This window comes from Salvia splendens, chromosome 7, assembly GCF_004379255.2.
Source record: "Salvia splendens isolate huo1 chromosome 7, SspV2, whole genome shotgun sequence".
Lineage (NCBI taxonomy): Eukaryota > Viridiplantae > Streptophyta > Magnoliopsida > Lamiales > Lamiaceae > Salvia > Salvia splendens.
In genome coordinates this window covers 13,188,855-13,260,943 of record NC_056038.1, presented here as the reverse complement: position 1 = coordinate 13,260,943, position 72,089 = coordinate 13,188,855, and the positions used below count along the sequence as shown (strand labels likewise).

At 36.9% G+C, this 72,089-nt stretch overlaps 3 protein-coding genes and 1 pseudogene across 3 annotated transcripts; 1 reads left to right on the top strand and 3 right to left on the bottom strand.

Annotated features, from left to right (window-relative positions):
- Positions 1–943: 943 nt before the first annotated feature.
- LOC121741603 (protein ROOT HAIR DEFECTIVE 3-like) lies at positions 944–9,751 on the bottom strand. Its single transcript, XM_042134441.1, has 23 exons — positions 9,567–9,751; positions 8,648–8,797; positions 8,407–8,473; positions 8,221–8,323; positions 7,692–7,762; positions 7,478–7,541; positions 7,334–7,399; positions 7,150–7,197; positions 6,981–7,043; positions 6,825–6,881; positions 6,526–6,684; positions 6,376–6,444; positions 6,212–6,303; positions 5,763–5,841; positions 5,330–5,495; positions 4,899–5,023; positions 4,309–4,571; positions 4,116–4,212; positions 3,862–4,020; positions 2,575–2,679; positions 2,307–2,401; positions 1,884–1,980; positions 944–1,623 (listed from the first exon to the last, which is right to left on the bottom strand). Exons 1-23 carry the CDS (start codon positions 9,568–9,570, stop codon positions 1,375–1,377), a joined length of 2,448 nt encoding a protein of 815 aa, XP_041990375.1. The 5' UTR covers positions 9,571–9,751; the 3' UTR covers positions 944–1,374.
- A 14,787-nt stretch (positions 9,752–24,538) lies between these two features.
- LOC121810435 lies at positions 24,539–25,270 on the bottom strand. Its single transcript, XM_042211204.1, has 3 exons — positions 25,206–25,270; positions 24,771–24,914; positions 24,539–24,679 (listed from the first exon to the last, which is right to left on the bottom strand). The coding sequence occupies exons 1-3, from the start codon at positions 25,236–25,238 to the stop codon at positions 24,539–24,541; spliced, it is 318 nt and encodes a 105-aa protein (XP_042067138.1). The 5' UTR covers positions 25,239–25,270.
- A 20,622-nt stretch (positions 25,271–45,892) lies between these two features.
- Positions 45,893–47,871, top strand: LOC121810434 (annotated as a pseudogene).
- A 6,578-nt stretch (positions 47,872–54,449) lies between these two features.
- Positions 54,450–59,923, bottom strand: LOC121741631 (beta-galactosidase-like). The gene is made up of 19 exons (XM_042134482.1): positions 59,510–59,923; positions 59,323–59,418; positions 59,123–59,235; positions 58,965–59,031; positions 58,767–58,859; positions 58,523–58,666; positions 58,276–58,364; positions 58,081–58,186; positions 57,905–57,992; positions 57,261–57,379; positions 57,014–57,178; positions 56,743–56,918; positions 56,504–56,613; positions 56,060–56,169; positions 55,843–55,953; positions 55,648–55,758; positions 55,356–55,561; positions 54,937–55,273; positions 54,450–54,869 (listed from the first exon to the last, which is right to left on the bottom strand). Exons 1-19 carry the CDS (start codon positions 59,672–59,674, stop codon positions 54,759–54,761), a joined length of 2,517 nt encoding a protein of 838 aa, XP_041990416.1. The 5' UTR covers positions 59,675–59,923; the 3' UTR covers positions 54,450–54,758.
- Between the last annotated feature and the right edge of the window lie 12,166 nt (positions 59,924–72,089).

Below are 72,089 nucleotides of genomic sequence, written 5' to 3'. Positions count from 1 at the left end.
GATGGGATCGTACGAGACGCTGATCCAGGCGTTGTTCACCGCCATCTTGTCCTTGCGGCTGTACGGATGCCGACCTACATCCTCCTCAGCCGCCTCCGCCTCTTCCTCCACGGCGTCGAATGCCCTGGAGCTTCCACCGCCTCGTCCTCCTTCCGGATGGGGTTCATCCGGATAATCCTCCCGAATTTGAGATAATCCCTGCGAATACCTCGGGGCGGAGGGACGAGCGTATGCATCCACATCATAATGGGGTGGTTGGTACCCCCGGCGTCGAAGAGCCCTGGGTGCCCGGCGTAAACGAACCGGAACCACCCAACACGTTGTACATGCCCCCAGTAGCCAAACGCGTTGATATCAAACCTGCCGGAGCCGCCACCGCCAGAGTTTCTGTCGCCAGCATTTAGTGATGAGAGGTTAGATGAAAATTGGAGAGGAAATGGAGATGATTTGGAGGATTTGATGTGTATTTGTGTGTGAAATGAGGATGAAATAGTAGTATTTATAAAGTAAAAAAATAAATAAAAAAAGAAAACGGTTGAAAAATGATAATATTACCATTTTTGATTTTTTATATATATATTTTTAATTAAATTCGAAGTCACGCATGGCGCCGGAGCGCGCCACGTCGCGCAAGCGCGTGGCGAGACAACCCGTGAGGTGTCTCGGTGGAATGGGCGTCTCGGCGAGACCGGGACGAGACGTGGCACTGCAACGCGTCTCACCGCCGTCTCGTCTCGGCAGGACGAGATACGAGCCACCCGCGAGACGCGTTGCGGGTAGCCTAATGTCATATTTATAATCACAGTACCGACAAAACAACAGATAAAGAGTTGAAATATAGAATTAGATCTAAATATTGACCAGCCACAAGTTCTGTTCCTAGTTTTGTTTTTGAATTTCTAATATTCCAGAATTGGTTGATAAAACCACACAATACTAAACGTACCAAATCAGAAACTCAGTTTCATAAAACAGACTAAAAAACATTATTCTTTCCATACTTTGAGAATCAATCAGAAGAGCTGCACTGCTTCTTCATAACATACAAAATGGGCCATAAAATTTCCCAGTGCGATTCAATACATATTTAGATTTTTCACTTTCTAATGTTACAAAACTGAAGGTAAAGGAAAACGACCACAACCAAGGCCAGGCCAGTAAAAAAAAACTCGGTCCATGACCGCGACAGACAGAAGCAGGGGTGACGAATGGATAAATATGAAATACAACTACAATACCCACATTCAAAAGTATATTTCTCTTTGACCTCTCTGATTGTTTCCTTTCTATGTCATAGATTCATCACGAAACCACAAGAGCGCCTTTCTAATTAGGAGCCGGTAATGCAAGGAGAAAATGCAAATGAGAGTGAACTTACTGTGGCTTTTTGCTGGATGAGGGACTCGAGTACTCTGTACCGTTTTCAGATGTAGTTATTTCAGAGGAAGCGCTTGAAGACATTGCACTGTGATCGTTTGTGGTGCTTCGTAAGGTCATAGCTGGAACGGTAGGGTTCTGCAGATGATCCGCACTAGCTGGTCTTTGGCCTTCCTCTGCCAGCTTTCTTAGGAGGTTCATAACGGTAGGGAGAAATTTGGTCGACAGTGATAGAATTCCAGGTAGCTGTAAGAATAGAAATGAAAAAAAAAATTAAAATCAGGGACAGCAGATGAGTTACGGAACATTTGATAGCAGAAATCCTAGTCGAGTACACTTCAATCATTGTATCCCAACTTGATCTAAGCGATGATGTCTAATCCAAACAAAAACTAGTTTTATCCGGTATTTTTAAAGATACTTGTGCTCTATCAATAATAAGTTGACTTAGGATGTGAAATTAAGGAAGCTTGTACTCTGAAAGAAAATTCAAAGAGTTCACTTACAGCTCCGTTTCGGAATTCACCAGAAATGTCTAACTGCACCCAGAGGGCTTTTGTAAGCAGAAAAGCAACGAAAATGACACCCAGATACAACGGATTTCTGTCAAAGAAACATTAGCCCCAGAAAACATTAGTGTAAAGATTTAAATGTATGAACTGCTGCTAGGCTAATTCCAATGCCTCCAAGAAACAAGAAATCAGATTATATTTGAATAGCCCTCCGTCCCACTCAAGATGTCCACATTCTTGAGTGGCCCAGGATTTTAGGATGAGTTGTTAGGTGGAGTAAGTAGAGAGAAAAAGGTAGTTGAATATTTTAATAAAAATAGATGAGAGTGATTTATTTCCAAATATAGAAAGTGGAAATCTTGGGTGGGATAAACTAAAAAGGAAAGATGGACATCTTGAGTGGAACGGAGGGAGTACCTCAAAAGTGTCATAAATTCATTAAATCCCAAAACAACCAAGGCTAGGATTGCCCATGGAGGTGGTAACCAGTTGTTATTTCGCCTGCTAGCCTCCTGAAAATATGGAAAATAAGAGAGCATAAGTGACTCTGCAGGACACACATGTGAAATATAGAATCTTTTATTTGAACAATCGCAGAAGCTATAGTAAAACCTATGTATATAATATGAAGTTTAATGACGCATGATACATCAAGAATATCCAAAGCATTGCATGCAAGTATTACCTGAGCAGTAATTGCTTGACTAACAGTATACTCAGTCTCCGCTGTGAATTGCCTCCACAAGCTTTTACACTGAACTGGAGATAATAGAGTTTTGGATGATGGAACCTGAAACACAAAAGTCAAACACAGACCAAGTATCAGTGCCTGGGTGGATAACAACAGATCACTGAGCAACCACAGAATTGCTGAAATTAGATTATCATAGATCGGAGTAACAAAACTACCCCCATAATATAAAGCATGACTAAAACCAAAAGGTAACAAGTTTTAGACATTTATAGCTATCTTATTCCTAGTTCTTAATCATGGAACTATTCTTGAATAAATAAAAATACATATAAAATGTTACAGCTTGAGCTAGGACCAGTGTTGTCAAAATGTCGTTCGGGTCGCTCGGGTCGCCCGGGTCGCCTGGGTCGAGACCATCACCGCACCAACATGGGTGGGTCGATCGAGATACAGGGTCGCCGCTGGGTCGGCTGGGTTGAGTGGGTCGCCTGGGTCGAGTGGGTCGCCTGGGTCGAGTGGGTCGCCTGGGTCGCCCTAAACACATGCTATCCCTGATTTTCTCAAATCTCTCACATGTTTTCTGACTCTCTCAATCACAATTCTCTATATATATGCATGCACCACATCAAACTTTTCAAACCTACTTTCTACACTTTAGAATTCGGCCTCTTCACTCCTAAACAAATAAACAATTCAAAAATCTGTTGCTGCCACCCTTCATATATTCCTTTGTTTTGATATTTTCAGACAATGGTTTCAATTATTTATTGTGTTATGACTTATGAATTGTTTTGATATTTTGATCATTTCTATTTTCCATTTTATCTCTATTCACATGAATTGCGTCTAAATTTATATTATTTGATATATTATAAACATTAGAGAAATATATTTATTTTATTTAATATTAAAAGGCAAAAAAATTAACCTAGCTTTGTGGGTCTCTCGACCCCGTCGACTCGTCGACCCGCGACCCGAATTTTCACCCCATCGACCCAGTGCGCCCCGCGACCCTAACAACACTGGCTAGGACAACATGATGTAACATATCATTCTCATCAATAAGTGCAAATCCTCCATCTTTGATTATATAGAATGATTGCTCATACATCAAGTAGAACATTATACAAACAAAAGATCAATAAAAAAGATAAGAATTTCTTAAAGGAACAATACTTTACCTAGAAGGTTACCCCGAATGGAAGCCTAAATGACATCACTCAGATTTAAAAAAAAGCATGAATGCATAATAATATTACAAAAAGTAACGCTAAATACCTCATCCCAACTACTTGAAGCAAGAGGGTCTGCTGAAATGCCCCTACTGGCAGCAGCCCCACTTTTGGGATCAACAAGAGCAAGGGACAACGTGTTTTCAACGGAATCAGCATCGTCATCCAAACGAACAGCAGCCATAACAGAAAGTAGTTTCAAAGACTGGGTCCAGAAACAAGAACATTTTAGCATGACAGTTAATATCTCATTACAGGAAACTAGTAATCCACCGTAAAAAGTAGTTAAGAGTATCATACAGCAGAGCGCGCAGTTTTGGTGATTGCTCGAATATCTTCCTTCCCGGTCCAGACGCGTGGCATTGAGTCAGAATCATGGCTAAATAACATTGAAAACCTGCCAGCAATAGTCTGATTAGTTCACATTGGTTAACAAGTATGAGAAAAATATCCAAGACCACCAGGTTATAAATAAAGAGAACACAGCTCTCACCTGTCTTTCATACGGGTCAAAACCCTTCCAGCTTCTTCTTTTGCCTTAGCTTCTACTACTCCTCTTGCATAATCCTCCAACCTCACCAGCATTTTTTCCTTTGTTATATCATCTATTTCAAAAGCAGAAAGTGCACTAGAAAACCCATTAATGGTTACTTCCGTCTCACGGCGAAGAAGCTTTCTTATTGCTGGCCATGTGTCATCACTGGCTCCATCTAACAAAGCCTCAACAGGTGCAGCCAATGCTTCGTTCAATTTTTTCTGCACATGGAAACTATCAGTGAGAGAAGCTATAATTAAATCATAGTACAAAATAAATACCCACCGAACTGTCTGGATATTACAACATAAAATCAAATGCTTAAATTCACGAACTAGCTATTTAGTGCTGGTGAGGATGCAGCTCTGATCACCCTGAACTTGATACTGATTCAGTTATAAAGATATATGCTTTGCATAATCTAAAATTGTATTCTTGTGTGGCATAAGTTGGAATAATATTTAAACTAGAGCTTGAACAAGTTAACTATATGCATATAGTCCTACTAAGAAGATTCTACATAGACTGGACTAAGCAGCATTGCACACCTCAAACAGGGTAGTAAGATCCGACAACTTGGTAGCACGAACTGCAGCAACATGAGCATCTATATCTCGCCTAAGCTTCTCTCTAACTTTAGAAGAGTCCCAATTTGTTTGACCGATCTGCGCATCTACAAATCATACAAGATTAATCGAATCAAGATACTCCCAATCACGATATATTAAGGAACAATTCATTATTAGTGAGAAAAAAATGTTCATCAGGAACAATCCTAGTGCTTTACTAAAAAAAGAACAAAATATCTCTAAGTAGCCATTAGCAGTAATTCTTATGTGCCCCTTCCAAGATGTTCGCATTTTATGAGAAAAACACAAAAGCAGGAAAAAAAGAAGGGAATGCTGTCATTCAGCGAAAAGAGTTCATACCCATACAAGTAAAACATCAGACATGGTATTTTATATGTATGGAACTGTACCTGCAGATGCTTCATCAAACTGCGTCATAAAGTAATCGGTGCAGTCACGAGCAGCCACAGCAAATCCTTTACCCTCATTCAAAGTATTATCAAGTGCTTCTTTGAATCTGTCCAAGGTCCCAGAGCAAATATGTTCCAACATGGACTGGTATGCTGGTTTGATGAGCTATTTATAAACAATTAAAAGACAAAGTAAAGAAACTGTCAAAGAAAACAGAAGAGAAGTAAAGTACAACAACAGATAAACTGATGAGAACAATAAAATGTGCAAACTGTCCACGCCCTAAATCCCTGAACTCTTATATGGAAAAAGTATCAATGCCTAGCTAATGAAACAAGACTAAGAGTTGAGGCATGAATGATAACTCCTGTTTATGTAAAGTGTAAACCAGATATGGGAGGTTAAAAACAATACGAAGCTAAGAACAATTACTTGCAAAAGCTTCTCTTCCAATTGTTTCCGCTTTGAAGATCTAACGCCTTCATCAAAATAGGTAGCATCTGCATCATACCTATTAAAGCAAGAGTCAACACAGCATATAACTTAGCATATTAAACTTAACTGAGCCAATAATACAATCAAAAGTAACAAGGATTAATTGGTTTTCTGAAAGCTTATTTCATCCAAATGCAGGCAAAAAGGTTATCACCGATAAACGAACCCATTTTCTCACTTTTGTTGATTAATACAAAAGTTTATCTTTGCATGAAACACGTAAAAAGGATACTAGCTGGCATGATTTTTTTCCTTCAATCTTCACATAGTAAAATACTTAGAAGAGATGTTCTCATAGTCAAAAACTGAGACTACGTAGCCAAATCGACACAAATATAATTATCATGGAATGGCTAGAAATATATGCAGACAGGCTGTTCACTTACTCCGATAAGCAGGCATCAAGAATAGAGGTCAGCTTCTTCCCAAATCCAGGTACAGGTCTTGATTGTACTATCTCTTCCAATTGACGCCACGCCTTCATATTATAAGCCAAAATAAATCAAATGCAAATCAGAGCACTACTCAATTACCTGTAATATAGAAGTACCTCATTCTCAACAAAGGATGAAAACCTCTCATTTGCAATCTCATCACAGCGTACAGTGGCAACCATGACCTATGATTAAACAACGAATTACATGAAAGAAATTGCATGAACAGTTCATTGTAGATTTTAAACAGATAATAAGTTTAAAACCTTGTGAGCAGGCAGGTCAAGGTCCTTATTTTCCTTAATGACTTTCCATATCTGTTGTGCACTGAATGAAAATCCTGAAGCTGGCACCACACCACGCCTATCTCCTGCAAGCCCACCAGGTGCAATAGAATGGAAAAAACGTTGTCTAAGACTCGCCACCTTCAGAAAAAAAAACATATAATTATTTTCAGATCTTCGTATGAAAAGAACACCCATTCTTCCACATTCCTCGTGAGCAGTAAGCACAACCCTTTAATATAAAGCCAATACCTTAGAAGAATTCAAACAAGAACACAAACCTGTTCTTTAAATTGTTCTTCCTTCTCTTCATAACTAGAGAGAGCCACAACCTCAACCTGTCATTTGATTATTTGACAAAAAGAAGTCCATTAAGTTTTAAATTTTTTACACAATTACAAAGCAAGGTAAAAATTTATTAATCTGCGACATCTTACATTAAAAAATTCACTTAATGGGGTTTCCTTGTGAGCATCTGGCTTAGGAACAGAATCCCATATCTTTCAAAAAGTGGGAAGATAAATGGAAGGAAGAATGTTAGTGACACTGATCAACTGCAATAAAACCTACAAGAGGTATAGGTACAAGCAACAGCATATCATGTACCTTCTGGACGTCTTCCCTTAAAATTGGCTCCAAGTTTTCCAATGGCGTCTATCACCATGCAAAGCAGACAAGAATGTTACAGCGTTTTCACAAATGATTTGACAGAACAAATGCACTATACATTTCAATAGTCTAAACGAATCAAACAAGTCAATTCAGTGATAAACTAGGAAAGAAAACATACCCTGGTTTTATCACGAATTACAAACATCAAAGTTGTCTTACGAGGACTGAATAATCTCATCATAACCTGTTTATAGTAAAAGATGAATCAGAAGATCAATTGGCATATTTCGGTAAAGTGTGCATGGATTACACTGATGGTCACCTGAAATACAGTTTTTAAAAGAGGTTTATTTGCAGCCTGTTCACGCCCAATATCATGACACCACCTGCATAGTAATTTTTTCCCTTAGCATCTCCAAATAGATACAACTAAAAGACTGTAACAACTAGATCAATTTTATTTAAATAATAATAAGAACCCGTCAAAGCAATAAGATTAAATTCAAGATCATCATTCATGCTATCAAGACACTTACATATTTATGAGCACTATGTCAGAAACAGCCAAAGCAAAAAGTGCACTCTGCTTTTCAAATGCAGTGTCGTCCTGAAAAGGAGCAAAACAGTCAGAGAATTATAAGAGGAAGATGGTTATAACTTAACCCAAACAAACACAAACATATGTATAGGAACCTAGGGTTAATAAACAATATTATCAAAATTGGAATGCTGATGAATGCAATCAATAGGAAAATGCTTAGTAGGCTTGAAGAACATTTACGGTGTGGATACACAATACATGTATCAGGATGCAAGATTATCTTGAGAAATCCAGATTTACAATAATAAGAGAACAAGGTATAGGTGAAGAGCTATCAGAAGCTTGCAAGAAAAACTAGGTTGGCACTTGACAAAAATTAGATAGCTCAGCAAAAATGAGACTGAGCATTAAATGACATAGACAAAATCTCTCAAGATCTCTAACAGTGCAGAAGATAAACCGTTAAAACCAAACTAATGGATACATGTCAAGACTCAAGTCAACAAGTAGAAATTCAATAGCACCTCTCCTCTTTCTCTTCCATCACTACCCTCTAAATCCATAACGAGAGTACAAGGCTCAATGCCAACACAATGTGCCATCCATATGCCCTTTGTGGTTTGTGACCTGAAAAGATTTAAATGTTCTCTTACATCCGAAATTCCATATAGAAAAGAAAATTAGTTTAAACTCAGTCAAGAGGTACATGCCTCCCCCTTAAAGCATCCATTTCTTTGAAATTCGTACCAAACAGATGATTCAGCAATGTACTCTTCCCTGCCAAATTTCATAAAGATCACAAAACACCAATTGACAAAGTCAGTAGATAATTTAGCATATATCAATATCATAAGTACAAAAGGAAACAAAATATCAATCTATATAATCCATGCCTGCAAGAAATTGAATAAACAATGATATAAAAATCATGGTTACTTAAAACCTACATACCGCTGCTCTGAGGGCCCATGATGGCTACAACAGCATAAGACAGCCCGCACTCAGCAAGTTTAATTTCCTTCACAAAATTATCAACTCCAGCAACATTGAAAGTACCATCCCCTTCTATTAGGTGAGTTGAACAACAATGGTCTCTTTCATCTGTGAAGTAAATGAGCAGTTGCATTATGGAAAAACATAACTTCTGGAAATTCATGCACCATAAAAACAGTCAAGAATTATCATTAGGTGAAAACATAACACACAAATAATCAGGCAAAAAATGAGAAATATATATATCCACTAGAAAGCAGAACTACTAAGTTTCATGTGTTCCTATGACGAACATGCAACTCCACTATATTCTTTCTCCTCACCCATGTCGACAAGGTACAAATTCAACTCAAGAGAAACACATGAACTACATAAGTAGACCAGCTGAGAATTCATCTCCAAATATTAAAAACAAATAATCCACATGAAATGGAAATTTAATCGACAAAAATGACTGTCCAGATCTTCGTAATTTTACACCATCTCTGATATTTCAGTTTCAACATTAACATCCACATCAAAACCGCATGATACCGAAATTTAAATCAGACACGAGCTCCAATCACGATTATACCAAATGAAATATTTCCCAACCAAAATCCAAATTATGAACTTCATGTCGCTCAAAAGACCAGCGCACCGAAAGCCTACTTCACGAAAATAGCCGCCAAAACAGCAAAACAGCAGACGATTTTGACCGACTTTCAATCGAAGTCGAAGAAACTCAAAATCAGCTATTCAACTAAATTACAAAATGAAATTTGCTATACTGGTACTCTAATCCCCAAGCAATCAGTTTACACTTGATAGGAACAGATCACTTGGATTGAAGATTCTGCTCTGCTCAAAACCTAACAGTAATGGATCGGAAACCTACTCATATCGGCGAGCAATGAGGAGACTCCGATCAAGGCGATGGGTGGCCGGAGACGGCGAGATCGGGGAAATTGAGGAGAGACGGAAAAGTTGGAATTACAGTAGATAACTCAAATGGGGATTTAATCAGATTTTCTCAGTCTAAAAAAAAGTAAGATGACTGAATGAAGAAAAGAAAGAGAATATCAGAAGAATACTCATTAATCGGGATATTAGGATTAAATTAATTTTCTAAATAATTTACTATACAATATACAAAAATAAACTAAAGTATAGTTTATTTTAGTGTTTATTCCACAAAGTACTACCAAAATCATACGGAATGTAATTTCATTATAATTTATTTTAGTGTTTATTCCACGAAGTATTACTCACATTAATTATAAAATTATATTTTCTCTCACCACTTAACAAATAAAATAATATCTCCTAAAATTTGCTAAATCATACAGAATGAATTCCAACAATACTTAATATTTTCATTCATTTCATTTCGGCCTATTTTATCTATTCGTATAAATCATGTAGAAAGTATTGTATGCCTGACTTCCAAATCATTTTACCATGATTATCGTAACAAATCTCGGTAGACTAATTAACTTCTTTTTTTATGGAACGAAAATGAGGATATTTGTTTTGAACCTAAAACTTCTATTAGTATTAAATTATTGAATTTCCCCCCAAATAATACATTTATTGTTATGGGTTAATTGTAATTTTCCTTGTTACTTGATAGAAATTATTATGATTTTCCTTGTTATTGTATAAGATAGTAGGCCTTGTTTGATAATTATATTTCACCATAAATAAATACTAGTAGTAATATACTGCACAAATCAATAATAAAACTCAGTTTTTACGAATATACAATAATCCTCCGTTTTTACAAATATATTGTTTTTTTGGATATGATATATTGTATAGTTTAATGGCTTAATTGCTGGTCTATAAAATAAATATTTTTGGAATCAATTCCCCTTTCATTAATTCCTTTTACCTCTAAAATTTTTCTCCATGTATCCGCCTATAAGTACGTTCTATTACAAATATATTGGCACGTCATCTGTGGGAGGGGATTCTATTTAATTTTGCCTGTTTGTTTTGAATCTGCAAAAGAGAATATTATTAGAATAATTAGCTCAAAGACAGAATACGATTTATTTAATCAGCTCAATACAATGAGCTGATAGAATTCAATATTTTCATGAATAAAATACACAATGTGTATAAAAGGTAATGGCAAAATATAAATTAGAGATTGATTTGATAGCAAAATATAAATTCGATATTGATTTGATTGCAACACCAAATCCGACCCCATATTTGAAAAATATAACGGTGGCTATTAATTAGTACTAGTACTACATTTTATTGACAAAAACTAATTAATGATTATTTATTAATTAATAATTCCTATAGTGTATGTAGACGTAGGGAATGTTCGGTTGACAAGATTAAATCTCATGATTAAATATGTATCATGTTTGGTTCATAAGATTGAACCATTCAACTTAATCCTAGATTGATAGTCTCATGATAATTAGTCATAGTCTCCCCCTCCAACTAAAATAATCATATAATTTAATTCTAGATGGATAGTCTCATGATATTAGTCATGGTAACCGAACGCCACCATAGTATATTAAATTAGTTAGATTACATAATTAAATAGGAGGGAAATTAGTTAGTTAACATAATTAATATAGGAGGGAAATGATGTTTCGTCGGCGGCGGCGGAGCACGGCACCGACTAGTGGCGCCCACTAAACCGACCATCTTTTTCCTCACAAAAAGAAAATGCCAAACTTTTTCATCTGCTAGCTAATGTCGCAGCCTCATATAAATATTGAAGGATCCAATGAAGTAGTAGTAGTAGTACTACATTAAAAGAGTAAGAATTTCATATTAAAAGTTTTTAGCATGTGACTTCAACCAATTGTGGTCGCCTTGTCGGTGTTATAATACTCCATTCTTCCTACGATCATATTAAAAGCTAAATATTTTTCTAATTTTTTATTTAAATTAATATATTTTTACAAATAGAAGTAACGTTTCACTTTAAATGAGAGGGACAAATACTTATTTGTTAGTAATATTTTTCTAGGATTTATTTTGTTATATTACGTATATTAGCATTGCTTAAAGTACATATATTTTAATTGGGGTGCATTTGGTACGAAGGTTTAAATTTGAAATTCATTATTTAATATACAAAAATGTTTCGATTTTAAATCGAATTTAATTTTAGTCTCTCTGCATTCTACCATGTAAATTCTATAACTAAACTAAATTTTAAAAATTTCAATAGTTATAAAATTGAGTATTTCACAAAACACACACTTATTGAATTCATGGAATTAGTAGTCATTGTTTTCCATGTTCATTTGGTAAATACATATACAAGTAATTTTAAACAACACGAAATGAGGAATCGTATTTCATTAAAATACACAAATACTATTCTCGTTCCAAAAAAGTGGTCACCATTTGATCCAAAATGAGTTATAAGAAATATAATAAAAAGTGGGTTGAAAAAATTAATGTAATGTGGGCCCTACTTTTATATATTCCTACGTCCCACAAGAGTATGCACTTTTTCCGTTTTACAGAAATATGCACTTTCTAATTTTGGAAACTAACTATTGTCTCTCCAATATATAGATTTTGCCTTTAATTTGTGGTGTTTTCATATTTTATTAAGCTATTTTATATATTCGAAAACATAAAAATTAAAAATGAATACAAAATAGTTGTTCAAAAATATAGGGCATGGTATAATGCGCCTTATTGCAGGTGATTAGGTAGAACTATAAAATGCTGACGTGAAGGACTATAAATTACTATAGGACGGGCTATGGGGCCGCTCTATTGTGAATGCCCTAAGGACGATATTATTTTTTCTTGATTCTGCATGGTTTTTAATTTTGTTTGCCTATCACATATGATTACTACTCACTCTGTTCCATAGTAGCAGAGTCATTTCATTTTCTGCACTTATTTTGAGAAAATGATAATAGATAGTTAAAGTAGATAAAATGTAAAGTTAAAAAAAAAGAATTATGCAAATAAGAGTCTTCTCTATATTATTTTCTCTCTTACTTTACTCTTTATCCACTTTATTTATTTGAGTGAACTACAAAAATGGTCACTGGATTATGGGTTTATATCACTCATAGTCCTTGGACTTTAAAATATCGCCAGACATTCCTGGACTAAGGGTTTATTTCAAAATTGGTCATTTTGGCTATTTTCCACCCGAAAATGCCCTTTTGGGTTGTTGTGCAATTTTATCTTTTACCATTTTAACTTTTCAATCTAATATTATTTTAATGATGTTCTAAATCTGATATTATTTTAAATTATATTTTTCTTCCATTTTTTCATCCTTCACTTTATTTTTTTATTTCAATATTAAATTTAATTTTATAAAATTAAATTTAAATTTTAGATTTTTAAATACTAATAAATTATTTTAAATGAAATTATTTATTTATGTGTTTTATTATAAAAGAGTTTTTGTGTGAGATGGCTGCATAGTTTTATTTCTATAGTCTTATAAGATTTTCGAAAATAAAACATGAAATTATGGAGTTTTAATTTGTCATAAGTGTCTCATCTGTGTACAAAACGTCTTTCGGTGATGTTGAAATTGACGTTGTATAATTATAGTAATAAGTACTCCTATCTTTTTCCTTTTGTTTTCCTTTCTTTTATTTTAATATAAATATCACTAATTAAAGACGTTAGTTTTGTATATAGATAATTGAAAATATTTGATATTTTATAAGTTGTTAGTTTGTCAACTTTTTTGAAATGAACTAAAATTTGATTAAATATTGTGATTTAAGTAGCTATTAATATTTTTAGCATTAAAGGTAAAATTTGACATAATATCATAAAATATTTGTTAATTTCTGATTTGATCTTTTTTCTAATCGTAAATAAATAGGATCAGTAGTTAAGAAATACGAATAAGTTAAACAACAATCAACTTTCATTACTAAGCTTTGTAAAATATTCTAAGGGCTAGAAAAAATATAGTACAAAAAATCAAGTGGTACTTTTTGAAAGTACTATCAAATAATTGAAAGCATGAAAATCAATATATTCAATTATAAGAAAGGATGAAAATCAAAGTTATAAATTATTAATTTTAATTAAAATAATTTATTAATATTTAAAAATTTTAATTTTAAATTTAATTTTATAAAATTAAATATGATATTTAAAAATGAAACAAGATGAAGGATGAAAAAAAGGGAAGAAGAAGATAATTTTGAAATAATATCAAATTTAGAACATCATTCAAATAATATCACAATGAAAAAGTTAAAAATGTGAAAAGACAAAATTGCCCACCAGCCCAAAAAGGCATTTTCGGGTGTAAAATAACCAAAAATACCAATTTTGAATTAAACCCTTAGTCCTGGGATGTTTGACAATATTTTTAAAGTTCAGGGACTATGGGTGAGATAAACCCATAGTCCAGGGACCATTTTTGTAGTTCACTCTATTTATTTATTACTATTGTTTTTTCAAAACGAGTATAGAAAATGAAATCACTCTACTATTATGAAATACAAGGAGTACTACGTGTAAATACTATGAGTGGTCATCCTAATATAGCAAGGTAACTAGACATATCACAACAAAATTTAGTTGATTTTGGTTTTGTAGCAGCTGATATCTACAAAGGATTGGCTGGCTTACACGTTCATGTCAACACGAAGCTCTTCAAGACAAACCGAGTTTTCTTTTATCATTGTGGACGCCCTCCATTCCATGCCAATAGAGTCATTATTTTATTTTGAGAGTTTCATAGTAGTAGAGTCATTTCATTTTTAATAAAAATGAAGTAACACACTTTCCCATTTCTACTTTTCTCTCTCTTATTTTATTATCTCTAATTTTTTTCTCTTCTACTTTATTATCTTTTTATTTAGGGCATCCGCAGTGGTGCGGATGTCCCGGTGGAATTCCCCGCGGACTTCCCACTACTCTGCCACGTCATACGGAATTCCCACTGCACAGTGGCGGACTTCCCCTGCTGAATTCCCGACGGAATTCCTACATTAAAAAAAATCACAAATTCACAAATTAAACAATTTACGGGATTAAAATTTCGACGCGAATACGGAGAAAATGCAACCACTTTATTTAAAAAAAACATACTTCATTAAAAAAAATACACAATTACTAAAACAAGTACATTATTTTTAAAATAAAAACCGAATCCTCACTCATCGGATTCCCCGCCGTCGGTTCCCTCGGCGCCCCCCTCGCCGTCGCTATCCGACATCGCGTCGAACCCCAAGTCGATGCGCATACTGTTGAGGAGGGGTCTAAGCTTCTGCTTGTAGTGGGGGTCGGTCGCTTGGCGCCATTCCTGCATCGCACGTAACAAGGCGTCATGTGCGGCGATGCGGGCATAGGAGGGGTTCTCGGGATCCGGATCGTTTTGGGTGGGTGTTGCCGATTGGGCCTCTGCGGATCCGTTGGGACTGGGACTTTCTCTCAACAAACGCACAGCGGACCTTTGCCCAATCGGGCGACGGCGGCGGGCCGACGATGTGGGAGTGGGGAACTCTGCCTCAGCGGGGGGGAGTTCAGCGGAACCAGCACCGCTGCTGTAGTCTCCGGATGCGATGATCCTCGTCCGCTTCGGCCAGCCGGATTCCACACCCGCAGTGAACTTGGGCGAATCCTGAACCGCGAGATACACATCCCAATATTTGAATTCCCCGAGGCGCTTTTCGGGGTCGGGGAACTGGTGGTGAGACAACAGCTTCACATCCAAGGCCGACATGCCGCTGGTTGCCGAGCGGAGGTTGTTTGTGTAAATGCCGGCAAATCGGCTGAGCGGCTTCTTCAACCGATCCCACTATTTCCGGCATTGCTCCGAGTTGTGGGGCTTCCCTTTTGGCAGTTTGAACTAGAGGTAGCTCTGGCTAATGCGCCACCACATCCGGTCGATGTGCTGGTTCGCCCCGACTTATGGTTCCTCAACCACACTGATCCACGCCTTCGCCAGCGCGACGCACTCGTCCGAGCTCCAGATGGTCCTCTTGGTCCCGCTGGATCCCTCCCCCACGTCAGCAACGTACACCGAGACGCCCCGTCCCCTGCCCCCTGCCTTGGCCTCCCCTCCTCTCTGTCGCCGGCGGATCCTCCTGGATCGGAGAAAGCCCCAACTCCTCGAACGAGAACGTGTCAACGCCAATGAACTGAGTCTCGAGAGGAGTACTCACCGGGTTATCCGACGACAGTAAATCCATAAATGGCCGATAGACGTTGTCCACCGGTGATTGGGGGACACCTGGCCTACTCCCCTCCCCCCCCCCCCGAAGCGCCAGACGATCCCTGCATCATCCCGGGCATCATCATCCCCGACATCTGGGGCATCATCCCATACCACTGTGGGTACATGTTGTAGTACCCCGACATCATGCCCGATGGCATTTGGGATTGTGGCAGCATCCCCGGAAATCGGGACATCGACTGGGATAATTGTGTACTCCTGCCGATGGGAAAATGCGGCACCGGTGAATCGCTCGAGGCGGGAGAAAAATCGCTATCGTGGTGCTCCATTGATGATTCAAAAGAATGGTATTTAGAGAGAGAAATACTTGTTAAAACAAGTGGTGCGAATGAAATGAAGTTCAACGGGATGTATTTATAAAAAATAAAAAAAACATTTAATGCACAATACGGGACGTCCGTGCGGAATTCTGTGACAGTCCACGCAATGGCGGACATCAGGACGGAATTTCACGCGGAATTCCGCTAAATTCTTCGGACCTGCGACGTCCTCAACCCAATTCCGTATCTGTGCCCGGTACGCCTAATGCGGACGTCCGCGAAGGAATTCCGGGACGTCCGTGGGAATTTCGCACGGAAGTCCGCCATTGCGGATGCTCTTAATACATTACATACATTTTTAATCTCCGCGCTGTAAAGAAATATCTCCACTACTATGAAACGGAGGAAGTATATGCATGCTACGGATCACGAAAATATAATTGTGGGTTGGAAATATTAAAAATAATATATATATATATATATATATATATATATATATATATATGGTCTTGTTAGGTTGTGATTTTTTAGCTTAATTGAGAATTGAGATGCATTTTCAGCCACTAATCCACAACATTTTCGAAATGTCAGTTGCAAGTAGATTATGTCAATTCGGAGGTATTATCGTCAATAGTCTGCATATCAAATGTCAACAGCTTATAGTTGACATTATATGTGTATAGTTGACATGAATTGTATATGTAGTTGACATTATATGTGTTTAATGACATTAATTGTATATGTAGTTGACATGGATTGTACATATAAGGGATGTTCGGTTGGCAAGATTAAATCTCATGATTAAATATGTATCATGTTTGGTTCATAAGATTGAACCCTTCAACTTAATCCTAGATGGATAGTCTCATGATAATTAGTCATAGCCTCCCCCCTCCAACTAAAATAATCCCACAATTTAATCATAGATGGATAGTCTCATGATATTAGTTATGGCAACCGAACGCCACCATAGTTGACATTATATATGTGTAGTTGACATGAATTGCATATGTAGTTGACCAAAAAAAAATTAAAAAAATTAATTTTTTTATAAAAAAATTAAAAAATGCAGTTATTGAATTAAATGTACCATGAAATTACCATTATGTCATTTCATAATTAATTAATCTAAAAATATTTTCCATGTGACAAATTTTGGACCACTCATTTAATAAAAATGAGTGGCTGATAATGCATCTCAATTCTCAATTTGGCTAAACAATCTCAATTGACAATCTCAGAATGTCAATATGTGGGACCAAGTTAAGCAATGTCAACAACAGCATCAAATGTCAACAAGGTTAATAAATGTCAACAATGTCAATATATTATTGTAATATGTTGTTTCTCTAAATTTTTTCTCAACACGGATTTTTTCCTATAATCAAACCCTCAACACAGAATGTCAATATGTAGACCAATTATAGCAACAACAGTAACAAATGTCAACAAGGTTACTCAATGTTTATAGCAATATCAACACCATGTCATAATGAAACCTGTTCAAAATGAAGTACATTGAACGAATCAAATTGGAGAGAATACCAATACCAAGTTGACTCAGTTGAAACAAATTCCTAATGTTGGTAATTCATTTAACAGAACGACAGGTTATCAAGCCAAAAGTTCTCAATATCAATATCCAAAAACTACCATTAACGTTTGAAAAAAAAGATCATCAACTTCAAATCAACTCATTTCATCTTGCTTCTCTTCCTAGTAGGCTGGTTGCATTGCTCGTTGCTGGGAGCCTTGTTCAACATTCCATACACTTGCCGCGCATAATCTGTTCTGAAAGTAGGCGTCACGTTGATGTAATGACTCATGTAGGACAAGAACCTTTCTTTGGCAATGTTGAACGGTGCAAGGAGCATGTTCTTGCAATACCTCCCCCTCAAAATCTGCAGAATCCTCACACTAGCACCTTGAAGACCAATAGCCTTTAAATTGTCAGGGTTACCCTTGTAGGACTCCATGTGTCTCATCAGGAATACTGCCGAGTCATTAGTGGCCTGGGTTGTCTTCCAGGGCAAGTCCAGCAGTCGGGTTCTTTGCTCATTCATTATTACTTCACACATTGCGTTCAGTCCCTTCGACTTGAGATAAAAACCGAGAAAATTCCTCTGTAAAAAAAGGCAATGGTTAACGTAAGCTCTTTCATGTCAGCCCTGATCCATTAGCAAGCTGTAATGTCAGCGTAAACAACAGTGACAAAGGGAATGCAGCGATATCAACAACTCCTCATTCTCATCAATGAACACAAATGTAGAATGACTACAAAAATGCATCCAACCATTTATACACAAATGTCAGTGACCACATACATCAAAACTAGAAATGTTAATAAATATTAATGTGAATGTGAATTTTCAACTAGAAATGTCAATAAATATCAATGAGAGCACCCACAAAAAGATCAATGAGAGCACCCACAGAAATGTCAATGAGTAATGCCAATTACAGCACCGAATAGAAGATTTAATTCATATTATTTCTATGTCAACGACATCTTACATCATATTTTACATATAATTTCAATGTCAACACCATATAATTTCAATGTCAACACCATATTATTTCAAAGACCAACAAAAAAAACGAAAAAAACAAAAATAATGTCAATAACACATTCCACCGCTCATAGTCAGACGGTCACTCTGGCATGAAAACACATACAACAAATTAAGAAATGTTAATGTGCATTTTCAACTAGTCATTTGTTAAAAAATATCAACTAGTCATTTGTTAAAAAAAATATCAATGTAGCATGTGTATTGAAACACTGAAAGTTGCAAAAGATCAATGAGAGCAGCAACATCAGTATTCCATTCTGTGGTGACAACATATTTCAACGACAAAATATTAGTAGATAATGTCAGCAGCATGTTTCAACCTGGCATGTCAGCACAAAATGTCAATATGCATCACTAAGAGCACCCACAAAAGATCAATGAGAGCACCCACAAAAAATGTCAATGAGTAATGTCGATTACAACACCAAATAAAAGACTTAATTCATATTATTTCAATGTCAATGCCATCTAATATCATATTTTACATATTATTTCAATGTCAACATCGTGTTTCAACCCTATCCATCCTAAACTTTCAAAAAAATTATGAAAAAATTTCACAACAATGGGATTTCAATTTCAACCCCAGAACAAAAGAAAAAATAATAGGGCGGAGGTTGGCTAGGTGATTCGTGTGGAATTCTCAACAAAATAAACAAAAAAACGAACTATAAAGCGAAAATCCGCGTGGGCTTTATGGTTTCTCAATAGAACGCACTTAAATCAACTCTAAATGTCAATTAAAAGGGGGAAAAGTAGTTAATTGCACCAAAATAAAACAGAATTACAGGTCTAATAGTAGAGGACTGAAAATTGCAGAATTAAAAAAATGTCACCACGGTTTTGAACTAGGGTTTTTCTGCTGGATTTTTGACATTCGACTGACTCAACAGACTACTTTATCAAAAAAATCACAGGAATAAAAAATGTCACCACGGTTTTAATCTAGGGTTCTCGACGGATAACTCACCTTTGGTTGACTCAGCACGTCGTTGAACAGAACTCATGTCGTCGTGGCCGAGAGCTCGCTTCAACACCGCCGATGAATTGATTACGCCGCCACACACGATTCGGTCCAATTCAGAGGAGAGTCGAAAAGGTGGAATTGGGGGAAAGAAAGAGAGGAGACGTTAATAGTAGTGAGCGTTGAAACGACGAAATTAACGGGATTTCATAATCTCAACAAAATTAATGATATCAGCTTATTTCTTTTGACCCTAAATTACCCTCTGCTGACTGATATATAGGAAACGTTGACATTTGAAGATCCCATATATTAAGACCGTAGATTAATTATAAATAGTGGCTGAGATTTAAGTTTGTAGTTTGTACACTAAAGGAGTTTGTACTATATCACGCATATATATATATATATATATATATATATATATATATATAGGGTTGTATTCAAATCCTTTTCACCTTATACATCCTTTCTCCTTTTTAATCTAATCCGTGGATTTGCATACATCTAATGGTGTAAATCTTAATCTGAAATTATCAAATTTTTATAATTTTTTACGCTGGGGGGTGAAATAGAGAATAACCATTGGAGTTAGTTATGGAATGGTCCATGATTTACTCCGTTAAGATTTTATGCAGTTTCTCAACATATTTTCTTCCCAAAGTTCGCTGATTTCTTTCTCCATTAGTCCGGTTGTAATTTTGATTCGATCACAGTGCGAGAAATTGGTAGTTCACAGATTCATTGTCTCTTTATCAAACGCAGACAGTTTTAGATTGTGCACGATTGTTCGATTATTAATGGAAGAAGGTTATTCACCCGCTTTTCGCCCATGTTTATTGGTTTCGACGATTTCAATTTTAAATTGAAAATCAGTCGCATTACATAATCTGTGTAGCTCATCAAAATCGTTTTTCATGTTGGTGTGCCTCTTTACTCAGTCGCATTACATAATCTGCGTAGATCATCAAAATCATTTTTCATGTTGGTGTGTCTCTTTACTGTTTTATCGAAATATGATTCAAGTTTTATGATTATGGGGTGACTACGGTGCATACCTACTACTAGGTATGTGATTTCATGTGACATGGGCGTTCAATAAATCCTCAAGGGTTGCCGATTTCTGGGACTAGGAGTGTTATGTACTTTGAGATTTAAAACATGTTTGTATGTCCGCGAATTAGAGCCATCCCTATAGTCTTTGCTTTAGTAGTGACTTAGTAGTTGAACGGAATTATATATGTAATGTATCAGTATGATTATAAAATGCACTCTTTCTCTTCGGTGATGTATTGGATATTTCATATAATGTATCTTTAGCTTAACATGTACTGTTTTGTGTTTATAAACAGTTAGGGTTGTGCCTGCCTGTTCTGAGGAATTAAAGCCTGTAGTTGGTCAGAAGTTCCAATCATTAGATTTTGCACTCGCGTTTTATGATGTGTATGCCAAGGCCGTTGGCTTTGATACGCGCAAACAAGGGGTGAGGAAGGTGGACGATGTTACAACGTGGTATTATGTCGTATGCAATAGGGAAGGCCATAAGAAGTCCAACGAGGATGACCAGTTGAATGCACGTTCATGTTTCTCAATGAAGCGCCGACACTTATCCAAGAGATGTGATTGTAAAGCGAGTATATCCTTCAAGTATTTCTCTGATAATGGACATGCAGGTTATATAGTACAGGATTTCAACGAGGTTCATAACCATGATATGGTTGAGTCAGAGCATCAGCAGTTTATGTCTGTGAACCGTCATTTGGATGACGTTCATCAGAAATTCATACTTGATTGTTCAAAAGCGAATATTGGACCCACACTTACATTTAAAGTGTTGAAAGAAACGCTCGGTGGGTTTGACCTCATCGGTTGTACGGTTGGTGACATCAGGAATGCTTCACGCGACATTAAAGCATATGCACATGGATTCGATGTGCAAGTGGTATTGGACGACATGGCTAAAAAGAAGGAAATGTCTGAGTCGTACACATATCATTATGAGGTTAACGAAAACAACCAGTTGGTAGCATTGTTTTGGTGTGACGGCTTGATGAAACGGAATTACCATATGTTTGGTGACATTGTAGCCTTTGACACCACGTATAACACAAACAGGTATATATGTTTCTACAGTAGTATGTTCATTATAATTAGGTTTGCATTCATTATAATACTATAACAGTTGCATTATTCAGAATTGATTATCTTTTAATTGTTAATTATATTGAGTGCATTATAAGCATATTTTCATTCATTAAGACACCATTAATGATTCATTACATTTTCCTTAGATTAATTTAATAACACGGACACTATTGTTTGTGTAGGTATTGCATGATATTCACCCCTTTCACGGGGAAGGATAATCATGGAAGACCTGCAACCTTTGCGGCTGGCTTGGTATGCAATGAGAAAACACGAGCATTTGGCTGGTTGTTTAGACATTTCGTTGAAAGTATGGGGACAGCACCGAAGATGATTGTGACAGATCATGACAATGGAATGAGATCAGCCATTGAAGAGGTTCTGGTTGGCGCGCGACACCGATGTTGTATGTGGCACATAATGCATAAGTTGTTCACCAAGGTTCCAAATAGGTTGCTGAGGGATGAAGCTTTCAAGAAGGAATTCAACGCATGCGTTTGGTCGGATCTCTTGAGCTTGCCGAATTTGAAGATGAGTGGAAAAGAGTTGTGGAAAGTCATGGGTTGGAAGACTTTGACTGGTTTAACACATTGTACGAGCACATGCATTTCTGGATACCGGCGTATTTTAGAGATTTTTCACTAGGTTCGATGATTAGGACTACGTCCATTTCCGAATCGGAGAACAGTTTCTACAAAAGATTTTTGAAGCCCCGTGCGAACATAGCCGAGTTCTACTTGAATTTCAACCATGCTGTTGAATTTTAGCGAAACAGTAGGACAACTTTAGACTACCACGATGCCACTGTTTTGCCTATTTTGGCCACTACCTTGCCGTTCGAGAAACATGCTTCGACGCTATACACCGATACGATGTTCAAGAGAATACAGGAAGAAATCGTTGAGGGTAATGATAGATGTCGCGTGCTAGGATTTTCTTCGACTGAATTTGTTGACACATACAACTTGGGGATAACAATCGCAAATCGTATTTGGTGACTCATGATAGGAGTGATGATTCATATTATTGCGAATGCAAACTCTTCGGTAGGCATGGATATTTGTGCAGTCATATTTTTTTCCTGTTCAGGAACAATGATTTGAAGAAAATACCAGATAAATACTGCCAAAGCAGATGGATGAAGACTTCGTTAGCCAAGGCGGTCCATGGGGAGTTTCATGAAGCCTTTCCTACCAGGTCTGTTGTTGACGATAGGCAAACAGTGTCAAAGCAAGGCATTTCTATGTTCTACGGTTTCCTCCGGCGATTTGAGGGGGACATTGAATTGCTAAGGGCATTTGTAGGCGGTGTGGAAGAACTTGGTAATTCTCTACAAGCTAGGAATCCGACAACGTTAGCATCTGAAAAAAGGAGAATGATTGAAGTGTTTTATGGTATGGTACGACCTGAAGTTGTTGAGGTCCATCCTCCAGATGTTGTCAAGACCAAGGGGCATGCAAGCAGCTCAAAGAGCCGACTGATTTCGAAAAGAGAAAAGGCTCTAAAGGATGCTAGTAGGCCTCTAAGACAGTGTAAGGCTTGCAATGAGATGGGACACCATGACTCCAGAAATTGTCCGATGCTTAAAGAGATGGAGATGGAGAAAGAGTTGGGGAAGGCCAAGCGTACGCTTTGATGTATTCTATGGATTTATTTATTGGGATTATGTTATTTCATGCGTATTTTTTTATAGTCTGTGGTGTGTTAGAATTTTATGTTTCATCATACTTAACTAAACCCAGGCATTAAATATTTTGTAGAAAATCCATGTTGCACATTTGCCATTTACAATTTGTTATTATGCCCATCACAAACAAATGTTATTGTGGTACCAAATAATGCAGTAATACTAAACACATGATGAACAAACATAATATAATAATCCATATAATAAGGAAGATTTAATTCAATAGTTAGCACAACATACACCATAATGAAAAAAGGTAAACATAATGCATTAAGAATGGCCAATAATGTACATATTAAACCATATGATGCACACGAAATAATGCATGAAAAACGGAAAATAATAAACACGGTAAAACAAATAATGCACAATCGAATGATGCGTGAAGATTGCAAAACATTGTGCATGTGCTTGGTTTGTATTGATTTTCATACATTGCGTGTATGAGTACTGCATGATTGTTAATTATTAAACAAATCATTTTGCAAGTAAAGTATATTATTTTCCACTTTTTGTTGATTATAATTAAAATACATGAATGCGAACGCATTATTATCTACTTATTTTCTGTTATTATGCAGTGATGTCTTATTAGGTTGTACCACAGGACAAATACAACATTGTGTTAATGTAAACATTCATAACACTGGCACAGGCCATTTGTTCCCAAGAAGCATACTACTAGAAGTTCGAAAAATTGTACTTTACAAAAAAATAAGATATCCATAAAATTCAAGAGTTTACTTCAATGTTGCCATTACTTTTCCCATCACCATTTGCATAATGCATACAATGCATCACTCCAGCCCTTATTGGTCGACCCAATTTTCAAAGTTGAATTTTGCCGGCTTCTCTTTCCAAAAACGTGTGGCTTGCTTCTGGTTGTCACCACCTCTAGCGTTGTAAACACACGTCAGGAGGGTCCGTGCATATTTGATGCAGAACATCTCCAAGCTTTTGGTTCCAGTTGTATTAAGGCCACAATCCCAGTCCTTCTCCCTTTCACCAAAATAAGTTTCCATGTTTCACATGACGTAGATACCTGCCTCGTCAATGAAGTTGTTGTTCCTCCAAGGCATGGTCACCACGTGGGTTCTGCATTTTCGCACCTGGGTCGCCATTTTCGGAACTTGGCACCTCGAAAGTGCTTCAACAAGGAATTTTTTCTGGACCACAAAACAAATATGTTTATGTCTTCAGTTAACTATCAATTCTGTCTACGATATGGCTTCCTATTGTAGTAAACCTATAACTTACCAGAAGGGATGGTGTCTTGCCATACTTAGCTTCGAAGGAGTTGTGCGGTTCTGCCAAACTGTGGTCTAGGATATTCATTTGGCCACCCGGCAAATCAAAACAAATCACATATTGATGCGCTGCACCCCATTTGGGGAAAAAGATCTGCACATCGAAGGGTTATATTCATAACATATGATTCAGAATGTGTCAATGTGATTCAATCCGATTGCGTTTTTAACATGTTCAATCAATAAATCGAGATAGTACGATCCTGTATTGCTCATGCTGTTATAAATTGGAAAAAAACTTCAGACCTAATGCACAAATTTAAAGCCGTAATGTGTAGTTTCAGCAAAATAATGCAATAAGTCATAAACTTGTGAGACAGATTCAAATTAAATAACTACAACGCACGGTTTCGGCCAAGTAATGCACAAAGCTACACGCACTTACCATATCATAGGTATCCCATTGAAGGTTTCTCATACCTAGCGCTTCTCCAAACAGTCTGGTCCAGAATGTATCAAGTTTCAGCTTCTCATTCCACTCTGCCGGAGCGTCGACAACGGTTTCCTTCTGGGATTTATTTTGTTAACTAGTTACATATGTAAATTTTTTTTGCAATATGTTGAACATGAGATTATAACCTAGAATACTCACGCAAGCGTTCGTGGAGAAGAATAGCCTTGACACTGTTTCAGGCGCTTTTAGCTGCTCCATGTTGTTCAAATAAGAAGCCAAGGTGTCTACAATTGCATGGCTGATCTTCTTGAATGGCGCAAATGATTGGAACTCACCAAGCAATGTTTCCCTGAAGTTGTCTTTGTAGACAACGGCCCTGAGAGGCATTAAATAGTTTAACAACAATGAATTATGTGTTAAATAGCACAGTAGCAAAAATACCAAACTTACTTATTTGTGGCTACCGTGCTTAGCACCCAGTAATAAAGCTCTCTGTCCACAATGTTGGCTTTGGCTGTAAGTCTAACAACCCTCTCATTGAATGGCGACCTTGCAGCCAGACTTGCCTTTTTGATTCTAGCCACCGCGCCGGTCTCCTCCTATACATGAGAGTGTGGATATGTAAAATACAGTTTTAACACACTTAAGCATACGAACAGTCCATTACCTATTTGAATTAGGTATAACAGCATCATGATGCAGGAAAGCATATATTTAATGCATATCAATATGTCCATAATGAACGGGTTATATGAAATAATGAACATATAAATATTAGATTCACTCGCTGACCAATGCACAATAGCACCCATATAACGGGGACAACATACGATATAATGCAATTTTATAAAAACATAATGCACACATTCAATCAATAAATGAACATTCCATATTGTTATTCACACATAGACCCATGTACTACAGCAGGCATACATTGCCTGCCACATTACAATAAATTCACAATAATATGTACATAATGTACTCATTCAGTCAAATAATGCAACCATTAATTTTGCAATCTCATAGTTACATGTTACAAACTATTTCTTTTCAAGGGGATTCTCTTTTCCTTACCACATCTCCAGCCTCCTTTTGTATCGCATTTCCCTTTACTTGGTCGTGCGGAACCACAGGTGGCATGACCACCTCCTTCAAAGTAACACCCGTTCTAGACTCGTCAATAACTGGTCCCTTACTCTTAGTCGCTGTGGTTTATTCTAATGAACAATAAAGCACAAAAAATGCATGTTAACATGTTTATAATGTAGAATTTCATATATATAATTCCATTTTACACTTATACCTTATGAGCCAACGGCTCTTTCCCCTTCTTTCCCTTTGTTGCGCCCCCCTTACTTTTTGGTTGTGTGTTGTCATCCTTTACATAAAATAAAAAGTCAGTGAGAACAGTAAGCCAATGTAATCACGACAATATATATAGTTCAATTTTTTTTAAGAAGCACAAACCTTGGCACTGTCCACTCCAGCTCCACCTTTCTGTCCTAATGCTCCTATCTTTAGGTCCGTTGTCGATGTCTTGGTTTTTCTTGTTTTGCCGGTACCGCCTGCGTCTGCCCCTCCCACCAATGGCACACGGACAGGTTCTCCTACGGGAGCATTCATCTGTGCCTTAATGTCACACAAATATTATGCGTTAATATCGAAAACCATTGACAGTACTCAAGCATATGTATAAGGATGCCTACCTCAGTAGTGCTCCGCAATTCCTCGCCATGCGCCAAGTCTGATGCCGGGAGTTGTTGTACTTTAACACCTGCGCCAGTGTGTATGATATCCGGGATATCGAATACAAACAGCTCTGGCATGGCAACGTCTCCTTCGAAATCTTCCCCTCCCGGCTGCCCAAGAATTGGAGCTTCCGGTGCAATGTCAACAATTGGGGTCTCCATGCCCCCAGTACCACTCCCCCCAGCTCCATATGATGGTTGCGTAGCAAAAGGGTCAGGGCAATCGAAGCCATCTAGGACAAAAGACGGTCTGGTGGTGCTCCTGTTCATTGTCTTTTTTTTGTCATATGCAGCTATCATTTTTTTCAACTCAGCGATCCACTCAGGACTGAACTCTTCCTCATCATCCTTTGCCTGGGTCAGTCTCGTTACAATTTCTTCGTCCGCCACCACATGTTGATCTTCAATTCCCAATAATTTTTTTCCAATCTGGCTTCCAACACGGAAGCACTCTTCATCCAGCAATTCCACTGGGATTTGATTGAAATCATCCAACCAAGTAGAAATTGCACGTGCCATCCAGGCGCTTGACGCAATAAATTTTTTTCTGAAACTGTATGCTTTGCGTCGGCCTGGTTCTGCCGGTTCTGCTCTGGTATCCAATTCAATCTTCTTTACCTCCTCTTCTTCCAGCCACTTATTCTTATCGAGCCTTGCTTCCAGCCTCCCAGTTCCGTACTGGCCGTGCTCCACGTCATCCCTTTGCTTCAAAGCCTTGGCTGTCCAACCTTTGATTGTTGGCCAAGAACGGATCACCCTCCTTCGGCAATGAACCACACGGTCCACATATGCCCCCTGAAAATAAAAACAGCATAATGAACAGAACATTAATGCATATTAAGGAAGACAAAATTCTAAACTAAAGCCACTATAATCACAGAAATGAAAAAATCACAGAGATTTGTGGAAGATAATATGTGTAATGCAATTACTACATGTCAATAATGTAATTATACTAATGCATAATGTAGGAAAAGGGGTATCTAATGCATATAATAAATCACATACCACCAAAAAGTAGATTGGACCGCTAAAATTCACACTTTGGCGGTTTGCCCAGCTTGGGTAAGTAGCCTCGAGCACAGAAAGGACGTACCCACACCCGTTCAAGTTTTTAATTGCGTCCACATCATCAACGAAATTCAGAATCTTGGGTTTGCAATGGCCATCCGAGGGGGTCTCTATCAATGCATTTTCCAGCATGAACATAAGGAGCTTCTTGAAGAACTCGCCGCCATTCACCTCCTGCATCATAAGTTGGGAAATGTCCTTTGGGGTCATTTTAAAACGCTCCTTCCCACATCGAGCAGCAACCATGTCGTTGAAAGTAAAGTTGCTTTGATGTTCCATTGGTAGTTAAATAGGTGTTCGCCCTCGTGGAAATCCCAACGTCAAATGGACGTCTTCCTCATCCATATCAAGGCTTCCACCCCCGAACAATCCAATTTGGCATCGAGCTAGATTCAACGCGCTGAGCACCCAGTAGGCAAGTTGACCGGGAATCTCCTTCGCATCGAAACACAAGATAGACTCAAATCCAAGTTCGGCCATGGCTTCCCTTTGCTGCGGCGTTAGACTCTTTAAACATGACAAAAACTCGGCAGGTGTACGTCGACAATACAAATAGTCGTCCCTTCTGCCTCTATTCTTTTTGTCATCACATTCATTCTGTGCACTACTAGTTGGTGCTTTCGTTAGTCTTTCGCGGAATTTTTGTGCGATTCCAACAGGCAATAGATCATGTACTGCGTTTTCTATGTCCACCCGAAGTTGCTTTGTCCCTGTCCAGCAGCACTAACATGCATCAAGAAACGTGGAATATAAGGAATACCAAATAGATATATATTGTATAAATAAATGCACCAAATGAACATGAAAATTACAACACAAACTTTGCCCATGTCCAACAACAGATATACTGTATTCATTTAGGTAAATATTGCAGTGACATATAGTTGAATTACAAAGAATGTAACAATTACTAACTTTAATCTTAGACTATATAACACAGAAGTAAACATAATTCATGCATATAGGAAAATAATGCATTAAACATATGCACGTAATGCATAGATTATATAAGGTAATGAACAAACAAATAATGAAGAGATTATATCAAGTAATGAACAATCAAATATTCTATCCAATACTTAACAATATAATAGATCAGTGACATGATGCATCACACATGATATATAATGAATACAAATATACAAATTATGGAACAACTCATTTAATTAATAGGCATTACGCTTCTGCATCTGCAATTTCAACAATGACCAACGACAGTTTTTTGCCTATTATATAGCTGAACATAATGAAAGTGTATAGGCATATAATTCATATATTTTACCAAGTAATGCACGTCAACATATTCCATGTACTCTTCAACTTAATTCATTCAAATAGTCAAATAATGCAATCCCATCGGTAAGTAATGAAGAAATTATATCAAGTAATGCACAAACAAATATACTATCTACTCCTCAACAATATAACACAACATTGACATGATGCATTATACATGATATATAATGAATACATTTATACAAATAAATGAACAAACTCATTTTATGTATAAGCATTAAACTTCTCCATCCGCAATTCCAACAATGACCAACGGCAGTTTTTGATTGTTCTACAGTTGTAACATCCCAAAAATTTGTGATGTTTATTTAATAAGTTGATTTGAAATTTCAATTATGAAACTTTTGTTTCTATGCGATTAAGTGAATTATGTGAAATAATTGTCGTGGGTGATGTGGAATGAAGTGGTTGATATTTTTATATTTTCCAATGTGGGGAAATAATTTAATAGGATCATGCATATATTTTTCCGAGCCAATTTATTGGAATTTTCGGCCCTTCCTAATTTTTGGAAATAGTATTACATTTCTTGGATTTAATTAATTGTTTTGGGATATTTATCCAAATTAAATCCAAACCAAATTATCCCTAATTTGTACAACATGGAATCCGAACTCTAACCTATTCTTTTGGAGTTTTTGAAAAATTCCCTATTTAATAGGAGGATGAATTATTTTTCCTTGATTTAATTGGTGTCTTATTGATTCCCTTCTTTTTAATTAAATCCAATTAAATCATGTCACATTTTATTTCTTCACCCAAATTAAATTAGGAGTTGAATTATTCCTTGTGGCTAATTAAGCCAATTTCCCCCCCCCCCCCCCCCCCCCCCCCCCTCTATTTTGTAGAGGAGATTATAATTGTTACCTAATTTATGGGAGTCTTTTCCTATAAAGAAACTACCAAATTTAAATCTTATTCTATTTAATTGAGGATCTAAATAATTTTCTTGTGCACACTTCTTGAATTTTCGGCCCCCTCATTATTTTTCCTACTTGTAGATTTAATTTATTTTGTTCCCTTGTTTATGGAATATTCATTGTTTTATTTCCTAAATTGTGGATCTATTTCTCTCCAAGTAAATACCAAATAATTCCTTGTTAATTCACAGCCATAAATTTCGAAAGTTATGCCTTCTTTTTAATTGTGGGATTTTAATTATTGGCCTCTATTTTATTCCTCCACAATTAATTAATTTTGTGGGATTAAACCTAGGACTATATAATCACCTAAACTAAACCCTAGCCCCCATTCCCTCAAAATTTTCGCCACTCTCCTTTCTCCCCCTCTCTCTCACACGCCTCTCCTCTCCCACACACATTCTCTCCAAAAATCATCCATTCAATCCTTGTTCTTGCATCCGTTGAAGTTAATTTTCAAGAGTCTCCGACGAATCGCACCAATCCTTGTTTCTACCGATTCGTTTTCATCAAGAAAGGTATATTTGATTCACTTTCCCTCAATCTTTTCATATAATCCTTGTTCTTGAACCCTTCATGCATATAGTGAATGTAGGAATGATAGATCGCAAAATTAATCGGTGTGAAAGTGTGTTTGCATGAGAACTTTGATAATTATGCGATTTTGAGTGAGTTTATGTGAAGTTTGATTTGAATCTTCGGTGAATGATGTGAGTTTATGTGCAAACATGATTATGAGAACCTTTTTGAGCATGATTTTGTGTTATAAGCATGAAAAATTGTATTTGGATGATTGAGGAAGAAACCCTGATTTCGAATTTGTGAGCCTGAAATCTGTGACGTTCGAACAGCAGTTTCTGATGTGTAATTGACCTATCAAACGATCGAATTTTGATGTGAAAATTTTACTGAGTAAATTTCAAGGTGTTTTCTATGTCTCGTGTGAATTTCATCCCTTTTTGTTGAAAAATGGATTTTTAATAAATGTTTGAAGTTGACTGCGCAATTCTGCCAGAAACTTGTGTTCTCGCCCAAAAGGTTTCATATTCTGTTTGACCGACCAAATGACCTCCGTTTGATGTGATTCTTGAACTAAATGAACATTTTAAGTGTCTTACGAGTCGTGTAAAAAGTTCAGCCTCATTGGACATCGGATGAATTTATGGTGAATTTTTCAAATGAACTGGGCAATGCTGCCAGAATTTTTATGTTCCGACCAGAGAGTTGTATAAATGTTTTGACTGACCAAATGCCATGATTTGAGTGTGAAGCTTTAACTGAATGAACTAGAATGTGTCTAATGTGTTGTGACCAAATTTTAGCTTCATATGAGGTCGGATGAAGTTTTGGTGATTTTTACAAACCAACCGCGCAGTTCTGTCAGTTTTGTTGTTATGTGAAAATATCACTTGTTGCTAAGTTTGATGAACTATATGATGCATGTATGATTTGGGAAAGTATCCTATGACGTGATTATGTGTGACACGTTGAGAAATATTATGGCATGTTTTTCCTTATGTCGATGAATGATGGGATGGGTAATTTAAGGGAAACGATAAAAAAGAACAATAGGACATGCATGATAACATAAGTTTATGGAAAGCTGATTGTGTTGTCGTTGGCAAGGGTGATTGAGTATATGTGAGCTCGAGGAACGAGAGTTGCATAAGTTGGAATTGTGTTGTTAAGCTATCGAGGTGGGCTTTCTTTTCAAACCTCTTTATTTTCCGAAAATATTACGTGGTGTTATAAAGGTGGTTTAACTGTTATGTCATGCCATGTTTTTGTTTGTGAGATTGTTGCCTGATGCCTAGTTCGTCTGAGCTTGCTCCGTTAGGCTATAGGGCTGTGTTGTTAAACGAATTCGGGTCTGAGTAGGGCCGCAAACCCTATCAGGCTGTGTACACTGGTGGGATCGTGAGCCGTCCTAGCTAGTCGGCCGGTCTCGTGGGCGAATAGTGTGGCCACACTTTCGTCGCACTGTGATATGATGATTGTGATTGATGGAATGATGTGAAAAGTGGGGAGATAAATTGTCTGGCCAGACTTGAAATGTTTTTGTGTTCTCGTGATATTTCTTACTACATATAAAAATCGAGATCACCGGTATGGATGACATAGCTAATATAAAATGTTTTCGGCATGAGCCCATTGAGTACAACAAGTACTCAGCCCTGCATATTATTTTTCTTATGTGCAGGTTGAGCGGGATGTTGCGGAGGATATTGAGTTGGCCTTAGGATGCGTTGTGTCTTCATACATAGGCGTTATCCTTGACTCTCTTTAAACCTTATTTCCGCTGCTATGTTTTTTTTGAACTATGTTTCACTACTTTAATCTTTTTTGTACTATGTTTGAGTATGTTTTGGTTGTGTCCGGCTTGAAACGAGTATTTACAATGTTACTTGAAAATGATGTCTTCCGCCCTTTAAACTAAATGTTTTCTTAGGAGTTGATTGAGTTTTAATATTTATTATTTCTCCGCTGCTTCTTTTAAAAGTGTTTATCATAAGTCATTTTTATTTAATAGTAAAATTATAACTTTAAGCTTCTTTAAAACAAAAAAAAAGTTTTTCATCCTTTAAGTTAATTAAGTTTTCATAAAAGGCTATCCTTGCATGTTGTATCACGATCGCCGCGTTTGTAGTACCCCTAGTATGGGCGGTCGTGACAACAGTTAAATTTAATGAATTTTTATAGGCATATAATGCATATATTTTACCAAGTAATGCACATACACATATTCCATGTACTCTTCAACAATAAAAAACACCAGTTACATGATGCATAATACAGGATATGTTGATGCATATAAATATTCATTTAATGTGCAGAACCATTACAACGATGAACACACTAACATTGCATAAATTTTTACAATAATGACCAATAGCATACAAATAATGAATAATTAAGTTAAATTAATGCACACAATTATGAAAATAATGTACAAACTCGGCTATAACATGTGGGATTAAGATTCAAATATGTCGAGCACAGACACAGAGCAACAGCCCAACGGAAGCTCACCCTCTTCCTGCGAATGCTGGGAATTTGACGGTCGTCCTCTTTTACTCATTCCGAAATCTGTGCGGGACAGGAAACAATCAAAACCCAATAAAATTTTGTCAACCAATACGCGCGGTTGATGGTACTCGGGTGAATCGTGGTGTGGGTGATGTGTAATGGTCGAAAATTGGGGAAACGCCTGTTGAAACTCGTAAAATAAACGACCAAAAAAAAAGGGTTTCAACAAACCATACCTCCAATGAAACCGCAGTGAAATCTTGTTGAAAACCGGAAGGGCTATTGAAAATCAAAGCAAACACCGGTTGAATTTCAGAGAAAACGGCTAGTTCTTGACTTGGGGCGGCTAGGGTTTTGACAGGTTTGGAATTTGGGAAGACGAATCCGGAGAGAGAATCGGGAGAGAGATTGTTAGTAAATGCGTTTGATGATGAATGTTGTGTTCAGTAGATGGAAAGTAGTGGGTATATCCCGCTTAAATTTCGCACAATACGTTTTTGTCAGTTTTGGGTGCATCAAATTACGAATTCACCCTCATGATGCACGAAAATGTTCAAATAATGCACTGCGGGATCATATCTATGATTGTAATCAGGATCGTCAATCCTCCTGATCCAACGCTCCAGATTTCGAAGAAACTTAAATCTAAGAGGAGAAAAGGAGATTAACACTACCCTAGGGTAGTGTTAATCTCCTTTTCTCCTCTTAGATTTAAGTTTCTTCGAAATCTGGAGCGTTGGATTAGATTGATGGACGCTCCGGATTATAAGCATAGATATGATCCCGTAGGTTCATTATTTGGTGCATTTCGTGCATCATGGGGGTGAATTAGTAAATTTATACACTCAAAAACTCCCGAAAACGGCATGGGTGAGATTTAAGCGGGATATACCCACGACCTTCCATCTACTCTACACATCATTCACTCCAAACATATTAACTCACAATCTCTCTACCCGCTTCTTCCCCCCAATTTCCATCCCCTTTCAAAACCCTAGCCGCCTTTTCTCAAGGTTCCGCCGTTCTCTCTGAACTTCAATCGATGTCGGATTTACTGTCCAACAACCCTTCCGGTTTTGTGCAAGTTTCTTCTGCGGGTCGACGAGGAGGTAGGGTTTTTCGAACTTTAATTTACTGGTTTACTTTCTGAGTTCCATCAAGTGTTATCCCTGATTTTCCCATCATAACACACCACCCACACGACGATTCAACCGTTTTTCACCATTCAGTTGTAGTGAGGGATTTTGTAGATGAAATCTTATAGGGTTATGTTTATTTGGTGTCTTTCGTAGATTTAAAATTTCTAAAAGAGGACGCCCGTCAATTTCACAACAATCGCAGAAGGAGGGTGAGCAAACAATTTCATTTGCATTTTGAATACCTGGACTGTTGGACTGATTCTGTGCTTGATGTATTGGGTTTATATCAAATTTCATATGCGCATTTTTTAATCGCGTTTGTGCAGACTGTTGGACTGATTCTGTGCTTGATGTATTGGGTTTCTATCAAACTTCATATGCGCATTTTTTAATCGTGTTTGTACATTATTTACCTAATTGTGTGCATTAATAACCCTTAAGTAGCCATTATGTGTCTGCTGCTGGAAATTAGTCTATGAGTGAATGCAATGTTAGTGTGTTCATTACTCTAATGGATCTGCACATTATATCAGTATTTATATGCATTACAGTATCCTGTATCATGCATCATGTAACTGCTGTTTTTAATTGTCGAAGATTTAATGGAATATGTGTATGTGCATTACTTGTTGTAATCTCTGCATTATATGCCTATATGAATGCATTATATTCACTGGTACAACCTTCAACCAACTGGCGTTGGTCATTGGTTAAGTAGTGAATGCAATAGTTTTATGCTCATTAATTCAATGAGTCTGGTCATCAATTGCCTATTTTTATGCATTATATATCATGTATCATGCATCATGTCACTGATGTTTTATATTGTCAAAGAGTACATGGAATATTTGTTTGGTCATTACCTGATATAATCTCTGCATTATTTGCCTATATGAATGCATTATGTTCGCTGGTAGAACCATCAAGTGACTGCTGTTGGTATGTATTATATGTCATGTTTCATGATGCATGTTGCTGTTGTTGTACAAGGTCAAAGAGTCAATGGACTATTTGTATGTTTATTACCTGATTTGTAAAGTGCGTTGTTTGCCTGTTTGAGTGCATGCATTATTTGTTTGATGTGAGACATTATTGACCAGATTATTGCAGGACCCTGTTTTGGCATATTTCAAAATTTGCAGTATAATAACTACTGTTTGATGATTGAGGTCTTGTTCTTGCAATCTGAGTCCATTATTTCTGTTGTATTGTTGCATTATTTGGTTGGTGTGGTACATTATTGTAGTATGAGCGAAGACTGAATGTTTATTTTCTAAATGTATATTACTGGGTTAATGTTATGCATTATTAGGTTGATGTTGTGCATTTTTTTAACTATTTCTATGCATTATACACATGTTTCATGCATCTAGTGTCTGCTGTTGTACATGAGTTAAAGAGTGAATGAAATATTTTTATGTTCATAACTAGCCTGAATCTGTACATTATGTAGCTATTTCTATGTATTATTTATCATGTTTCATGAATGGAATATTTTTATGTTCATAACTAGCCTGAATTTGTACATTATGTAGCTATTTCTATGCATTATTTATCTTGTTTTATGCATCATTTGACTGCTCTTGTACATGAGTCTAAGAGTGAATGAAATATTTTTATATGTTCATTACTTGAGTGATTCTGTTCATTATTTGGCTATTTGAATGCATTTTTTTATCCTGTTTTATGCATCATGTGACTGCTGTTGTACATGGGTCAAAGAGTGAATGGAATATTTGTATGTTCATTACTTGACCGGATCTGTATATTATTTAGTTATTTTAGTGCATTATTTATCATGGTTTATGCTTTATGTGACTGTTGTTGGACTTGAGATAATGGGTGATTGCAATATTCATGGTGCATTTGTTGATTTATTCTAAACATTATTTGATTATTAAAATGCATTATGTATCAGTTTTTATGCATTATTTTGATGCTTCTGTACAATAGTGTATAAGTGAATGCAGTATAATTGTCCACATTATTTTATTCAGTTTGTACATTATGTAACTAATTATATGTTATTATTCTGTATGTTGTACAACATCAAAGCAGCTAAGATTGGACATCGACGATGCGTTCGATGATATACTGTCAGTAGGAATTGCCCAGAAATTTCGGGAGCGAGTATCAGAGGCCAGGACTAGTACAGCTCCGGAAGAGACGGAGGATAGGAAACCAAGGGGTAGGAACGTCGACCATCTGTATTTTCGACGAACCCCTACCGAGTTTCTGAATTGTATAAAGAGTTTAACTCCACGACAGAAGGAAGCCGTCACGGAACTTGTACATGAGTCTAACAGTGAATGCAATATTTGTACATTATTTAGCTATTTTTATGCATTATTTATCATGTTTTATGCATCATTAGATTGTTGTTGTACATGAGTCTAAGAATGAATGCAATATTTGTATGTTCATTACTTGAGTGATTCTGTACATTATTTGGCTATTTGAATGCATTATTTATTTTGTTTTATGCATCACGTGGTTGCTGTTGTACGTACTAGACCCTAGCCCCTAGGCTTGTTAAACCCGTAGGGAAAACAAGAAACGTGCGCCAAACATCGAAACACGACACACCTTAAATGAAACGGGGCTGGATAAATGTTCATTACATATCACAAATAATGCATTACAGAAACTAAAACTACGCATTACACTACATAATATGTACATTATGTATATCTGTTTTAAAAAATGCCTAGGCGCTATGCATGTGCAACCCCAGACGAATTACTGCAGCTCATGTATTTGGACAACGTTTTTTAGACTTAGAACATACTACACCCTAGCCCCTAGGCTTGTTAAACCCTTAGGGAAAGCAAGAAACGTGCGCAAAATATCGAATCACGGCACAACCTAAATTAAATGGGTAAGGATAAATGTTCATTACATACCACAAACAATGAATTACGGAAACTAAACTACGCATTATACTACACAATATGTACATAATGTATATCTGTTTTAAAATATACCCACGCGTTATGCATGTGCAACCCCAGACGAATTACTCCAGCTCGTGTATTTGGACAACGTTTTTTAGACTTAGAACATACTACACCCTAGCCCCTAGGCTTGTCAAACCCTTAGGGAAAACAAGAAACGTTCGTCAAACAACGACACACGGCACAACTTAAATTAAACGGGTCAGGATAAATGTTCATTACATATCACAAATAATGCATTAAAGAATCTAAAATACGCATTATACTATACAAAATATACATTATGTGCAACCCCAGATGAATTACTGCAGCTCGTGTATTTGGACAACGTTTTTTAGACTTAGAACATACTACACCATAGCCACTAGGCTTGTTAAACCGTTAGGGAAAACAAGAAACATGCGCCAAACATCAAAACACGACACAACTTAAATTAAACACGTCGGTATAAATGTTCATTACATATCATAAATAATGCATTACAGAAACTAAACTACGCATTATACTATACAATATGCACATTATGTGGATCGACGACCGAGTTCACGTTCACCAGCACTTTAAAGTCCCCGAGTTGAACCATTCAACTCACCAGCGCAACCTCTTCTACCGCCATGTTTCGCTCTACCTCACCTCCCTCCCGTCGCTCGAGGACTCCGATTTCACCAACCTCTCCGTCGGCAAAAAATCAAACGACATCGTTTTATCGCTCGAAGACAATCAAACGATCCACGATGATTTCCTCGGCGCAAGAGTCTGGTGGCTGAATCGCTGCAACTCAAGACGAATTTCCCGCTAAACAACGTTTCGGATCGGCGACTGATCTGAAAATAATTTACAAAATAAAACGTGGACTGATGGAGAAGGAATGAAACTAAATCTGAAGAAAATTTGTTGAAAAACCGCAAAGATCCTCAACGGAGGAAATCATGGACCATTTACAAAATAAAACGTGGACTGATGGAGAAGGAATGGAACGAAATCTGAAGAAAATTGATAATCGAAGTCGAAATATGGAAAATTGAAAATTTGTGGAAAAAACGTGAAAACATCCAAATCAACAAACATGGGCGTAAATTACTTTCTTCCATTGATAATCGAAATATGGTGGAAAATCAAAATCAGTATGCGTTTGATTCAGATACGATGAAGCTGTGAAAAACGAATTTATCGCCGTGTGATCGAAGCAAAATAAATCGCAGCATGATGGAGACGATGAAGCTGTGAAAAACGAATTTATCTTCGTGTGATCGAAGCAAAATAAATCGCGTACTGATGGAGACGATAAATCGCGGACTTATGGAGAAAGAATAAAACGAAATGTGAAGACAATTTGTTGAAAATCTGGAGAGATCCTCAATCGGAGGAAATCATGGACCATTCCATAACTAACTCCAATAGTGATTCTCTATGTTTCCCTTTTGACGTAAAAAATTGATTGAATTTGATAAATTCATCCAAAGATTTAAACCATTGGATCATCATAAATCAACGCATGAGATTAAGAAGGAGAAATGATTAATAAGGGGAAAAAGATTTGAATACAACTATATATATATATATATAGGTCCATGATCAATTGAGATTTTTTAGACTAATTGAGAAATGAGATGCAATCTCAGCCACTCATTTTTATTAAATGAGTGGTCCAGATTTTGCCACACAAAAAATATTTTTAGATTAATTAGTTATGAAAGGGCAGAATGGTAATTACATAATTCAAATCCCTAATCTTCCAATCCAGAATCTTTTGACGACGCTGGCTCCTTCTCCATCGCAACGTCTTCTTCACCAAGCCTGCAGGTAAGGCAGATCGTCGATCTGCGCTTCCTCGAATATGTTGCCTTCTTTGATGACGCGGCGGAGCTCTTCCTTCCCCGCCGGGTGGCGGAGGAGCTCCACCATCGCCCACTCGATCGGAGGAGCTCCACCATCGCTCACTCGATCGTGCTGCTCGTCGTCTCCGATCTGGGGAGGAACACCTCCTGCGGTAATTAATCGCTTAATTCGATCAATTACCATGATGATAATGTGGAGTTGATGATCTTCATGATTAGAAGCAACTAAATCCATCAAACTATATCTCAATTTCATCAGCAACATTTGTTCTCAATTTCAGATCTGTCTCACTGATTTTGATTTTTGAAGGTATCCTATGTTTTCAATTGAATACTTCTACAGTAAAGAGAGGTTTTGTTTCTGCATAAATTTCCTAAATCTGAGGCTTCTTTATTCGTTTGGATGTACCAGTTGTTGCTTTGATCTTTGCAAATTCCTTCTTTTTTGTTTATTAATTTATGTTTGGTTGAATTTCATTTTTTATGCAGTTCGGATTTCGAGAAATCTCGCTATGCTTGCCTATGAGTGAAGGTTCAATTCGTAGGAGAAATCATTAGTTTATTGTTTATCCCTCTAGAAATTCTGTTTCCTGCCATAGTAATCGTCATCATCTGCTGATTCAGCTCAATTTCATTCGATTTGTCGAGAAATCGTTGATTGCACGCCAATGGAAGTTGTCGTGAAGAGAAGCGGTTGACATTTTGCTATAAGTTATTGACATTTGATATGTATGCTATTGACATGAGACATGTGTTGTATGATCATGATGCCAGAAATTGTGTCAACTAAAAAAATTAAGATAAGATAATTATTAGTTTTTAATTGCAAGAATTAATTGAGTGTTGACACTTTATACAAGTTGTGAAATGTCAATAATCTTAAAAATTTAAACAAATCCTTAACTGGAAGGTGATGCTTCCAATTTCGATTCTGTCATGGCTAATCAACAAAAAAAATTCAGAAGTAGTAACTAATTTTAATGTTAATTACAATTTAAAAAAATCTACCAGTCCTACCTGGAGGGGTAATTACAATTATAATTCATGTTTTTAAGGTTAATTACAATTAAAAATTATGTCAACTATATATGCTAGCCATGTCAACAACTAAAAGAAATCTACCAGTCCTACCTGGAGGGGTAATTACAATTTTAATTCATGTTTTTAAGGTTAATTACAATTAAAAATTATGTCAACTATATATGCTAGCCATGTCAACAACTAAAAGAAATATGTCAACTATGGTGCATATCGTGTCAACGGCACATGCATGACATGTCAACTACGGTACATATCGTGTCAACTACACATACAAGCCATGTCAACTGTGTTACAAGTCATGTCAACTACACGTACAACCATGTCAACTGCACATAGAAACATATCAACAACAATTATAAGTCATGTCAACTAGACATACAAGCCATGTCAACAACTATCAGAGTTGTTTTTTAGTTGTTAACATATACTACAAGTTATTGACATTTTCTTATTAGTTGTCGATATTTGATTTTGCTCTCCATTGACATTCTACTGTATGATTTTATTTTTTAATTTTAAAATTTGTTTTCTGAGTTGTACACACTTTATTCAAGCTGTTGACATTTGTGTATAAGTTGTTGACATTTCAATCAAGTTGTTGAACTGATTAACATTTGATATAACTGCTAAGTTCAAAAGTCAGAATTCACAATAGAAGTTTTAAAACCCATCCAAAAAATAAGTTAACATCAAACATTAATATCACTTTTTGTTTACTTCTTCTTTGTACGACTAAACAACTCCTTGTACTTGTTTAGCTCAAGCAATTTGTCCATGTTTGCTTCTATCCAATCATGAGCCAGTTGTAACATCGGCGACCTCTGGTTACTGTAAATTGATGAAATCATCGTGTAGCAATACCTTCCCCTGAGTATCTGGGGAATCTTTATACTACGCGCAGAAAAGCCAATATCCCATTCACTGCCCTTTTTTGCCAACATAGGTCTCCATGTGCATCATCAAATAGACACCACAGTCCTTCTTGTCCGTGCTTGTGGCCCACTCTAAAGGCAGAAAGTTGATTAAAGACTTGTTTATCTTTTCTAAAATATCTAACGTTTTCTTCTCTATGAAGTATGCTTCAAATATATACTGTTATTATAGCTATGTCAATAGCTATTGTATGAAATGTCAATAATCTTAAAATTTTAAACAAATCCTTAACTGGAAGGTGATGCTTCCAACTGCGATTCTACCATGGCTAATCAACAAAAAAATTCAGCAGAAATCAAATTCATAAGAAAACAAATCCAGATTTCCATAACCAATCATCAGAGGAAACCTGCATAAATTAGCTTGATTGGTTGCAGAAACTACTATAAGCAAATCAACACCAAATTAGTGCTAAGATCCCTAAATTTGTAAAACCGACGAAATATACATTAAACAACTGAAGCTAAGAAACCTAATTTTTCAAAATGTGGAGATATTCATCACTCAGTTCAATTAGTTTAGCTGAAAAATGCAGCGAGCAATCTCCAATCAATATGAAATGAATTAATTATAAGCTGAGTAGATCTTCCCCAATTATATCAAATTCAGGTAGAGAGAGAGAAATAGAGAGTACGGCGTAGACGGTGAGGCTGAGAAATTGAATGTGGCGGTGAGAGAGGGTCAACTGAGGTGGAGATCCGACGGCGGCAGTGAGTTGCGAGGCGGCGGAGGGCTCCGACGTGGCATTCTCGAGGAAGAGAAGAGTGAAAGAAGCGAAGCGGCGGGGAGCGGGCAGCCGGAGACTCAGCCGGCTAGGAGGGGAAACAATGCCGCCATTTCCGCCACTGGAGGTTCACAGAGTCTGCCCGCCGCCACCCAGAACCACCTCTCAGAAGCTCCGCCTCCGCCTCTCCGAGATATTCTTCCCCGACGACCCACTCCACAAGTTTCAAGGATCAGTCGTGGTTTTGGAAACTGATTTTGGGGCTTCAGTTCTTCTTCCCCCAATTAAAACACGAAATGACACTTATACCCCCGTGTGGACATAATGTGATAGCTGTTGACATTTAGTTAATCTTGTGGATTAGTGGCTGATATTGCATCTCATTTCTCAATTTAGCTAAATAATCTCAACCTAACAAGACCCTATATATATATATATATATATATATAGGGATGTATTCATTTCCTTTTTCTATATTTCCTCCTTTTTCCTTCTTAATATCAGCCATTAGATTAGAGAAATGGACGGTCAAGATCAACATTGGGTAATTAATCCCGTGTTGCATTATTTGTCCTATTTTGTGCATTATGAGGGTACAATAGTAATCTAATAATGGCTGGAAACCGCTACGAATAATGCACCACATGGTCACGAGTAATGCATATAATTGCCTATATAATGCACAATATGTGAACTGCAATGCATACGAACAAGATGTGTTGTGTTATGATGTTTGACACACGTTTCTTGTTTCCCCTAAGGGTTTAATAAGCTTAGGGGCTAGGGTATAGTACGTTGACATGTATGTAATCTTCACATGGTAACGAGTAATGTATATAATTTACTATATAATGCACAATTTGTGAACTGCAATGCATACGAACAAGATGTGTTGTGTTATGATGTTTGACACACGTTTCTTGTTTCCCCTAAGGGTTTAATAAGCTTAGGGGCTAGGGTATAATACGTACGCATTAATAACAAATTATAAAACGATACGAATAATTCACCAAATTGTCACGAGTAATGGATGTTATTAACTATATAATGCACAATATGTGAACTGCAATGCATACAAATAAGATGTACCATGTTATGATGTTTGACACACGTTTCTTGTTTCCCCTAAGGGTTTAATAAGCTTAGGGGCTAAGGTATAGTACGTAGACATTACTAAATGCACGTATGTAATCTTCAATCCGTTGATTAACCCATATACACAATACCTCTAATAATGCATAATATACTGAGATAATGACAATTAACAGCTACATAATGCACTACCTAAACCAAATAATGCACATACGTATATTCCAATAACAACAATTTGTTAGTAATGTCTACGTACTATACCCTAGCCCCTAAGCTTATTAAACCCTTAGGGGAAACAAGAAATGTGCGTCAAACATCATAACATGGTACATCTTATTCGTATGCATTGCAGTTCACATATTGTGCATTATATAGTTAATAACATCCATTACTCGGGACAATTTGGTGAATTATTCGTATCGTTTTATAATTTGTTATTAATGCGTACGTACTATACCCTAGCACCTAAGCTTATTAAACCCTTAGGGGAAACAAGAAACGTGTGTCACACATCATAACACAGCACATCTTGTTCGTATGCATTGCAGTTCACAAATTGTGCATTATATAGTCAATTATATCCATTACTCGTTACCATGTGAAGATTACATACGTGTCTACGTACTATACCCTAGCCCCTAAGCTTATTAAACCCTTAGGGGAAACAAGAAACGTGTGTCAAACATCATAACATGGTACATCTTATTCGTATGCATTGCAGTTCACATATTGTGCATTATATAGTCAATTATATGCATTACTTGACCATGTGAAGATTACATACATGTCTACGTACTATACCCTAGCCCCTAAGCTTATTAAACCCTTATGGGAAACAAGAAACGTGTGTCAAACATCATAACATGGTACATCTTATTCGTATGCATTGCAGTTCACATATTGTGCATTATATAGTCAATTATATGCATTACTCGTGACCATGTGGTGCATTATTCGCAGATACCAAAATGTGGCAGTTACTTTTCCGTCAAATGTCAATAATAACCTTGTAATGCGTACAACCACCTTCTATAATGCAACACGGAACCAGTTTTATAGAATCAATCTGATCCGTTGATGCCTTAGATCTAACGCGTAATATTAAGAAGGAAAAAGGATCTAAGATGTGAAAAGGAGAATAACGCTCCCCTATATATATATATATATATATATATATATATATATATATATATATATATATATATATATGTTTGTGTTAAAATGACAACACCTCTTAAAGTGACACTGTGACACCACATATCCTGCAATATTATACACGCTACACTGTAATAGTATAAACGCTAGACAGCAATCTACCGCAATCTATAGATTGCTGTCTAGTGTGTGTATATATATATATAGAGAAATTTAATACATGTAATTTAAGAATTTAAAGGAGAAATTAGTTCTCTCTCTCACAAATTTACTCCACAATAACAAAGCGGGGGTATAATGGTCATTAACAGCCAAAATTAGGTTACGCCATTGCAAATTCAATTCATTTGAAAGAAACCGCATCGCATCTTCTCCTCCTCTTCCCTCTTCGCCAAAATTAAACCGCAATTCAAGGTTCCAGCGAGTCTTGGACATATCTTCCACATAACACGAGACACTAGCAAGCAAAGTCTCTTCTCAGTATAGCTGCATGAGGAATTATGTTCAGTTAGTGCAAGTATAAAAACTGTGAAATCCTCAACAGTGCAGGGAGATCCCGTTTTCCATGGAATCGACAGCTTGAGAGGACAATAGATGCAGACATCGAACAAGAAATGCTTGAAGGGTGATAAGAAGCATGTGCATATTGCATAGAAGATATACACACATTTTTACACTCCCTTCATGAACCAAAATCATATTCAAGAAACTTCTCATATTGTAATTGTATAATTAGACCTCTGATTCCATATTCAGACTACGAAAGACGAGTAAAATATCATGTCAAGTGAAATCTCAACGGCATAAAAAGATTCAAAACTTTTTTGTCATAGTGATGTATTTTATTAACACCAGTGAAGTAAATACTTGGTTATAGTAAAATCATGCTAATAGTGATGTATTTTGTTAACAACAGTGAAGTAAAATCATTCTAATAGTGATGTGTTTTGTTAACAACAATGAAGTAAAATCATTCTAATAGTGATGTGAAGTAATTAATAGCAGATCCTTCATACACCACAAGCCCGATGGAACGGTTGAGTTCAAGAAGTTGGATTCGAGATACAGTTTGCGTAAGGATGTCACATTTTGTAAACACTCAGGAATTGCACCATGCAACTGATTCGGGCTGAAACTCAATAAAGACAAGCTTTGTAAATCACATGTGATGAAGGTGATGAAGCCTGTGATGGTTGTTGAATGCTAAATCCAACGCTTGGAGATTGACCAATCTGTTTAATGTACGTGGAATGCTCCCAACGAGGCGATTGTTGTCTAAAGTGAGCCTAATCAAATCAGATAAATTGCCCATCTCTGCAAAGATGCTTCCCTTCAATCCGCATCCATAGGCGTTGAACTGTTGGAGACGGGGAGATAAGTTTCCAACGGAAGACAGAAGAATGCCGTCGAGAGGATTGTTGTTGAATCCCAAATTAATCAGTTTGTCAATGAAGTAATGAAACTCAAATCGGAAGTTGAATGCCGCCGCCGCAGCCGCGGTCGCCGCCGCATTTGTACAGGAAGCGGAGGGACGGAGCCAGTGTTCAGATGCTCGAGAGGGAGATTGCCTTTTTAGATGTGAGTTTTTTTCTCCCCAAAATACCCCATGCAATTTTTATTAGTAGAAAATGAATACCTAATTTAGTCATTAGATTAAGATAATGAGTGGCTGAGATTTGTTCTCTAGTTATACACTTAATATTAGTTATACTTTGATCATCTCCCTATATATATAGGGAGATGATTATAACAACTCGCTCCTTAGAAGTGTGTCACCAAATCCGTTGTCACAAAGTAATTCCGGTGGAAAAACTGCCACGGGAGGAGGCATGGAGATTATTCAATCAAACACTTGGAAATGAGATCAAACTTACTTCTCAAGTAGAAGAAATTGCCAAATCTGTGGCAAAATTATGTGGTGGTTTGCCGCTAGGAATCATTACAATGGCTGGAGGCATGAGGTGTAAGTCGACAATTCATGAGTGGAAAAATGCTTTTGTAGAGCTAAAGGATCGTGTCTCAGGGAAAGATGGCATGGGAGAGGATGATGTTTTCAGAGTATTGAAATATAGTTTTGACCAGTTGCAAAAAAATTATCAGAGTAACGAGTTCAATACGCTTCAACTTTGTTTCTTGTATTGCCCGTTATATCCCGAAGACTACCAAATACACAAGGAAGATTTGGTTAGAAAGTTTATCTCAGAGGGGTTAGCGGATCAAAGAAAGAGTAGGAGAGCATACTTGATAGATTAGTGAATGTGTGCGTATTGGAAAGTTGTGTTGGTTATGAATGTGTGAAGATGCATGATCTTGTAAGAGGTATGGCATTGAAAATTGTTGAGGGGGTGTATATGGTAAGAGCAGGGGAAAAGTCTTTGATGGAAATCCCCGACGAAGAAAGTGGACAAAGGGTCTGGAGAAGGTGACCTTAATGAAGAGCGGGATAAGGAGGATTGGAGATGGAATCACTTTCGATTGTCCTAACCTCTCAACATTGCTTTTATGGGGGGAATATATTGGAGTTTATTGCAGATTCATTCTTTTCTAAAATGAAGGCGCTACACATTCTTGATTTGTGTGGATGTGAGATAAGGATGATACCAAACTCATTATGTGACATGAAAAGCCTCAAGGCCCTCATCCTTGAGAACTGTCACAGGCTTGAATATGTGCCATACCTGGGGAATCTGAAAGAACTAAAGGAGTTAAACCTATCAAAAACAGCCATAAGGGAAGTTCCTCGAGGAGTTGAGGAATTTCTCAATCTCAGATTCCTCTCAATGGATGCACCACAATTGAAGATTCTTCCAAGGGGATTGTTACTCAAACTTGTGCATCTTCAACACGTGTATTTTCCACTTGATATGCAAGTACCAGTGGAAGAAATTGATAATCTGAAACAGTTGGAAGAGTTTGGTGGAGGAGTGAAAAATGTGGATGATTTTAATCATTTCATTGCAACTCGGGTGTGTGATACCTTCTACTCAGCCGGAGTAGGATTGCTCGATACTTGTTATTACAGGTTAATGCGAGATCTTGATTGTTGCAAAAATGAGTTTTTCTTATTTGGATGGAACCTTAAAGCAGAGAAAATATTAGGCCAGCTTATTGTATACCTAACAATTATGAAATGTGAAGGTCTGAGTGTGTGCTTTGTGGATGATTTGTCACAACTGAATAATCCCACATCCCTCGTGAGATTGCAAGTTGAAAGCTGTGGAAATGTAGAGTACATTTCAAGGAGTGGGCAAGAATTACTTTCTACACTAGAAGAACTATTTCTGGAAGATTTGAATAATTTGAAGGGTTTGGTACTGATCCAAGAACGGGAAATAGGAGCTGCACCTTCACAACCTGCTCTATTTTCCTTTCTTAGATTGCTAAAAATTGGAAAATGCAACAAGATGAGAAAAGTGGGGTTGCATGGGTTGGGAGTTCCCAACGTTGAAGAAGTAACAATTTTCAGGTGTGGTGAAATAGAAGAGATATTCGAAGATGACGGAGGAGGTCCCCTCAGCCTCCCCAAATTAAAGCAGTTGAATTTATATGAGCTACCAAAACTGAAGAGCGTTTGCAAGGAAATAATGATTTGCAAGTCCATGGAAATCATGGAGATTTTCAAGTGCCCAAGATTAAAAAAGAAGCTGCCTGCAGAGGTTCTTCCTCCCATAAAGATATTTGTGGAGAGAGAATGGTGGCAGTCATTGGAGTGGAACTGACAAACACGGATTTTGCATGTTTTTAAGGGCTAGATTTGACTAGTTTTAAATGTCAATCATGCAAATTATGTTCTTAAATTGCATATATTATACATTTGGTATTTTGAATGTGTTTGTTGATAAATGATAGAAAAAGATAGAAAAAAAAATGCAAAAAGGCCAAGGTGTAGCATCCTCTGTTCGAGCCCATTCTGCCAGCATGTTTGAACTCCAATCAGTGCTTACTATATGTCATTCTCTTCGTCTTCGAAAGAGCTTCGCGTGGATACCTTAAACGTCTCAATCGGAGTTCTGTAGAGAAAGTTATTACAATTCTACGAACATTGCGCAATGCAGTCAAAGCTGACGGAAATTTGGGCGAAAATTCAATAAAGAGAATAAATTATTAAATTGTGAAACCAAATCACTCTCATTTCTTGTAGGACACGAAAATAACAAGACTAACCCTTTTTCTAGCCTATAAATACTCCTAAACCTAATTCATAATCCTCATCTCAGAGCCTCCAATCCTACTCCCTCTCTACACTTTCTTCCATTCCATATTCCATACATAATTCATCCATCTTCCATTGGAGCGGAGCTCTGCAGATCCAGGCAAGAGAAGACTGAAGATTGAAGATTCAACCTTGGGTTTTATCAATTTCTTTCATGTCTAGTACTTTTATTATTGATTTTACTACTTGTCTATGAGTAGTTAAGCATCATTTGTAGATTTTTTGGTGAAAACTATTATGAATATGTTTTGATTTATTGAATTGAACCATTTTCTAACTCTTGTGATTGTTTTGCTTGTTCTTGTGCTTTTATTGTTCTTTTGTCTGGCCAACTTTAGAACTATGTCCGTCTAACTAGATTAATCGAGAGATAGCTAGTTTTACGTGGTAAAAGGAACGAGTACAACACATAGGTTTATCTACACTCGAGAGAGGGGACCCTTTGTGAGGACTTGAGTCTTAGGAACTTAAGGAGTTAGAATCTAATCTATTGGAAGGAGACTTTGATAGTTAGAGTCTAATCTAATGGATAGGTGCACTTAAGAGAGGGCTCATCTGAAAATCGCGACTTTCCTAATAATCCTGGAGACACATAAAGGTAAAGGTTCTGTGAGATTAATCATCACTAGGTCGTAGTAGTTGGATCCTAAAACTCTACTTTCTTTAGCCTGCTTTGTATTGTTTTGTTTTATTTTTGTTTATATTTATGTCTAGTTTATAAAACCAAAACCCAAAACTCCGTGTCTCTAGATAGTATATGACGCTTAGTATATGATAGCCAGTTGCAATCTTATTCCATGTGTTCGATATCCCGGTACTGACCTTTAGCTATACTAGTTCTACCCTGTAAACTTGCAGGTATTTTAGTGCTAATAAATAGTGCATCAGGAACAACTCCCACCTTCCTCAACTCCTGCATCCCTTCCTTCATTTTCCAACGTTGGACTTAGAGTATGAAATATAAATCATGTAAGACAACGGATACATTGCAGGTTTCACTAATCTTTTCTCATACTTTTTCATGTATCAGAAAGAGGGTAGTGTTGGTCTACAAGAGGTTTCTAGGTTGTCTTTGTTTTCTCATTTATTTCCATCCTAGGGCAAAATCTGCGGTGCAGGAGAGTGAGACCAAGGTGGAACGCCTACCTCTTGAAATCATGAATGATGATTGGTTCTGAATAATCAACTCTTTGTTGATCATGCTCTTCCTCTTTGTTAATTATAGAGTCTAATTTATCTCCTATCATGTTTAGGATTTGTTTCCTTGAAGTATTTTTTCTTTGTGATATATGTTTCCTAGTTTGACTAGAATTAGGGCTCTAGTTGCTTATAAATAGAGGTGCTCCTTCATTGTTAAATCATTCTGAAATTATATAGTGAAATCCCTGGCTTGGCATCTCCCCCAGACGTAGATACACATTGTATCGAACTGGGTAAATAATTTCTTGTGTTCATTCTCTTGCATATTCGTGATTGCATGTGTTTATTTCCCAACAACTAGTATCAAGAGCCTAGGGTTTAAGAGGCAGAAATCATGATGGGGATCGACGAGAAAATTGCTGTAGAGAAGTTCGATGGATCTGATTTTGGATTTTGGAAGATGCAGATTGAGGATTACCTGTACGGTAAAGATCTCTGGAAGCCTTTAAAAACCAAACCAGAAAAGATGGAACAGGAGGAGTGGGAGCTGCTGGACAGAAAAGCGATGAGCGCGATTAGGCTATCGTTGTCCAAGGATGTGGCTTATCACACGACTGCAGCAAAGTCGACAAAGGAGATGATGAAGATCTTGGAGGACATGTATCAGAAACCATCAACGGCAAACAAGGTGCATCTGATTAGACGATTGTTTAATTTTAGAATGCAAGAGGGAAAGCTGGTGCAACAACATCTCAACGAGTTCAACATGATTACTTCGCAACTGAACTCGGTTGATATAAAATTCGATGATGAAATTCGTGCCCTGATTTTGCTATCGTCTCTGCCTGAGAGTTGGGCTGGCACAGTGACAGCAGTTACTACTGCAGAGACAAACCTAACAGTTGACAGAGTAAGAGATCTGATGATTGGTGAGGAAGTTTGCCGGAGAGAATCAGGATCTTCTACTTCGGGATCAGCACTGAATACAAAACAGAGAGACAGATCGAAGGGAAAGCAAAATCGTGGAAGATCAATTCTAGAGGAATGAGCCAATCCAAGAAGGATTTGGATAAAGTTAAATGCTGGAATTGTGATGAGTTTAGGCATTTTAGAAATTAGTGTGAGGCACCGAAGAAGTATAAGAATAAGGATCAAAAGAACAAGAAGACAACAAACGCTACCATGTCTGATGACGATGGCGAGGCGTTGGTCTTGAGTGTCAGTAGTCCGATGGAATCGTGGGTATTGGATTCTGGAGCGTCGTTCCACTCCTGCAGCAATGTGGAGATAATGGAAGACTACGTTTCTGGCGATTTTGGGAAGGTACATCTGGCTGATGACGAGCCCTTAGATATCGTGGGAAAGGGAAACGTGAAGGTAGTGGCGTCCAATGGATCCGTGATAAAACTGAATGGAGTCAGACACATTCCTGGATTGCAGAGAAGTTTGATTTCGATTGGGCAGCTTGATGCAGAAGGGTACACCGTGACGTTTGGCTGCAACAATTGGAAGATTACCAAGGGAGATATGATAGTAGCTCGAGGTAAGAAGGAGGGTACGTTGTATACCACAACTAACTCCAAAGATTGCATTGATATTGCAAGTGATGCAAATAATGCCGATTTGTGGCACTGTCGTCTTGGCCAAATGAGCGAGAAAGGGATGAAGATAATGTGCTCAAGAGGTTTACTGTCTGGCCTGAAAACTATTGAAGTTGGCCTGTGCGAGGATTGCGTGTTTGGGAAACAGAAAATGGTGAGTTTCTCAAGAGGAGGCAGAAAATTGAAGACACAGAAGTTGGAGATGGTCCACACTGATCTATGGGGACCAGCACCTGTGAAGTCCCTAGGAGGCTCTGAATATTATATGACTTTCATCGACGACTCTACTCGAAAGCTATGAGTTTATTTTCTGAAGAGTAAATCCGATGCGTTTGACGCTTTTAGGAAGTGGAAAGCCCTTGTTGAAACTGAAACCGAGCTGAAGGTGAAGTGTCTAAGAACCGATAATGGAGGAGAATATGAACTTGCAAAGTTCAAGGAGTTCTGCGCCGAGAATGGAATCCGCATGGAGAAAACTGTGAAAGGAACTCCACAGCAGAATGGAATCGCAGAGCACATGAACAGAACGTTGAATGAGCGAGCAAGATGCATGAGGTTGAAAAGTGGATTTCCAAAGAGTTTTTGGGCAGATGCAGTCAACACAGCTGCATTCCTAATTAATAGAGGTCCATCAGTTCCCTTGGAGTTTCAGATACCCGAGGAGGTTTGGACAGGAAAAGAGGTAAATCTATCTTTTCTACGCATATTTGGTTGTGTTGCTTATGCTCATGTTAGTTCCATTGAGAGAAGTAAGTTGGATGCTAAATCTATTAAGTGTACATTCATTGGTTATGGAGGCGATGAGTTCGGTTATAGACTCTGGGATGAGCAGAACCGTAAGGTTATTCGCAGTAGAGATGTCATTTTCAATGAACATGTATTGTACAAGGATAGATTGGAGGCGTCGAGTCCCAGCAGTTCTAAGCCCCAAGTGGTCGAGCTAGACACCTCAAACTCGAGTGGGAGCAAGGAGAGTCAGAATGCTGAAGAGGTGCTTGAAGAAGAACCAAGCACTCCACCACCGACTATTCCACTGCCTAAATCGACTAGAGAGCGACGTGCATCTGATAGGTACTCGCCCTCTAATTTCTATTTGTTACTTACTGATGGTGGTGAGCCCGAGTGTTATGCAGAGGCAGGAGAAGGCCCTGATAAACGAAGGTGGAAAATTGCCATGGATGACGAGTTTGCCTATCTACTCCTGAATGGCACATGGGAGCTTGTGGAACTTCCTAAAGGGAAAAAGGCATTGCATTGCAAGTGGGTCTATTGAATCAAAGGTGAAGCTGATGGTAAGAAGCGCTACAAGGCTAGGCTGGTTGTCAAGGGATTTGAGCAACGATACAGTATTGATTATACAGATGTGTTCACTCCTGTTGTGAAACTAACTACTATTCGTTTAGTGTTGAGTATGGTAGTTGCAGAAAATCTATTGTTACATCAGATGGATGTAAAGATGGCATTCCTTCATGGTGATTTGGAGGATGAGTTGTACATGACACAGCCTGAAGGATTCGTAGTAAAAGGAATGGAAAATCTTGTGTGCAAGTTGAAGAAGAGCTTGTATGGTTTAAAGCAAGCTCCAAAGCAGTGGTACAAGAAGTTTGATGGATTCATGATGGAGATTGGCTATAAAAGATGCTATGCTGACCATTGTTGTTATTACAAGAGGTTTGACAAGAGCTATCTTATCATGTTATTATATGTTGATCGCAGGAGGTGATCAAAATGAGATGGATAAGTTGAAAAGGAAATTGTCTGAATGATTCTCCATGAAAGATCTTGGAGTGGCTAATCAAATTTTGGGCATGAGAATCAAGCGTAACAAGGCGGCAGTAAAATTGTATCTTTCGCAAACTGCTTACATTGGTAAGGTTTTGGAAAGATTCAACATGGATAATTCGAAGCTAGTAAGTGTGCCTTTAGGCAGTCACTTTAAGCTGTCGAAGAAGGAGTCGCCGAGTACAAAAGAAGAACGTGCTGAAATGAAGAAAATTCCTTATGCTTCAGCAATTGGCAGTATTATGTATGCAATGGTGTGTACGAGGCCTGATATTGCACAAGCAGTGGGAGTAGTGAGCCGGTTCATGGGTGATCCGGGCAAGCAACATTGGGAAGCAGTTAAATGGATCCTTCGATACTTGAGAGGTACTACAGAAAGTGTCTTATGTTTCAATGGCAAGAATGTCGAGCTGACAGGTTATGTGGATGCAGACTTGGCGTCCAATGATCTTGATGGGAGAAGAAGCACAACCGGGTATGTATTTACTTATGGTGGTACTGCTATTTCATGGACTTCTAAGTTGCCGAAGACCGTTGCTTTGTCTACTACGGAGGCTGAATATGTAGCTGCGACAGAGGCAAACAAGGAGATGGTGTGATTGCAGAGTTTCTTAGATGAACTTGGGAAGAAGAACAAGAGTAGCATACTCTACAGTGATAGTCAGAGTGCTATTTTCTTGGCGAAGAATCCAGCGTTTCATTCTAGGACAAAGCATGTGGAGTTGAAGTATCATTACATCCGACACCTAGTGGAGATGAAAATCCTGCAACTTGTGAAGATACTTGGAAGTGAGAATCCTGCAGACATGTTTACTAAGGTGGTGACCTTAGAGAAATTGAAGTTATGCATAGCTTCAATTGGCCTTGGAACTTGAAGAGAATGTTAGGCGATGCTAAACGAATGAAGGGATGAGATCACGAGGAAATGGTTGTTTAGGAGTTGTTAGTCTCCAAGTGGGAGATTGTTAATTATGGAGCCTAATTTATCTCCTACCAAGTTTAGGATTTGTTTCCTTGAAGTATTTTTTCCTTGTGATATATGTTTCCTAGTTTGACTAGAATTAAGGCTCTCTAGTTGCTTATAAATAGAGGTGCTCCCTCATTGTTAAATCATTCTGAAATTATATAGTGAAATCTCTAGCTTGACATCGCCCCCAGACGTAGATACACATTGTATCGAACTGGGTAAACAATTTCTTGTGTTCATTCTCTTTCATATTCGTGATTGCCTGTGTTTATTTCCCAACACTTCCTCTGTGGCAACGATAATGATCCGGACTTAAGTGCATTGCAAGCTAGGTTCAATTGGAAAGCAAAGATGAAGAAGCTCATGAAGGAAGCAGTCTGCCTTGTTTGTGCAGTGAAGACTACCGGTGGTGGAGGGCTTTCTTGAATACTCCCTTGAACTCTTCCTATTTTATCATTTCACATTTTCCATTCCATTCCATTTTTTTTGCCTGCGCTCTCTAAACAGCTTACATGATTATTTTCTCAAATGAATTGTTAGCTGAGATGCGAATTGGTTGATTTAGTTTACTAATTCCTTTGCTCGAAAAGAAAGTGAGAGAGAATATAATAATAGAGTTGCATATCATATTTTGTAGAAATGTGAAGCAATGAATGATTGCTTCTATCTTGTCAAATATCAATCTACATGAAAACATAGAAATCGCCAAATCCTTGAAGCCAAGAGAGGTTCTGGACTAGTAGTGATGAAGGCGCGCGCGGACTCACTTTTGTCGTCTCGACGCACATTCTATTTCCATGCATAAAATCAAAGTGAAGTAACCTATATAATAACCCTTGATGATCTCCATAATCTTCAGAAGGCTGTGTTGTATGTATGTACAATCTTCCCCATCTAGCTTTTTCAACTGCAGACCACCTCCACGGACAGCTTTTTCATGACACTCGCACATGGGTCGCCACCAAATATTTCCGGTGTCACTGGCACTGTGCAAGATGTTTGGCCGATGCAGTACTGCAAAGCCCAGTTAAGGTTAGGGAAGGTCCAGCAAGATGGAGTAGAGGTAAGATGTGAAGTGTACCTTCTCAAAAACGTCGTATGAGTGAAATGCGTGGCAGCTTCCCTGTCGGAAGTTTCCACAGGAGCCCTGAGGCGTGCCGAAGCTCGCAAATTTGATGGATGAGATCTTCTGCCCTGCATCACATGAGAGGTGGGCTTTGGGCCTAAGTGGTTTGTCCACTTTTCCCGATGCTTGTAGCTGATAGTTCACTAGAGTTGGCTGCCACTCGTATATATCCGAGCATACGCTTGCTACTTCTCGTTTTGTTAGAGTGATGCCACTTGGATTCCCTCCCCATTCCTCAAAGACAACAAGAAGATTTCCCGTTGGGCGGAGCCATGAGCGAGGAACATGGTACCTGGGAACGATGAACAAATGTTTCGGTCTAAAAATGATCATACAAACACAATGTTGCAATCATCCATAGATTTTGAAATTACCATCTTTGAGAAGCTTCGCCGCAGTTTCTTAGGCATTTCTTCTCACTGAACCAACCAGCATAGTTGCACTCGCCACAGTTGCCGGATGCTTTGTACTGGTTCCAGTAGCGCCCGATGCTTTCACCATTGATCCACACCTGACCTTTACTCATTGTGTTCATATCTAAAGCTAACGGCTCGTTCCCTCCCGGGGCATTGAAAGTTGTCTGTCAACAACAAACCATGCTTAAATGAACCTACCTTACATCAACCTGACCAAATCACCAAAGTTTCCTAAGCAAAATATACTCACCTTGTACCATGTCAATGGCTGCCTTTGCGCAACATAGGAACCTTCAACCCACTCAACATTCGAGATCCCACTGAGCGAATGAAGACTTAGAGACTCACCCTTCAGACCAACCTGTCAGAATCCACATCATGAATGAGAAAAAAGATACAGAATAATTGATGAAGTGGGAGTGTTGAAAAACTATCACAATCTTACCTTGTAAGTCCATTTCTGCCTTGTTAAGTCTCTTCTCCCTTCACTAAGGCCACTTAGTGAAATAGGGCCTAAGACACCAGCATTCCACGTCTCGAAATGAGGCCCCACGTTCTGAAAAAAACATTGAAAGTGATTTAAAAATCAACTTTCTTTAATATGTTGAGAAAGATGGCCTAGCACATTGCTATGTGGTTAAGAAAGGGAAAAAGAGACGAACCGGGAGCCCAACTGCAATGCTAAGCAGAGAGATTTTGTTGACACCTGCTCTTAGGTTCACACCTTTACTGAAAATTATCTTAGGCCTATCTAGACTTCCATAGGTAGTTCCTGCAAGAAATTACAAATATGTGGTGAGATATGCATTCATAAACAAGCCCCACTCCCATCATTTTGGTTTACGGTATGTCTTGTTTTCATGAAAGCATCAAGTGTTTATCCTATTAGATGCTATTTAGAGCTCAAACCAGCCAAAACTCCAAAATGAAGCCCAAAATCGGTTGTGTTAGGCTTCAGAATCATAAGCCTCGATTTTAAAACGTAATTGAATGGATTTCAAGAATACGCCGAGGGGTACAGGGATATACAAGCTTCAGTCGAGCATTTTCAACCAGGATTTGGTAGATAAATATTGTTGGATTTTATTGCAAGTTGGATAGTTTACCTGATAATTGACCATTGATGAAGACGTGCAAAGCATGGCCAGCAGAACTGACGGTAAGAACAGGCCACTTGCCACCTCTTAGGAATCCTTCGTGAGAGTCGATCCTCACACTGGATATTAGCAACAAAAGAGAAAAGTTAAGCATGACGAGAATATAACTTCATTTCAACGAGATATCTCCTTGTGTCGTTGACACCCTTGAAATGAACATGATCACTCAAAGTTATACATGGACTTACTCTGTAGTATACCACAGATAATCCGATTTATCCCAGGTTGTATTTATCTGCTCCCTTAATCCAACTTGTGTAAAGGAACTTCCATCATATGATGATGATGTATCTTCAATGTATGACTGCCAATTGAATCCTCTACTGATAGGGGTCATCTTCATTTGTGCACTTTGAGCACCAATCTTCACATGGAAAATTCAAAACAGTATGATTGTAAAAACATCGTTAAAGCATAAAAAAACACGAAAAGGCATACTAAATAATCTCTTCTCCTTACCCTTGCTGTGTTGTAAACAGTGTTCTTGCAGTCGGGAAGGATGCTGATGGACCAAGGAGGTAAGTTGTAATGCCTATTCCAGAGGGAGACTGTTGCAACTGAATGCTGATCGTAGTTTGCAATAAAAGCTGCACAAGCTCCATTTTTCGACCTGAAAACATGAGCCTGCAAGGGAATAATGGATGCTTAAGTCAGATTCCATCATCATTCTAACACAAGATTTCATTCGATGAAAAGAAATTCAAACCTCTTGGTTGTGTCCGAGTGACATAACAGTCGGATCTCCTGAAATCAGAGCCGGCTCACAGAGTTTAATTGCTCTATGCAAATCTCTTAGATGACCCCATTTCGGCTGCCTCAGTAGCCCTACGCAAAAATGGTATATAATATTAGCTTCGTGCATCACTTTTGGAAAGACGATAATTCTTACACATACATGTAAAATGAAGCACACGTGTTTACATGATAGTGACAAGAAAATTCATGGATTAATCCAAGCTCTCAATAAACAAAATCCAGTTGACAGGGGCTTTTGGAGGTCAGGTCGTGTAGATACAACCGGCTACCTTGAGGGAAACGAATATTGGCTGTATACATGTCCTAATCAACTTTTTGCCATAAATTTCACAGAAGACTTTCATGCCTTAATCGGTTAGTTATGTTACTGTCATCACAAATGAAAACCGAAAAACAGAAAACCGAAGCTTGCGATGGGACTGCATTACAACTATCATATTGTCGTATCTATCGAAGCTTTGTGTTAGAGAAATCGCAGTGTAAGGACGTGGCAGGGTGACATCATATACAAAAAAAAAATCATTGTTTGAACTTTGAAGAAAGATGTACTAAAAACAAATAGATGGAAGAGTGAGTAAGATTTAGTATGCATACCGTACTCATCAAGAGGTGCGTCATAGTCATAACTGGTGGCAATAAATGGACCACCGGCTGTCCTGCCAAAGTTTGTCCCTCCATGATACTGAAGAAAATCGAATATTGTCAGATATATTTAGCTATATCATGATTTATTGCAATTAACTAGCAAATTCCTTCTGTAGGCTACTTACCATATAATAGTTAATGAGGGAGCCTCCCTTCTGTATAAATCTTGCAACAGAGAACGCCAAATCTTCAGCTGGTCGGTATGGAACTGCACCACCAAATTCAGTAAACCTGTAAGAAAAAATGTCACAGAAGATTATTTCAAGTGACCACAAAATAATGATTGTTTGAGCATAATGAAATTTGAGTAGAAAAGCTACCAGCCAGTCCAGGCTTCAGTCCATATCTTGGGCTTATAGGCCTTATTTGGAGAAAAGTAATCACAGTAGAAGCCGTTACACGTATTGATCTGCAAGACAGAAGATTACATCAAACACGGATTCAAACAAACACACATAATAGTTTATTCATATGCAACAATGAGATGTCAGTGACTAATGAGTAATGAAGGGAACATTACATGCAAAGCGTTAAAAACCAGATTCAAATGAAGGTCAAAATGCTTACAACAGGATCAGGGGCATCGTCTTGCTTGCACATGATCCATGGAACACCCGTGCCAAGACCCACCGCCATTTTGGCTGCCCACTGCATGTAAGCACGACCAGGTGCACCAAGCTCGTACTCCATTGGTCCGTACTCGTTCTCAATCTACCAAAACACATAACAATCAAACCTTTTTAGCATTGTAAATAAATGGATGCATAAAACACAGAAAATTGAAAGGTAGAAAACAGAGCGGTTAGACAACCTGTGACAGTATAATCGGACCGCCTTGAGTTTGATACAACCTCTCACCCTTCATCATGTCAACAATCTTGGTAGTGAATTTTTGCATTGCAGCCTTTGAAGACACAATAAATGGGAACACAAATTAGACATGGATAATCTCAAATATTTAATTACATTCATTAAACAAAAGTTCAATGCACAAGATTTGTATGCATACCTTAAAAGGCTCATTGTCAGTTCTGAAACTAATGCCTTTGACATACTTGAGCCAAACTGGAAAACCCCTGAGATTGGAAGCCAAGAAATATAAATATATTCAAGTCTTATGCTCATAAAAGAATAAAAAAATCTGTGAAATTGCAATTGCATTATTACCCAAAGTTCCATTCAGCACAAGCATAGGGGCCAATTCTGAGATTAACATAAAGGCCTGCTTGTTGCACCAGCTTAATAAACTTCACCAAATCATATCTTCCCCCAAAATAATACTATAAAGAGAAAAACAAATATTATTGAATGATTGGAAACAAAACTCAACAAATGCTTTCCAAAAAAGATGGAAAGACAAAACTGACCTTTCCTGGCTCAGGCTCATGCCCATTCCAGAAAACATAAGTCTCAATGACATCCAAGCCACCTTCTTTAGCATTCCGAATAAGATCTGGCCACATCTACACTTCACAATACAACAGGTTGAAGAACAATCTTAAAGTGTGTGTGTGTGTGAGAGAGAGAGAGAGAGAGGAAATTCAAAAAACATGCCTCAGGTGTGCTCCTTGGATAGTGAATGGAGCCAGAAATGAGAATCTTTCTCTGCCCATTAATGGAAATGGCCTTGTGATCATACGACACAGAAGCTTTGCCACAAGAAATCCATGAGCTTAGCAAAATCGATACACCAAATAAAAATGCAATCTTTAAACTCATAATGCCAACACCCCTCTTCACAAATTTGCAACTTTACAAAGAAGTGTCCCTTTTTTAATCAGCACCAACTTTTTTCTTCCCTTTAGAAGAAAAAGGGGACATAAAAAAATAAATCTATAAGAACACACAACGAAGATATATATGGCAGTTATCAACTTGGCTTCTTTCTTTGTTTTTTTGTTGGCTAGCTTCCCTCTCTAGTTGAAGGCATAAATTGAGTTTTGAATGTAGTTGTGTTGGGCAGTAGAATGCATATGGGATTTTGAAAATTGAAAGTTCTGCCTCTGCTTTTAAAGACGGAAAAATCAACTTTGAAATTGGAGGGACCCTCCTCTTTTGCAGCAAATTTTACTATTAATTTTTCTTATTGCCAACCTTTTTCCATTAAATTTTAATGTCATTCGAATAAAAAATTTGGTTAAATTACCTAATAAATTAGGAAGTTTCGTTCAAATTCCGATCAATTTTACTAATTTTTAGAAATGGAAAAATATATCCCTAAGTTTAAAATATTATTGGATGAGCCGTTTTGCCTTCTAATTGTTTTTTCTACATCACAATGTCGTCTTTTTCTCTTCTTCGTCCCCTTTATTTCGAGGGTAGTGGTGCTTCAATGTGTATCATGAAGTTCTCATCTTTATTGATAATTTGTATTATCTTCGTCCCAACTAAGTTGAGTCATATTCCTTATCGGGATGTTGCAACTAAGTTGAATTATTTTCTGGTTTGGGAAAATGAACATCTATTCACTCATATTTTATTCTATCTACTTTACTCTTTCCTACTTTATTATCCCACGATTTAATTTTATCTTCATTTAACACAATTTCTTAATCTCCGTGTCAAAAAAAATGTTTAAACTTAATTGGGACGAGAGAGAGTATTACTAAAACATAGTTTAACTAGTTCTTTCTACGTTACAATAATCTTAATTGAAAACAAAATATTTTCAAATTATCAATTACAATATGATGGAAATGTGTGGGAGAGTCTAAATCTCAATTATCTAGAGATAGCATATTTTCATTTTATTTTCCTATTTAAAATATGTTAACATTTTCATGTAACTCAAATTTCATGCGTGGGATTGGGAGTACATTTTTAGAGTCATAAATAAAACATTTTCTCCTTAGATTTCATATTATTTGGATAACTCAACTTTGATACAAAAAAATGTTCCTGTAACTTTAGTGACAATCATTGCTATGAATAATGTTGAGTGGGATTGGGCCATGTAATGATAATTGTCTTTTTGTTACTCCTCTAATTAGTTAATTATCTCTGGTATGGGGAGAATATTGGTTAGTTTAGGAGTCACAATCACGATTTCATCACGTACTAACTGAACTGGTTAATTGATTCTTAATTGATTAGTAGTATTTAATATGGATCGTAATTTTCAATTTATTTTTTATTATTATTTGAATTTGAATTAGGAGTGAGACTGGTTGTTCCGATTCAGATCCACAGAATCTGCCTATTACAATTATTATATTATTATTATATATATGGTGTTTAGTTAATCGGTCCAACCTCAAATCCGTAAAATAATTATACTACTATTAATTACCCAAATTCAGACAAACTTAATTTGTATTGCTATAAGAGGGAAGCGACTAAAAACGAATAGTTAAGGCTCAAAGTGGAACTAGCTAACATTTACATTTTTACCAATTACATTATTGATAAAAATTAATTTGATGATTTTTTAGTTTTCTGGTTTAAGACCCCCACCTAATGGAACTAGCTAATTGTTTTCATGATTATATGCAACTACTTTACACTATTTTCTTAAATATTAATACTATGAAATAAGCTAATCAGAAATCTAATTATGCATATAGAGAATACAGTCTCATAATTCAATTATAAAAACTAATGAGTATTATTGATTTGAGGTGAATTATATAAGGATCAGGATTTTATTATAGTTGACTCAGTTAGCTTCCAAGAAACATACACGAGATTATGTCTATAACATTTTTGTACTCTACTATACTTTTTTTTAAAGATTTGGATAATGCGTACAAAGATTTCAAATGAAAGTTAAGTAGAGTTGTTGATTAATTTATTTTTCATGCAACAGCGTTAGTGCATTATGAGATCAAAGTCAACATGCATGTTAGTTATAGTATATGTTTAATTTCAGAAAATATGACTTATTCGAACTTTAGCGAATTTTAAAAATTGTGGATAAAAGTTTATGTAGAAGTATTGAATAATTATTGAGATTTCACACAGTTCATGCGTACACATTATTATGACTTATTTTTAAATAAATAAAAAATAAGTACATATATTTCAATCGATTGAAATTTATGTACTTCGCATACTCATAAGTCCTATTATTTGTATGCTAAAATAGTTAAGATCTATTTTCACTTTTAAATAGAGTAAGTTTATTTAGATGCAAACTATTTTGTAATTTTTATTTTTATATTAACTCTTTTAATCAGAAAGGTTTTCGAAACTAAAAGATTGCGCGTATTTTCTTTTTATAATACTAAATACTCCTATCTCATATGTGAGATTCCAATAAATAATTGTTAAACCTAAAACCATATAATAGCTCATTAATGAATGAAATAATGCATGTCAAGTTATGAGAATACAATTGAAATATTTTATTTTCGCTGGATTTAATGGAATCAAGCTGTTGTCCCCAACAAAACATGGGACGCGCATTAAATGTTGCTTTCAGACTGAAAATTGAGATGATTTTTGTCATCAAAGTTAAGCAACCAACAATTAGGAATTCCATAATTGTGTCTATATCCACTTCTATAGTTTATACTCTACTTAAGAGATAAATATCCAATAAAATAAGAATGCGGACTACTACTATTTATGTAGTTTATACCTTATATTGTTGAGAGTAAAGGCCAAAATTGGTCCTGAACATATGCCCATTTTATCATTTTGGTCCTAAACTTTATCTTTTGAATTTTTTGGTCCTGGACATTTCAAATCGGATCACAATTGGTTCTCCGTCAACAATTCCATTAATATTTAACGGTCAACGATTTTAATCACAATTTTGACCAACTTAAACAATTTTTAATTATTTAATCATCAAAATTATTTTTTTAAATAAAATCATAAATTATTTATTAGAAATAATTAAATAATTTTTAAATAATTAAATTATTTATTCCAACTCAAACAATTTTTAAATAACAAAATTATTTATGATTTTATTTAAAAAATAATTTTGATGATTAAATAATTAAAAATTATTTAAGTTGGTCAAAATTGTGTTTATCATAAAAAATCATAAATTATTTATTACAACATAAACAATTTTTAAATAATTAAATTATTTATGATTTTATTTAAAAATAATAATTTTGATGATTAAATAATTAAAAATTGTTTAAGTTGGTCAAAATTGTGTTTATCATCAAAAAATTATAAATTATTTATTACAACTTAAACAATTTTTAAATAATCAAATTATTTATGATTTTATTTAAAAAACTAATTTTGATGATTAAATAATTAAAAATTGTTTAAGTTGGTCAAAATTGTGATTAAAATCGTTGACCGTTAAATATTAACGGAATTGTTAACGGAGGACCATTTGTGATCCGATTTGAAATGTTCAGGACCAAGAAATTCAAAAGATAATGTTTATGACCAAAATGATAAAATGGGCATATGTTCATGACCAATTTTGGTCTTTACTCTATTGTTGATCCGTAAGATTATTTTGATTGTTGGTTATAAAATATTGGAGTGGTATTTTTTTTATTACTCAACAATATGAATTAAATTGCTCTTTATTCTTTATTTTCAAATTATGGGTTGCATATTGCAACTATATACTACTGGTGAGTTCCCACACAATGCTATCGTTCTTGTTAAGGTTATCCTCACTCGCGTGTATAGGATTTTTAGTTTGAGATGCATTAAAAATTACAAAATCTTTAAACTTCAATATTCAATTATTATTTTTAAATAATTATACGAGTTTAAAACTTTAAAATTCAATTAATCTTTTTAACTTTAAGTTGCATCTAATAGCATTTAAAAGAGAATATCGTGAAGAATGGGATTACAAAAAATTAAAAGAAGAATGTTACAAAATTTTGAACATTATGCATTGGTTTATGCATTACGAATATGAGAGACAAAGAGAGGATTAAAAGTAGGCATTGATCGTTAAATAGTTGTAGGGGTATTAAAAAGAAGAATTTTGTATGAAATTTGGAACATTCAGTATTGATTTATACGCAATATGAGGAAAAATTAAAATAAAGACAGAGGCAATGTTATGAGAGCAAAGAAAAGATTTAAAAAATGAAAAAGTAGAATATCAAGAAAGAAAGTTGTTTTTTTAAAGAATAAATAAACAAAATAGAACCAAAACCAAATGTTTACATCATACACTAGGGCATACCCGAGGAAGTACAAGAGAAATAGCCACAAGTCGGCTAGTACAAAGCAACATGGTAAAGACCAAGAAACGAAAATCACGGGGCAAGCTCCCAACAAGGACGATCACAGTTCAAGTCACCCATCTAAACCCAGAGTGGACTGGCCTCGTTATAACCCCTTGTGGAAGAAACCCCATGGGATAAAACTCCCCCGGGGAAAAGAGAGTTGTTTCTTGTTGTCAAGGAAGGTGGATCATATAAGTATGACAGAACGGTTACTGGTTACTAGTTATCACATATTTATAGTAGTATCTCATTATACACAAATATGAAATATTTGAATACAAAGGGAATTTGCCAGTGAACAAACACTCACTTCGAAGTAGTGAGATCCATAATCCTCCCTTCCTCTGGTAGTAGGACTCTCGATCGAATTACGGATTTCAAGAAATATAATGAAAAGTTGGTAAATCGGCACTCTAATGTTAGAGAAAGAGAGTAATCAATGCTCGGCAACAAGTATCTGGATGAGAATTCTAGACTAATCAGATTCTAGAATTAAAGAACAAATATATATTTGAATAACAGTATGCAACGAAAATGAGCACGGTCGCATATATGGAGACATGCTCCTTCAGAAGTCCTTAGAATAATTCACGTTGCACATTTAGAAATACATGTAGGGCTGAGTATATAGAGACTCAATGGACACATTCCAATAGATACATTCGTATGTTTTATAGTAGTAATTGTCAAGACATCACAATAATATATGATGATTTTATGTTTAAGACTCAAGCTTACTAAATTCTTTTGTGAACTAAAATTTGACTACACTGTCTAAGTTTTACTGTGATCCACCATATATGAAATTTCTCAAGTCGAGGATGTGAAAATCTCACATAGTCACCCTAACTTTCTAGTGTCAAGAAGGTGGCCACATTCCAATAGATACATTCGTATGTTTTATAGTAGTAATTGTCAAGCCATCACAATAATATATGATGATTTTATGTTAAAAACTCAAGCTTATTCTTTTGTGAATTAAAATTTGACTACACTGTCTAAGTTTTACTGTGATCCACCATATATGAAATTTCTCAAGTCGAGGATATGGAAATTTCATATAGTCACCCTGACTTTCTAGTGTCAAGAAGGTGGCCACCTTCTACGGACACAGTGGTTAACAAGCTCGCTAACATTTCTATAACTTGATTTACTATTTTACGACACACACAACTTGATATAAAGTATTCTGACGATAGTGTTTCGAGAATGATTTTTTTAATCTTAAACAAAAAAATATACTCCCTTCGTTCCACCATAAGTGAGACACTTTTTTTGGCCACGGGATTTAAGAAATTGATACTAGTATTTAAAGAATTAAGTGGATCAAGAGTAAAATATGAGAGAGAAAAAGTAAAGGAGTGAAGAGAAAATAAATTAAGTCAAATAATAAAATAAGAGAGAAAAGATTTTATTTTTTACTAAAAAGTTAAATGATTAACTTATGGTGGGACACCCCGAGAAAAGTGACTCACTTATAATAGAAACGGATGGAGTATACCTTTAGTCTCTTATATGGACTTCTAGCTGTTTTAATGGATGAATCAATATAATTGTAGTATGAATTTAGGGGTGGGGATTCGGTTGGTTTGATTAGAACCGAACCGATAAGTCGGTTAACCGAATCCACTTTTTTCCAAATTTAAGAACCGGAACTGAACCTTAAGTCGGTTCGGTTATTTGAGGAACCGATCGGTCCTGACCGACAGGTTATTCAGTTATACAAAAGGAACCAAAATTCTGTGACAGACAATAAAAAAATTTGTTTGCATGCACTGGGATTTGATCCATAATGTTCCATCTTCAAATTCTAGATTTCAAATTGTTAAACATTAAATACAAAATTTATGAATCGTGATCATATATTCATATTGGTAGAATAGACTAATAGTGATGGTTTTAATAATAGTTAAACCATAATATCATCACAAACATACACTACAAAATTTAAATACTAAAATATTCATATTCTAATTGCCTAAGCGGGCGACGAACTATTCTATTTCTATAGGTAGGGTTTTTACTTTTTCATTTCTTTTTTTACTTTTCAAAACTAAAATCAATATATAAAAATTTAAAAACTAAATATGAAAAAATATCGATTATTCGGTTTTAACCTCTCGATTCTCGGTTAGAACCGAGAATCGAGATTAGCTTAAACCTACTAACCGAAACCGAACCCTAACTTTATTTTTTCGGTTCAAGGTTAACCGAGAACCGTAAAAATAAGAACCGTTTCACCAGGTTCTTTCCTATACATCTTCAAAATTTTGATTGAACCTTAACAAAATTTATTGGCTCAATATAAGATAAGAATAATCTAGTCAGCATTTTTGGCATTAAAGACTGGGATGACACATCATCAAAAAGTGATGCCTAATTGCATCACATCCAATCAAATTCATAGAATTTTAGGCTTTCCACGTACGCATAAACATTATCCAAAAGAAATGGCTAGGAATATTTTCAATTATCCTATAAAAATATATACCGAGAAATAAAAAGGAAATGTATTTAGTGGGCCCTCTCTTGATCCATCACTAAAGCACCCAATTAATTCTAAACTTTCACATTTTTGTAATGGGTTTAAATGGCCCATTTTGGGTCCTAGGCACCACATATTTTTAGAATTACATTTAGTATTTTATTTCATAAAAATAGTAAGAAATGATTTTTTTTTACAAAATTTCAAACTAAAGGACCATTAAAGATAAGAACCATTCTTTTTATTCACAAAGTATTCGGTGCAGAATCGTTTAAAGCTCAACAATTTATTAAATAAAATCGAGCTTATTAAAGAGCTCGAGCTTGACTTAATCCCTACGCTTTTCGTTTCTCGAATTAATTTCTAACTAATAATTGGTATATGTCACACAAATTGTATATAGGGACATTATGTGGTGTTCTGAAAGCTACATCAAATAAGATTGCAAGAATATAAATATATAATAAAACGTAATCAATAAAGAGTATGGATAAGTTCAATTCACGAATAAACAGCTTATATAGAAGATTACACAAATATATTGTTTTTTCAATTTTAAGTAAACTGATGCTTTTTTTTAGAGTACCCTTTTTATATCTAATGCAATTGGCCGGTTAAAGTTGCAGAGTTATACTGTAGTAATCACAATTTTCTAAATTAATCACTTCGATATGATTGCAGAATATTACTGTAGGGATCAGACTAGATCGGGTTCACTAATTACCAAGACCTCTTTATTCTTGAATAGGGAGCTCAGTCAAACTCCAACCAAGCGACTGATAATACATTCAAGATTACAACCAATCTCAAATACAAATTACAGAAAAGTAAGCTATCTATTACACATGTTCACGATAGCTTCCTATCTCCAGCTCCTTCAACCTGTACACTAAGTAAACGAGTCAGAAACACAAAGAAAACAGATCTTCTCAGATCTGTCACAAATAGACAAGAGAACTTAAGTACACATGAAAGAAACAACAATCAACGGCTCAGACACCCGCCGATGACACAGCCTATTCTCCAGAACTCAGATCCAAAGGAGTACCGCCGAATCAACCGGTGAATCACCTCACACTCCTGATTCCAGGCCAACACAACCCCTAAACACCAGATCTAACCGTTCAAGAAACAAGACCTCACAGAACACGCTCCAAAACAAAACCCTAGTTCACCAACTACTCAGCAACCGAAGTGGTTGCCTCCCTAATTACTGTAGCAAGCTCCTCTACACTTTCAACCGTGAGAGAGCATCAGAAATCCGGCGGAGAACCGTCGGAGAAGAAGAACAGAAGAGAGGGAGTGAGAGAACAGAGAGAGCGTCTGAGAGCGTAGAGAGAGAGTGAGAATATGAGAGTGAAAATGAGAAAGACCAAGGGTCTCACTCTCATAACAAACACAAACCTGGATCCAACGGCTGGAGACAAGGATCCGAGTGAGAGGGGCACGTGGCGGCATCCAGGAGTAAGAGGTGAGTGAATTGGGTCAGGCCCAATTACAATACACATGGGCTACAAATAAACCAGGCCCAAATGAAGTCCACCAATATTCAACATACTCCACCTTGGACTTCCATTCTGTGAAACCAGCTAGTATCAACCGGCTAAGGTTTAATTCATCACAGCCTATATGGCAGCCCCCTCAGCCCCAAAGGACAAGGTCCACTGGCTTTTTGGGAACCACCAAAACTGCCTCCAGACACCAGAGGGACTAAACCCATTAGTCTAGGAGGGCTTCTTGCCTCAGTCCTCATACCAGCTTTACCAAGGAAGGTAGGATGACTGAGGTCTTTTTATCCCCGGGACATGCAACTATCCTAAATCAAAATGCAGGAATTTGATGCAGAAAATAAGTTTTTCAGCAGGCAAAGGTTTTGTACCCATATCAGCAGGGTTTTTATCAGTGTGCACCTTATGCAGAAAAACTTCACCTTTTTCTACTATGTCCCTAATGTAATGGAACCTTACATCAATATGTTTAGTTCTATCATGAAAGACAGGGTTTTTACATAACTGTATTGCAGACTGAGAATCAGAAAACACAGAGGGAGATAGCTTCAGAAATTTGAGCTCAGTGAGAACTCCCTTTAACCAAACTGCTTCTTTCATTGCTTCTGTGATAGCAATGTACTCTGACTCTGTAGTGGACAATGCCACTATATGCTGCAATTGAGACTTCCAACTGATACAAGAGCTGCAAACAGTAAACACATAGGAGGTAGTTGACTTCCTCTTATCCCTGTCATTAGCATAGTTAGAATCCACAAAACCAGTTAAAGAAACACCATCTTTACACTTAGAATAACACAATCCATATCTTGCAGTATGTTTGAGATATCTCAGTAGCCATTTCAGAGCTTCCCAATGCACAGATCCAGGATTTGACATATATCTACTGAGGCATGAAACAACATAGGCAATATCAGGTCTAGTACTTACCATCAAATACATTACAGACCCAATTGCATTAGCATAAGGAATCTTCTTCATAGCATCAATATCAGACTTAGTTTGAGGACACTGATCTTTACTCAACACAAAATGAGAAGCCAGAGGAACAGAGACAGGCTTTGAATCAAACATGTTAAATTTTTTAAGAATTTTGCACACATAAGGTTCCTGATGCAACACAAGGGTAGAAGCCTTCCTATCTCTGAAAATATTTATCCCTAAGATCTTCTGAGCATCACCTAAATCCTTCATGTCAAAATTCTCACTTAAAGCAGACTGAACAGACTTTATAGTTTTCAGACAAGGTCCCATAATAAGCATGTCATCAACATACAGTAACAAGAACACAGGCACAGGGGAAACAAGATCCTTAACATACAAGCATGCATCAAAAGTGCTTCTTACAAAACCCAATTTATGCATACAACTGTTAAACTTAATATTCCATTGCCTAGGAGATTGTTTCAAACCATACAAAGCCTTTTTTAGTAAACACACATGATTGGGAAACTTGGGATCAACAAAGCCTTCAGGCTGTTTCATGTAGATAGGTTTATCTAAATCACCATGCAAAAAGGCAGTTTTGACATCCATCTGTTTTAATTCCCAATTAAAGTGAGCACACAAAGCAAGCATCAATCTGACAGTAGTGAATTTAACAACAGGAGCAAAAATTTCAGTGTAGTCTACCCCCTCTTGTTGAGTAAACCCTTTTGCAACTAATCTGGCCTTGTACCTCAGACCCTCCACCTCATTTTTCAGTTTGTATAGCCACCTGCAATCTACCACAGATGCTCCAGGAGGCAAAGGAACAAGTATCCAGGTAAGGTTAATCTTAAGAGAATGCATCTCTTCTAACATAGCCTTTTGCCATTGATTCCAAAACATAGATTTAGTTGCATGCTTATAAGATTGGGGTTCATCCCCATCAGACTCATGCACATTAAAAGCCAAATTAATAAGAGCAATCAAGCCAACAAATCTGGTAGGTTTTGAAACATTCTGTCTTCTAGCTCTATCCCTAGCTAACACATAATTGCTCAAGTCAGTATTATCAATGGCATTCTGCACCCCAGAGGGACTTTGCATAATATTCTGGACAGGAGAATTATTCCTTACAGGACTAGCATGCATATCATTATTATCAGCCATGTTATCCACATTTTGAGGCACAATATCATTTAAATTTCCCTCATTGGGTGTCTCATCAGGTGTAAAGACTGGGTAAGTGTTCCAGAATGGCTGCTCCACCTCACTTGGAGTATTATTCTGATTCTCCACACCAGTGAGTGGCTCTGTAGACTCTACCTCCATAAGAGGATCATTGTCCACAGATTGTGGAGTTTGGTCAACTGTCAACCTTAGGCAAGGGAATTCAGCTTCATTGAAGACAACATCCCTGCTAATTATGACCTTAAACCCTGGTTCATCCCTTATCCAGATCCTATAACCCTTAACACCCTCAGGATATCCAAGGAAAACACATTTCCTAGATCTAGGCTCAAGTTTATCAGTTTTGTTATGCACAAAAGCTGCACAGCCAAACACCCTGAGATGAAAAAGAGATATAGGTTTACCAGTAAACATAAATTCAGGACATTGTCCATTGAGAGGCACAGAGGGAGATCTATTTATCAAGTAAGCAGCAGTCAACAAAGCCTCACCCCAAAATTTCTTAGATAAACCAGATTTACTAAGCATGCATCTTACTTTATCAAGCAAAGTCCTATTCATCCTTTCAGCCACCCCATTTTGTTGAGGTGTATAAGGAACAGTTCTATGTCTTTTAATACCATATGCAGCACATAAGTCATCAATCTGTTTATTGCAGAATTCCAAGCCATTATCAGTCCTGATTGCTTTAATCTTCTTACTAGTTTGAGTTTCAATCAAAATCTTCCAGGTTTTTAGTTTCTCAAAGACATCATACTTATGTTTCATGAGAAAACACCACACCTTCCTAGAGAAATCATCAATAATGGATAGGAAGTACACTGAACCAGAATGAGAAGACACAGAGGCAGGCCCCCAAACATCCATGTGCAAATATTCCAAAATACAGTTACTCACATTAGTAGGCACAGGAGAAGGGAAAGAGACCCTGTGTTGTTTACCCAGCACACAAGTATCACAAAAAGGTAAACTATCAACCACATCAGAATCAGATAAGATGGCATGCTTTTTCAGAATGTTTAAACCTTTTTGACTCATATGCCCTAGTCTCTCATGCCATAACATTGTTTTATTACTTTTAACCACATTAGCATAGGCATTTTCACATGACAGAGGCAAAGCATTGCAGACATATAAACCACATTTCTTGCTGGCCTTAAAGAGACACATAGATCCTCTGCAAATTTTCATGCCACCATCCCCCCACTTTCCCCCCATCCCAGCAGCTTCAAGAGCAGTGCAAGACATCAAATTGTAGCATAGATCAGGGACATATCTCACATTTTCCAGGCAGAGCACATAACCATTGTCAAACTTTAAACACACAGTGCCAATACCATGAATTTCACATTTCTTGTCATCAGCCATAGACACATAAGTATTAGTAACAGGTTTTAGCTCAGAAAAGACCTCCTTGTAAGGACTAACATGATAAGTGCAACCTGAGTCACAGAGCCAGTCATTTGAGGTAAAGGGGCAATCAGGAGAGGCATTAATAAACATCAGATCATGCACCATGAAAACACATTCATTATCAGCATCATACTTAGCCACATTAGCAAGATTTTCAATTTGAGTGTCATTATTGGAGTTTTTCTTCCTTTTAGGCTTAGTGCACTCCTTTTTGTAGTGTCCTACTTCCCCACAATTGAAACACTTCCTAAAAGATTTAGGATCCCTGCTATTGGATCTAGATCTATACTTTTTTCTAGGCTTAGAGTTGGAGCCTGATCCATTATTAGAGTCTTTACCCCCTCTAGTTTGAGATCTACCTCTGACATTTAGAGCCTTATTAAAAGCACTCTTATCTGCAGCTCTTTCCCTTAATTCCAATTCTTTAGATTTTAAGGAGCTCACAATTAAAT

Bases quoted from the DNA above. Each gene is read 5' to 3' on its own strand.
- LOC121741603 (XM_042134441.1), bottom strand. The intron at 4,213-4,308 runs GTGAGAGCTGTG...TATTGCTGGCAG, and splicing joins TTGACCCGTATGAAAGACAG to GTTTTCAATGTTATTTAGCC. The intron at 2,680-3,861 runs GTATTTAGCGTT...TTTGTGTTTCAG, and splicing joins CTTCAAGTAGTTGGGATGAG to GTTCCATCATCCAAAACTCT.
- LOC121810435 (XM_042211204.1), bottom strand. From the start codon at position 25,238: ATGAGAAACCTTCAATGGGATACCTATGATATG. The intron at 24,915-25,205 runs GTAAGTGCGTGT...TTCGATGTGCAG, and splicing joins AATGGGATACCTATGATATG to ATCTTTTTCCCCAAATGGGG. The intron at 24,680-24,770 runs GTAAGTTATAGG...TTTGTGGTCCAG, and splicing joins GCAAGACACCATCCCTTCTG to AAAAAATTCCTTGTTGAAGC.
- LOC121741631 (XM_042134482.1), bottom strand. From the start codon at position 59,674: ATGAGTTTAAAGATTGCATTTTTATTTGGTGTATCGATTTTGCTAAGC. The intron at 57,179-57,260 runs GTTTGAATTTCT...ATTCCCTTGCAG, and splicing joins CACTCGGACACAACCAAGAG to GCTCATGTTTTCAGGTCGAA. The intron at 55,562-55,647 runs GTGAGTATATTT...TGTTGTTGACAG, and splicing joins AGCCATTGACATGGTACAAG to ACAACTTTCAATGCCCCGGG.